The 69856-nt window shown below is 52.6% G+C and overlaps 2 protein-coding genes, 1 long non-coding RNA gene and 1 pseudogene across 9 annotated transcripts in view; 2 read left to right on the top strand and 2 right to left on the bottom strand.

The window, feature by feature from the left end:
- Nucleotides 1-247, top strand: part of LOC102552388 (uncharacterized) — a 12304-nt gene extending 12057 nt beyond the window's left edge. For all 5 annotated transcript variants that reach the window (XR_015623406.1, XR_015623407.1, XR_015623403.1 and 2 more), the window contains exon 4: nucleotides 1-247. This exon is cut by the window's left edge and continues 2032 nt beyond it. This is a non-coding gene — a long non-coding RNA (uncharacterized LOC102552388).
- A 30326-nt stretch (nucleotides 248-30573) lies between these two features.
- On the top strand, nucleotides 30574-41548 carry Tmem179 (transmembrane protein 179). Its single transcript, NM_001126280.1, is given in 4 exon segments — nucleotides 30574-30989; nucleotides 37244-37381; nucleotides 38510-38588; nucleotides 39775-41548. Coding segments are annotated over 4 exon segments (702 nt in total). The 5' UTR covers nucleotides 30574-30684; the 3' UTR covers nucleotides 39955-41548.
- Nucleotides 38068-53112, bottom strand: C6h14orf180 (similar to human chromosome 14 open reading frame 180). 3 transcript variants are annotated; one of them, XM_087554797.1, is made up of 6 exons: nucleotides 52855-53112; nucleotides 50647-50735; nucleotides 46543-46671; nucleotides 44613-44742; nucleotides 44237-44272; nucleotides 38068-43791 (listed from the first exon to the last, which is right to left on the bottom strand). In XM_087554797.1, exons 3-6 carry the CDS (start codon nucleotides 46651-46653, stop codon nucleotides 43556-43558), a joined length of 513 nt encoding a protein of 170 aa, XP_087410923.1. In that variant the 5' UTR covers nucleotides 46654-46671; nucleotides 50647-50735; nucleotides 52855-53112; the 3' UTR covers nucleotides 38068-43555.
- Nucleotides 48508-50384, bottom strand: LOC148005489 (uncharacterized; annotated as a pseudogene).
- Nucleotides 53113-69856: the final 16744 nt, after the last annotated feature.

Below are 69856 nucleotides of genomic sequence, written 5' to 3'. Positions count from 1 at the left end.
GCTCTGAGTTACGTTCCTCCCAGCAGACCCTCCCTCTTTAAGGGGCAGGGCAGGTGGTTTGTGTGTGTCACAATGTCTGTCTGCGTCTGTCTGTCCCGAGTGAGAAGGGCACAGGTATATGAAGTCCACACAACCACACAACAGGGCACTTCTAAGTGAATAGAAGATATTTTATATTCCATTGCTACCTCCCTAACCCAACCAAAGACCTCACCTTGTTCGACATCCATATTAAATAGACAGCAATATTCCTCTTCTCGTCTGGCAGAACACCTTGTCTGGGGCCCTGGCTGCACTGTAGGCCAATCTTCCTTACAGGCATCAGGAGCCACTGGTGGGAAGGTTCTTAGAGAATGGGAGAGAAGGTGAGCAGGTCCCACACAGCACCCTTTCCACCCTAACTTCAACCCACTCTCCTGCACTGTCATGGGTGGGCACTGGAACCTTCCCAGAGGCTGGGAGCAAGTGAAGAAAGTGAGGGGTCTTCCCACGAACAGGTGCCTTCTGCACTCCCCTTAGGTTTTTAAAGAACCAGTGTGGCCTTCCCAGAGGGCAAGGAGAGACTTTCTTCACCTTAGTAACAAGACTAAGAGGCAGAGGCAGCTTTGTGGAATCAACACCAGAGCCTGCCTCCCTCTGGGGATCAGGTTCTCTTCCTGGCTCCATAGGCCGCTAGAACAGGGCCTTCCAAGTCTAGTCCAGAGCACAGGGCCGTCCTGGTCTGGTCCTCTCTGACCTCAGTTCGAAGCACTTACCCTTTGGTCTCCGCCCTTGACATCGGAATCGTGTATGGGTGACCGGCTACCAGGCCATCATCCAATCAGAATGGCCTTTTCTGCCATGTTCACCAAGCCCTACCTATTAGTGCTCTTTTCTAGTCCGCCTGGAGGACTGAAGCTCATGGTCCCGCCCACCCTCATGACCACTCCCACCCTCATAGCCCCACCCACCCATGGTCACACCCACCCCATAGCCACACCCACACTCACGGACGGGCAGAAGTCATGCACAGCTCAGGGCTGCCGCTTAAAGCGTATAAGTGTGTTGGATCTAGTGTCTGACTCATAAAGCCGTTCTTGGTACGTTTGAAGCCTCGCTCTCCTTTCCCAGACACCATTGCCAGCTCTCTGCCTAGTCTCACTGCCTTGCCTGTCTCTTCTCCAGAAACTCCCTAGGCCAGTGCAGGGGCTCCACTGGGCTCCCTGGGGTTTGAATTGCATGGGATTCCACTGGAGGGCCTTTTGTGAAGAATGCCACTTGAGGCAGACAGGGGTGGGGTGAGGGGGGACGGATTCACAATAAGCTGGGGTAGAGAAAGGATAGCTAGTCCAGTAGGAAGCTGATCTAGTCCTGAGCCCTTTTGGAGACCGATTGGGAGGCAAGGAGGGCCTATGAAGTGTGTGGCTTTACATGAAGTGAGGGACCTTGGGGCCCATGGGGGTACCTTTCCCTACGGTCAAGCTGGCCATTCAACCTGCTCCACCACCTGGCCTGGTGGGCCCATAGTCATACGGAATGAGGAGGGGGACTCAGGAATGACACTACTGAAGGGCAGGGTTCAAAGGGTTTCATGGGAGATCAAATCTGGTCCCAGGAGGGCTGAGGCCATCTTTGAATAGCAAGAAACAGGAAAGACAGGCCAACTCTGTCTAGTGTGGGGATATCCTATCCCACTGTATCCCATCTCTGAGGGTCCAGCTAAGGCCCTATCTGGACAAGTCTGGTCCCAGGCTGGACTAGGCTTTCCCATCGAGGTAAGGGTCATGTGGAAGGTCATGGCTGACAAGGGCCTTTCCCAAAGCCCTTGAAAGCTTCTGTGCCTATATCCTGAGTCTGTTTTCTTGGCTTTGTCTTCTTGTTCCTCCGGGTAAAGCCTTCTGTGGATTCTGGGGATGAGAGGCAGTACAGGACCTGGAGAGAGGACCTGGCCTCTCCTCTCATTGGAGTCTGTGCTGCCTGAATTTCCACTTCTAGGAGGTGCCTTGGCTCTGGGTGTTTTCCTCCCTCACTCTCAGCCTGCCCTTACCAAGGCTCTTGTCTGTCTCCCTTCAGCAGGTGAGGGGAGGACTTGTCTTCCCACACCTCAGTTCCACGTGTAGAAGGAGTTGTTTGGTGAGCTTGCCTACTACCTCTTTATCTCTGGGGCATTGGTAGTGCTTGGAGGAGACCCAGACAGCAGGAAGGGTCCTCTGGGCAAAGAAGCTCCGAGGCTTGTCCCTGGGTGTGTGTGTGGGGGACCTTAGGCTCCATCTTGTGTCTTCTAAGGGATCATTACTAGGAAGACATGGAGGGGACAGCCCCACTGATGTGACAGCATCTAGATTGGCAGACATCACTGGAGCTGCAGAGGGCAGTGTTGGGCTCCATTCCCAACTCAGCTGACCAATTCATGTGACCCAGACCAGGAGGGAAACCAGGCGAGGGTTATGACTACTTGTGAACCTAATGCAGGAAGACTCCAATCCCAGGCCTGATCTCCTGTCATCATTTTTTCTGGGCCGCACTAGCCACAGGGTGGCACTGGAGCTCCACCAGTGCTCATGACTGGAGAGGCCCTTTCAGTGATTCAGGGATTCCGTTGCCTGAAGCCAGGCTGGGACTCCAGAAGGCCCAGCAGACCGGGAGGGCTTCCTGTGACTGAGGGCATACCTTGCTGGAGAACAAGTGACTGACTGAAGCTGGCTGGACCCTGCGATTCCTCTAGTTGGGAAAGTGGCTGTGTTAAGCTAGAATAAGTGGCCAGGGGGCGGGTGGGGATGGGACCAGTATCAGGAATTCCCCAGTCTGGTGACTTCTCTCCCTGAAGCCTGTAGGCCTCCTCTCAGGAGCCAGGGAGCAAGGAGTAGGTCCCATCTCAGGGAGAGCTAAATAATGCATGGTACACAAACGGAGATACCAACACCAAGTGAGGGGGAGGGGAAGGGAAGCCCAGTCTGTGTTAATATTTATTAAACCCACAGCCCGTCATTCAAGAGCCTCATAAATATTAATTCCTAGTTAAACATTTATATGAACGAGATTGCTTCTCCTCCCCCTCAAAGAACCTGTTTGAAGCTGGTGGTTATGGTGGCCTTGGGGGTAGTGGGGTCTCCAGGGAGTGCTTGGGCGGAGGGCTGGAGTAAGTCTGTTGGCCTTCTCATGCCTTTGCAGCCTCTGGCCCCAACCAGCTCCCGCTTTAGTCAGAACCTGCCGCTTTTCCACACCCGAGTTCCCTAAAAGCTCCAGCTGACCTTCAGGTACCTGCCAAGACCTCCTTGCCTGGAGCTGCAAAACCAGTATTTCTAACAATTAGCTCAGGAATCTGTCAGTCATGCGCTTCTTAGCAAGGTTTAGCTGGCTGGGGGTGGTGAGAATCTGGGAGAAGGGATCGGATGTGGTGCCAACACCTAGGCTTCAGGCAGCTTGTTCTCCAGCAGGCTCAGAGCATCTCCAGGCTGTATTCCTGGCTGTCCCAGTCCTGTGGCCAGCGGTGTCTTTGTTCTGTTTGCTCTAAGTATTGACGTGGCTAGTGTGGGGACTGGAGGGTTGCTAGGTCAGATCTCTGTCGTCACACGAATAGAACATGTCTGCCCCACGTTCGCCACCCCCCAGCCTTCTCACATTTTGCTTTTGCCCACTCAGCTTTAATGCAGCCATAGCCAACTTTTAAGAGGGCATAGCACGAGGATCTAACTTCATTTTGCTCCACAACGAGAGCCACTTACCTTGCAACTGTGCGGTCTCCTCCCCCCCACCCCCCACCCCCCACCCCCCACCCCCCGATGTGCTTGGTCCCCCCTGACCTACACAAGTCTGTTCAGAGTCGGCGTGCTCCTTGGCGGCACCTTCGTGGTACCTTGCCTGCTTTCTGTCATTTTATTTTTAGTTACCATGGCTATGTAGCCTGTCTCCATCCTGGCGGGAGCGTGCCCTTCCCCTGCCTTCTTTCCAATCAGCCTCCCCATTCACGGGCTTTTTATTCTTCCCTCGCCCGGCTGAGAATAGGGCTGTCGAGTTCCAACCCCCATCCCCTAAAAGAGCCTGCGGGAACTGTGATTTGCATGACATTAACAGAGAGACTAATTTGGGGACAATTGTTGGTGGCGCTATCCGGAGTGCTGCCCCCTTCCCGCCCCCCCCCCCCCCCCCCCCCGTCTGACCAGGGCACCTTCTCCTTTCAGTTGCTCAGCCGAGTCCTTTCACAGGGCCTAGCCATTCTCTGGTAGCTTAATTCCCAGCTACTTAATTGCTTCTGCCGCTGCCGTGAACAGGTCTTGGTTGCTGGCCGGTCCTGGGGCGTGCAGGAATATTATTGATCTTTGTGGCTTTATCTTGTAACTGTAGTTCCTTCCAGCAGTTCGTTGATCCGGTTACATTTCCCACCCAGGTGCCTTATTATCCACCAGTCCTGACGGCTTTATCTCTTCCTCTGCCCGTCTTAAACCTCTTGTTACCTTTATGTGACTTGCAGCGTTGCTCGGGACTTTCGGGATGATGTCAGGCAGTGAGGCGATAAGAGATGTCCCCATGTGACTTCTGGTCACGTAGGGAATGGAACCGGGAGGTCTCTCTCATGTCCGACACCTCCCGAGGGTTTGCAAGATGGGTACCACCAAGGGAAAGAGAGGCCTTTCATTCCTGCCTCCCGGGTGTTTGAGAAGCTATGAATAGGCATTGAGATTTACAGAGCTTTTCCTGTGTCCACCGTGACTCTCTGTGGAGTCCTCCCCCCAGTCCTTGGGTGGACTAGGTAAGTCGGGCCGCTGAGCTCTGGGCGTCTCTCACGCCCCTCTGATGGGCTGTATGCTATTACTTTTTAACCACTTTGTTCAATGCTGCTGATTGGAAGGTGGGCTGTTGTTTTATGCACCTCCAAGAAAGAAAAGACACCGCCTATAAAACCCTGACACGGTTCTTTTTTTTTTTTTTTTTTTTTTGGTTCTTTTTTTCGGAGCTGGGAACCGAACCCAGGGCCTTGCGCTTCCTAGGTAAGCGCTCTACCACTGAGCTAAATCCCCAGCCCCACGGTTCTTTATCATATAGAAGTCCCACTTTATATTCAGCAAAGAGCTCCTGGGGACTTATTTAATCATAGGTTTTTATCATATCTCACTCTATGCATACATAAAAAAAGGAAAATAAAAACAGGTTGAAGTGGCACTACAATGTCTGAACATCCAGAACTGGGATCCCCTGAACTGGATTCCAACTGGTGTTCCTGGGGCCCTTGTTTCTCCAAAAGAATCATACCTGGCACCACAGGGAGAGCACACAGATTGCAGCATTCATAGATGAGTCCTGTCTCTCAGGCTCCGTGTGGAACTGCTGGCACCAGTCTGAAGGCACTGTTACTTCCTGATCTGACTGGAACCTTCCAGAAGCCTTGTAGACAACTCTGGAGGCACTCCTCCAAATGCAGTTGGTGCTCTGTCAGTAGGCCCTGGCTGTTTAGGCCTCTGGAGGTGCTGGGTCTGCTTACAGCACAATCACACAGGCTGCTGCCTGAACACTCAGGCGAGGCCCATCCTCGGGCACACATTGTAGGGACAGGATTGCTTCCAGACCTGATGTCACCACGCACCATGATGGAGCTCATGGCTGAGGTGACTGAGAGAATGTCCTGGTCCCACGGTCATGGCAATAAAATGGGCAAACTGAGGTCGGTGGAAGGAGAATGGAGATGTCAATACTCCATGGGTAGGAGGAGGGGGAGGGTAGCCATCAGCTATACCACTTTGTTCTTCCTTCTCAGCTATGCACATGTGCATGAGCGTGTGCATGTGCATGTGTGAGTGTGTGTAAGGTTAACTGAGGGTAGGAAGCTAGGGATGCAGGTTTTGCAAGAGTCGCCCATGCTGCGGTGGGATTTTCAGTGAGGCAGTGGCTCTTAGTCACCCGTGTTCCTGTAAAGAACCCATTACCCAGGTTCCTATACGTTAACACCAATAAACTTAGTGGTTCACCCAGATGGGCTTAGATGGATCTCTTCTTTTAAAATTTCTTAGTTAAATGAACTAATTTGGATGGGAACATTTCTTCAGGCTGTTTGTGCCCTCTCTGGAGGAGGTTAGACATTTTTTCTTATTTGTCATCGGGAACGGTAATGCAACAAATTGTCACTCTGGTGGAGACCCAAAAGAACCAAAGGTGAGCCTGGGAGGTGCAGGGGGCACATTCTTACTTAAGCAGTAACAAGTGCAGCTGAGGCTGAAGGGTTCCTTTAGGGGGGCCAGTCTCAGCACCTCTTACACATCTTTCCCCTTGTGTTATAGAACAGCAAGCCTTTGGGCTATAGTCGAAGTTGCGTACCCCTGCCACGGGTGCGAAGACACAGCTGAGGCTGCAGTGTGTGTCCAGAGGAATGTGTTCGTGTGAAGGAGAAATTACAACGGGAGACAGACATGTTGGTGCGATTTTCCACCTTACCGTATTCTGATTTGGCGGGGAAAGTGGGGGAGAGGAAGGATGTCATGGAGGTGCTGCCTTGACATTCCTCAAAGCTGGGCGAGTGCAAGGGTAAGAGAATATACATTTGACCTGTGCTGAAGAGCCCCTTCTGGGATTTGAACCTTGGAACTCATGGGGAGAATCAACAATGAGGAGGGAGAGGAAGTCGGACATCTGAGAGGTTGTGTGTGATGCTCACTTCTCTAGGCCATAGGCCTGTGTCCGCAGGAGAGTTAAGAGAGTTCATTCAAAAGGGACTCCCAGAGTTGTGTGAGGGCATCTGTGGTGCTGCTGAGGTCCATGGTGGAGATAAAAGGAGAAGAAAACAGAGACAATGTTTTGCTTGTGTCACTAATAAGCAGAGGTGACACGATCTGTTGTAGAGCCAGATTTTCTAGGGAGAAGATTGACAGAGGGCCTGGTGTGCTCCTTTGAAAATCAGGAAGGTTTAGAGCTTGAATTACAGTCTACTCCAGGTATACAAGGCAAACCCAAAAGAAAGAAAACATGTTCCTCTCCTCAGGAATGTGTGCTGGGAGTAATGCCATCTCCTAAGCGAGGACAGCCCTAGCCGTTCCCCTCCTTAAGTGGCCAAGGTTGCAGTTGAAGACTATACTAGGCATCTAGAGAGCACGCCGGGGTACAGATTTGCTGGCCTTCTACTCATGTGCAGAATTGTTGGGCTTTGGAAGATGCTGGAGCCGAGTGTGCCTTGATTCACACCAACACCCCAAGCACTGGGGACAGTGGGTAGCAGTAGATCAATATGGAGATAGAGTAGGGCTTATCGCAGGGGTGTGGGTCACCCTGATGATGTCATATTTCTCCCACCAGGGTAAGTTTACTGGAAGTGGGTGTGCGGCTACAATACGCCCTGCGTGTCACAGTGGGGGAATTCAGTTTGAGGGTGTGGAGTGAGAAGGTGCTTCCTCATGGCTGGTGGGAAACATCACCCTAATGTTTCCCCAGACCGAAGTCATTTCGGCGGGAAGCGGTGGCTGATGGGAAGGCTGTGGAACGGTGGCTGATGGGAAGGCTGGGGAGCGGTGGCTGATGGGAAGGCTGTAGGGCTCCTGAAGAATGACTGTGTGCTGCAGAGAGCTACATAAAGTCCTTTTTGCCTTTATCTCTGTACCCAACTTCATTCTTTTAACAGAGTAACGTGAGTGACAGGTCTTTTCACGCTGAAGTGAACGGTTGTGCTCCTTGTTGTTGACGATGTTCTGTATTTCGTTAACTTCTAAGTTCCACGATTTGTTGTCACTCATTTTGGACATTTGACGGTGGTAGATTTAGAGACCTCCCACTCACTTTAATCTAAGAAGGTTCTATCATATAACACTGTAACTGAGTGTCCCACAGTTTTGGGGGGACCGTTGGGAAGAACAGTGCAAACAACAGTTGAGGAGTTGGTGTAAGGGGACCCTGTGTGGATGGGGAAAGCTTGATCAGAAGCTATGAGGCCATTGGATGCAAATTCCAGTGCTCGGCGGGGTTGGTTAGTGAAGGAGACACCTGAGCCTCCATTAACGTATGTGCTGTTGCCACTGCAATTGGGTGTACCGGAACGGCATGCCAGTGGCCATTGCTGAAGACCTGTATGCTCTTGTTTTAAGATGTGAGAAATCAAAGCGAGGCTAAGTCGGAACTGACAAGATTCAAAACCAGTCAGACAGCTGGGCACAGGTGTTCGTGGTGTGTCACGGCGACCCAGTGCTCAGAAGACAGTCATGTCTCTATTGCCCCTTTCAAGGCTCATGGAGCATTGGGAAGATAGCATGGGAAGGAACACAGGAGCTGGAAGAAGAGTTGGAGTGATGTGGAGAAGCGGCTTCTTCTGGGCCTGCCAGCTAGGAGCAAAAGCTATTGGGGCAGCCTACAGAATAACTGGGCTGTGCAGTCACGGCAACGAAACAAACAAAACACGCGGATCGTAGACTTGTGACATTGGTGATGGGTCTGTTACTGCTCCCACTGTGGTTTGGATGGGAAATGTCTCTGTATGTTCATGTGTTTGAACACTTGGCCACCCCTTGGGCAGGGTGTGTTGTTGTGCTCTGTTGTTATGACGAAACACGGTGACCAAGAACAACTTAAGGAAGATTTTATTTGGCTTCTAGTCCCAGAGAGCCAGATCTCTATAATGGTAGGGAAGGGATGGAGGCAGGAGAAAGAAGCTGAAGTCACATCTCAGCCATACGCAGGAAGCAGAGATCAGGAGTAGGAAGTGGGCAAGGTCATGGACGTCAAAGTCCACTGCTGGCGGCAGTCTTCCTCCAACGAGGCCACACCCCCTAAAGGCTCCACAGCCTTTCTAAACAGTGCTGTATACTGGGCACTGAGTGTTCGAATCCTTGATCCTGAGGGGAATATTCTCATCCAGCAGGGCATAACTGGGAAGCAAGTTTCTGGAGAGGGCCTAGAAGTTTCTTAACCTCACTTCCCATCTCCTTCCTGACCACAGATGCAGCCTGTGTTCCCTTCCGTACCATGGCAAACTGGACCCCTGGAAGTGTGAGCTACAGTAAATCTTCTTCCTAAATGCTATTTCTAGTCGGGCAATGTGAAAGAATTACGGCAATGTGAAAGAAGCTAGGTAGGATGCCTCGACGGACACCTCAAAGGACAGCTGCCTGACAGTCAGGACACACACTCTTTTCTGCCCTACAGCTGCCAGTACTCTCGGGGTACCAGAGTGTACAGGAGGTGGAGGTGTGTTGGGGGAGCAATTCTATTATACTATGGTATCACCCATTCTGGTGTGGAAGTTTTCAGCGTTGAAGCTGCCTTTCCTTCACCCTGTGCTTCTGAAAGAGCTACAACAAACCATCTGGTCTCCGACTGAACTTGGGCAGAATCCTCCCTTTGGTCTGTTGGTGTCCTATCAGGGGCAAACGTAAGTTTTTATTGTATTTGTTTATTTTTTGACATTTCTTAGGTAAAATTCCACAAGACTCCTTTGTACCTGGGGGGGGGGGATGGATCTGCATGACAATCGTGCACAGACCCCCACAGGCTAGAGGACACCGTCCCCAACAAGCCTGCTGCTATTTCAGGTGACAGCTATAAGTGAAGGACTCATTATTCATTATCACACTTCTGACCAACTGGTTGGCAATTCGGGGCTTCCAAGATGTCCTCCAAGGGACAGGTTAATCATGGTTCATCATCCCAACCTTGTCTAGCCCATGGGCAGTCCTCCCAGATGTCCTGCAAGGGACAGGTTAATCATGGTTTATCATCCCAACCTTGTCTAGCCCATGGGCAGTCCTCCCAGATGTCCTCCAAGGGACAGGTTAATCATGGTTCATCATCCCAACCTTGTCTAGCCCATGGGCAGTCCTCCCAGATGTCCTGCAAGGGACAGGTTAATCATGGTTTATCATCCCAACCTTGTCTAGCCCGTGGACAGTCCTCCCAGATGTCCTGCAAGGGACAGGTTAATCATGGTTTATCATCCCAATCTTGTCTAGCCCGTGGGCAGTCCTTCTGGTGGGTAGTCCCATGGGCCGCCTCATTAGCACAAACTCAGGTACAGAGTTTCTCCTACCATCAGGTAATTCTGAGCTTCTTTGAAGCTTTCGTGTCCGAACTCGGGCCAGACATATTCTTCACACAGCCCAGCATCATGAAGAAAATATGTAGGTTTGATGGAGGGCACGTGTCTGGACACTTTCTGTTCAGAAGACTTTATCCAGGTTTTCCTGACCATGGAGTGATGCTGCTGTGACATCTGTCATTCGTTGACCTCTAGGGTTGAATCAGCCGGGTAGGCAGGAGTTCCCTTCTCCCTCACGGTTCTTGGCATAGCTCCAGGAGCTGTGCACTCAGTTGAAGAGGATGGCCTTCCCCATCAAGGAGAACTGTTCTTAGGCCAAGGACAGGAGTAACTGTGCCTCCATGTGGGAACCGATGAACAAGCAGCCTGGAGGGTGGGGTTGGGGCAAAAGTAGCTACCCCTGCAGGAGCCTTGTGGATTTCCTCAGTAGTGGTAGGGCTTCTTCTGCCTGCACGTCCTTTCCAATATGGGAGCCTGCGGAGACTCCCACAGCCTCTGCCAGTCTCTTGAGACATAGGGGAGGGGTCGGGGGGTCATAGACTAACGTAGATCGAGTCACAGACAAGTAACCACATCCCAGCCTTCTAGATCTGTCGGGTCCTGCTGCTCCTTCCAGGATGGGGACAGTGCGTGCTGACCATCCCCAGTCTGGGCTGTACTGTGCTCTCTTCCTCTCACTTGCAGGGAGCAATGGAGCTTTGGGGTAGGGGCATAGTCTGGTGAATTATTCAATGATTTAAATGAGATAGCAAAGGGCTTTTTATTGATTTGCATATAAAAGTTATGAAACCCGATATATCGTGAACACGGGGTAAATTAGTGGGCCATAAAAGCCCAGGCACACTGATTTCTAGGTAGCCAGGAGTTCCGGGCTGGGTAAAGGTCAGTGAGAAAGGATGGACGCAGTCTGTTAATGGCCCGCAGACAGTGTGTGTAAGAATTTATCCCCTCCCGTGCTGCGATCACTCCTCCCTGGTGGCATCTTAAACGTGCTCCTGTGTGTATAACGTTAATTTAGTCATAAAATAGAGCCAGCAGTTCAGGGGCCACCGAAGCATTAAATCCAGTACTTGCTGGTCTGGTTGCCAGGTCGGGAAGAGAAGGGATGTTCAGGCTGGGCCTCACTGCTTTAACTAAATTCCTGGGAACCTCTGTACTCACCGACAGCCACTGGGCCTGGGCACCACCTTGTAGCCACTTGAAAGCTGTGTGCCTGAGTCTCAGCATGAAGACCTGCTCGGGAGGGCAATCTGCCCAAGACAGAGCATCCTGGACTTTCCGACTCTCAGCTTATCCTCGTGTGTGGTGGGTGCAGGTGGTGTCTCCTGGCAGGGTCAAGAAGCCCCTACAGCCTGCTAGGAGAGAAGAGCTTGGAGCTTCCTGCCCTGTCCCACCTGCAACCTTGACTTAGAAGGTGGTGGGGGATGACTGTGGCAGGGAAAGAGGGAGCAGAGCCACCCTTCACGGGTGCAAGTTTGCTTCTCTAGGAGTGAGGGTGTTCTCATGGAGGTGCCCTGCCTCATGGAGTGCTGCTGCTGTCTGGGTGTGTAGAGCCCTGTCTGCTGCAGGGGTGCCAGCCCAAAAGGCCTCTCCTCGGTCCCTTTCTGGTGCCTCGCCTCACTAGGCTCAGTAGGAGTCTGCAGCGGCTCCTTGGGGCTGGATGTTGTGGACCTGTGTAAGTTGGGCTCTTCCTGGACACCGCAGCCCTTCATTGGCCTCTGGTGCTGTCACCGTGTGTGTGTGTGTGTGTGTGTGTGTGTGTGTGTGTGTGTGTGTGTCCCCACATGCATGCACCTCATCGGGCTCTATATTGTTGTCTTTGGGAGCAGGCAGCTGGGATTCTCTGAATGTGACCTGTCACTGTGCTGAGGCCTCAGTCTCAATGAGGCTACTTCAGGGGGTTTCTCAGGGGCCTACCAAGGAAAGCAGAAAGATCCAGAAAACTCCATGACTCAGGTGTGGGGACACAGACCCACCCGATACCTGTAGGACTGAGAGGTGTTTCTCTGGCTCAAGCAACAGGCCATGTGCCAGAATGAGGCCGGCAGGGAGGAGCAGGGTGTGTGTGTGTGTGTGTGTGTGTGTGTGTGTGTGTGTGTGTGTGTGTGTGTGTGGTGAGGTGGGGGATAAAAGGTAGATCTGGAGTAACTGAGATGAAGTGGGGCCAGCATGAGGAATCCTGGTGGAGTACTTGTGCTCAAAGGGCAGCAATGATAGGTCCACTCTGCCTAGCTGTCTGGAGTCTGTCCTTCTGGCTGGAGACTTCCTACCCTACTGTTACTGGTGGTAGGTTGTTACTACCTCATCCATCTAACCCTGTTTCCTTTCTCTATAACATGGAGACAGTGATCATAGACACTGTGGCAGACTTGGTGGGAGCTCGCTGCTTCTCCAGTCGCGTGGCGGGGAAGGGTGGGCAGCTGGAGCTGGGGGTCCTGGTGTGGCCTTTGTTCACCCAGACAAGGATGTTGGGCAGTGGCTCATTCCAGGTCTTGGGAGAATCTGGGGATATTGGGGTAGTTCCTCTCTAGTTTGTGACTTGGGTACATGCTACAGGGTTACACGACGGCATGGTATCCTGTCTACCTTCCCTGTCCAGGCACTTGCCACAGTGGGACTGAATAGGCAGAAGGAACATGGACAGGACACTTGGTCACCCTTCTCATCTCTCTCTGCCTCCCAACCCTATGCAGAGCACCTAGGCCAGGGCCGGTATGGGCTGGATCTTGGCCAGGCTGGTCCCTCTGGCTGCCTGAAGAGCCCGATGGGACAATTTGCAGCAGTGACTTTCCACCTGACGGCTGATAGATGCTGTCTATTACAGTCCTTTAATCAGTGCCAGTGTCCCCGGAGCCTCTAACAGACTGTGCGTAGGAAGATGAATTGGGCTGGATTTGTCAGCAACAGGGTAGGGTGTGTGTGTGTGTGTGTGTGTGTGTGTGTGTGTGTGTGTGTGTGCGCGCGTTCTAAGTGTGCCCTGCCAGCTGCAGTGGGAGAGAGACAGGCTGCGTCTAGGAGTCTTGGGGAAGTCTGTGTTCATCACAAAGTAAGGAACGCAAGAGCCCAGGGCCATGGCCCTTGTATAGCTTGTTCCAGAGCATGGTTCTGTCACTGTGGGGGTCTTTCTTCTTCGCTGCTGAGGGCCCAGCATCGCTTCAGCCTCTGCTTTGCTCTGGACCTTGCGTTCTCAACTCCGGGTACCTCACCACCAAGGGAGGAATTGTTCCTGGGGAATCACGCACGCTCCTTATGCGGATGAAGTCAAATGTGCAGAACCAGGCAAGTACAGGAAACAGAGGGGCTCAGTGGGCAGACCGTGTGGCTCGGCACTGAGAGATTCTGTTAACTGTAACTCAGAGATGCGGGGCGCGATGCTCCAGGGACCAGAAACTCAGTCACCTGTCTGCCCTGTCCTATGTTTGCAACGGCTTTAAAAGGGGTCAGTGGGGGTGATTTTAGCTGAGACTCCTAGCAGTGGGGGTATGGACCCAGAAGTGGCCGCCACCTGTAGCCAGGTAGGACACCCAGTGGGAAGGATAAGATCAACCCACACCCAAAAACTTGTGACCCAGAGTTTGTCCTGTCGATAAGAAACGCAGTGACAAAAATGGAGCAGAGACTGAGGGGCCAACCAATAACCGGCCTAACCTGAGACCCATCCCAAGGACAAGCACCAATCCCTGACACTAGTAATGATGCTCTGTAGTGCCTGCAGACAGGAGCCTAGCATGGCTGTCCTCTGAGAGGCTCCACCCAGAAGCTGAAGGAAACAGATGCAGAGACTCACAGCCAAACATTGGACGGAGCTCGGGGAGTCTCATGGGAGAGTTGGGGAAGGGTTGAGGGCCCTGGAGGAGATAGGAACTCAACAGGGAGACCAAAAGAGTCAACTAACCTGGACCCTTGGGGTGCTCAAAGATTGGACCACCAACCAAAGAGGATATGCAGGCTGGACCAAGCCCCCACGCTTATGGAGTAGATACACACAGCTCAGTCTTCACGTGGGTCCTCTACAACTGGAGCTGTTGCCTGTCTGTGGATTCCTTTCCCCTAACTGGGCTACCTTGTCTGGCCTAGTGAGACTTGATGTGTTTGGGTTGTGGGGATGCCTAGGGGGACTTCCACCTTCTCAGAGAAGGGGAGGGGAGATGGAGGAGGGACTGTATGAGAGGGAGACAGGGGGCAGCTATCGGGATGTAAAAATAATAAATCAATATATTAATGGGAAAAGGGGACTGAAGGGGGGAAGGGAGTGACAGGTAGTGAGAACCCTAGGCTTGGATATGAGGGTTTGGATACAATGTCTCTGTGGTTCTGTCTTCTACTCTCCTGCCTGGGTCATGTGGCTTTTCTTCTTTCTTTTTTTAAAAGATTTATTTATTTATTATATACAAATACACTGTAGCTGTCTTCAGACACACCAGATGATGTCATCAGACCCCATTACAGATGGATGTGAGCCACCATGTGGTGGCTGGGAATTGAACTCAGGACCTCTGGAAGAGCAGTCAGTGCTCTTAACCACTGAGCCATCTCTCCAGCCCGAGGCTTTTCTTTTTAAGTCTACCTTTGTAGGCACTTTTACACTTTCTGGATTCTAATTCTTTACTAGTCACACATGTACTACACTCAGTCTTCCCCGCTTGCGGGCTGTGCGGGGGTCTAGTCTGGCATGCAGGCATGCTGTAGTTTAGACACATGTATCATGTCTTCTCCTTCTACTGCACGAGGATCCTGCAGCCTAAGACATGCTTGTGTCACAGCAAATTTTCCCTTGCTTTTTCCTTCAGGTGGTGGCAGGACTCCTCCATGTGTCTGGGGCGTTAGGCAGGAATTGAATTTAATCCTTCCCCAGTGCAAAGAACATCCCAAGCAGAACCACTTTGCTCCTGTCCTGCGCAACACCAGACTCAGCACGGGCCACCCACAGCTATTTAGAGTTTAAATTAATTTAATGAAGTACGATGTAAAATTCCACATCTGCAACTGGACCCATAGTAACGATGACAACAACCATAAGGACAGGAACGACGGGACACACAATTAGCCTGCTCAGTGACACAGGCAGCTGCCTCAATTAGAGCCGGCAGGGGACAGTTGGAGAAATCTGTCAGAAATACCAAGTGCGGGTCACGGGGGGCAGGGGCGGGGGAGGACTCTCATCAAACCGCACTGAACTCAGGAACAACCGAGCAAGGTAATAACAGAGCCCTCAGGTGTGAACGAGCAGGCCAGTGGGAATGGTGGCATTCAAAAACCCCACAGGAAGCGCGCAGTCTCCAGCTGGAGCTGCTGGTTCAAGCCTGGGTAGAGGGGGCCTAGGCCTCCTGTGCTCTTACTTCTCAAGTTTGCAGTTTGGGTCTCCGGGTGCTTGCAGTTTCCTGAGTCTTGTCCCCGCCCCTTTCGCCGCTTACGGTCATCATCATCATCACCGTGTTTCAGGATTTTGAGCTACAGCATGATGCTAGGGTCTTCCAGTTCTGATTATCAGTTTGCCGAAGTTCTGTGCGTTTTTTTTTTTTTTTTTGATTCCTCTGAGTTTGAAGCTATCTTTACAAATCTTCAGCAGGTCTCTTAATGCGTCTTACTTGGCACCTTTGTCTGACAGGAGTATTAGATGAGCTTCAGGATGCTTGAGCAGTGCCTATTAAGTTAATTTTTTATTCCTTTTAGACGTTTATATTCATGCATTCTTTTTTTGTTTGTTCGTTTGAGGTGAGTTTTTGCTGTGTTGCCCAGGCTGGTCTTGATTTCCTGGAGTCAGTTAACAATCCCACTTACCACGCCTGGACCAGTATTCCTGTGGTAGACACCTCTTACGGGAGTGTTTGGCTGGACTCTGTTTTGTGAAACTTCTGTTTGTCTTGAGTTTGCGAGCTCAGTTAACATCTATTTATTGACACACTTGACTTTATTTCCACGATTCTACTTTTCAGTCCCTACCCCCTACTCTCTCCCTTCATTTCTTGTAGTTCCTCTTGAACTGATCCCCCCACCCATCGTCTTTCTTTTCAGGGATGTTATACATTTCTATTTCTATTCTTATATGGGGTCAGTAGCCCAGGCTGGTCACAAATTTGTGTTCCTACTGTGTCTCAGCTTCCCAAGTGCAGGGCTCATAAGCATGCACCTCTGTGGCCGGCGGGAGTTATCCTTAAGACTTGCACATCTGGGCAGAATTCTCAGCCTACCCAATGCTAAGTGGACCTGGGAATATCCATCCTCACTGCAGAGAGCCTACCTGTTCATACACTGTTCTGAGCTCTCCTCCAGTTTCATTTTTTATAACACATACACACTCTCTCTCTCTCTCTCTCTCTCTCTCTCTCTCTCTCTCTCTCTCTCTCTCTCTCTCTTTCACATCCCAGGCTGGTCTGCAAGCTTCTTGAATCTCACTCTTGGTCTAGACACATTGAGCATGTTGTTTCATTAGTTGGGGATTTTGTGCTTGAATAAGATATTGTTCTCAGGGCTGGGGATTTAGCTCAGTGGTAGAGCGCTTACCTAGGAAGCGCAAGGCCCTGGGTTCGGTCCCCAGCTCCGAAAAAAAGAACCAAAAAAAAAAAAAAAAGATATTGTTCTCAGGCATGGTAAGCATGTTCTCCAGCTGCTTCTCAGAGTTCCTGGTCTCATCCCTTTACTTGAGTGTCTCAGAGTAAAGAAATAGGAATACTAAAATTTCCATTTTAATATATTGCAAATAGTCTCCTCCCACTATAGCTCCCAATCCCATCTGGCAACTTAGCTGGGTATAAAATCCTCACTTGACAACGTGATACATTCTCTCTGCACCATGAAGGCATCTTCCCACCACCCTCTGCCTTCTGATGCTTCTGGTAAATAATTTATCATCAGCCGAATTACGGGTCTGCTGCAGACTTCCTGACATCACGAGCAGGACTGTGACCCACTTTACCCAAACGATGATGTTTCCTTTCCAATTCTTTGTGCTTGGAAAAAATTTTGTCAGAGGGGATCGAACATAGCGGCTTCGATCCCATCTGACAGATGCTCATCTAAGGAGAGGAGGAGCCACACACAGGAAAGGCCCATGTGGAGGTTTGGTGCACAGGTGGGTTGTCTGAAAGCAAAGAGAGACACTGCTGCAGGAGAACCAAACCTGTCTGGATGATGCCTTGAGTCTGGACTGCCAGTGTTCAGAGCCATGAGAAATGAACTTCGGTTTCTGAAGCCTCTTCATCCGTGTGTTCTGGTGTAGAAGCCACACAGGACCTGTTTTCTGCTTTGCTCTGTTTCTTCTTAATGCTGTTCCCTGTCATGATGTTTGCTTGCCTGCAACTTCCATGAGCATGACTCTGGGACCCCACTTCATCCACCTGGAGACGTCTCAGTACAAGAGTCTGATGGCAAGCCCAAGATGGTTGTCCCTGGGTTGACTTTGGGGAATGCTGTGTCAAGAGGAGCCCGACACTTCTAGAATGGACCAGAGCTGCTCCTGGTCTCAGTGTGAGGTGTGGCTTTTGCTGAACACACTCCTCAGGAGAGTCTAGAATTTTGTCAGAAGGTGGGCAGTGGCTGCTGTGTCACCAGCTCCCTCCCCAGTGGGAACCCTGGGTGCAGAGTCTGGTGAGCCAGCACTCTGTGTGGTACAATCTCTCTTTGGAAGAATCACCCCTGGCTTGGGGGCTGCGCTGGGGTGGACTTTGGGAGGCCTGGACCACCCCTCCCATGGATGTAGTCCATTCACCTATTCAGTGATGTGACTATTGGTCAGTTCATGTCCTTACTTGTCACTCGTGAGTGACTGTGTCTCCACAGCCTGTCCAGAGGACCCCATCATGGGCTTTCTTGTTTTTATGTGTACGAGATGTCAACTCAGGGGATGTCTAGTGTGATAAAGTAGATTAATAAAAATTAAATCTTAGGGACTGGAGAGATGGCTCAGCAGTTAAGAGCACCGCTCTTCCGGAGGCCAGGGGTTCGACTCCCAGCATGGACATGCTGGTGCACAACCACCCATAACTCCAGTTCCAGGGGAGCCAATGCCCTCTTCTGGCCTCTTCGGGCACCTGGCACACATGTGGTGCACAGACAGGCAAGGGGGTAAATCCTCTATACAGGTAACTTTTAAAAAGTCGTCTTAGATTTATGCAAAAGCCCATACAAAAGGCTCATGGCTGCTGCGTTTGTGGTGAGATCCTCACCAGTGCCTGTTGAGTAGGCAGCTTGCCCCTGAAGCACAGAGCACGGTGCTAAGAAGTAAAGGCACACAGCAACACATGCACCCGGGGACCACGCTGCAGGGTGACGTGTTTCAAGTGGCTTCTGTTGGACCACCTACTCACACAACAGACTCCTGAAGCAAGGCCACCACAGAGGTGTTGTCTCTGATGGGCATTTTGGAGGGTGGCATTAAAGCCGCTGTAAAGGATGCTGTGGTGTGGAGATGAGCTCGCACAGAGTACACTGGGAAGGCACACAGTGGCCGATGCAGACATACAGACCAACACGCGTGTAACTGCAGAGGGCTGATGAGATGGGCCGGTCAGCATCTCCTGCGTAGGGGGCCAACGTGAGCTGGGGAGGGGCATCTGCTCTCCCGGGTACCTTCTTTGCAACTTCATGTGAATCCACGATTATTGCAAAATTGGAAGTTACAATCTATGCTCTCTCTCTCTCTCTCTCTCTCTCTCTCTCTCTCTCTCTCTCTCTCTCCTGACTCCCTGTGCTGAACTGTTGTGTGGTTCAGGCTCCACTCACTCAATCATGGACTTCTGGGGTCAGTGCACAGCTTGTCACAGGCCAGCACCCGATGCTTCCTCTGCAGAGGATCCAGGAAGGTATGGAGACCCTGAAAAGGCAGTCCTCCTTCCCTGAGGTTTTCTTTTCTAGCATTTTCCTGTTTTTTTTCTCCCCCCCAACAAAAGCAAAACAAAAAAACAAACAAAAAACCAAAACACAAAAACAAAACCCCAAACCAAACAAACCAAAACCACCACCACTGGCAATGACAAAAAACCCACCAATAATCTTGCTGGTTATTGGTTAGTAATGCGTTTGGTCTGGGCTGCCATCTGAGGCCATGCCGATGTCTAAATACTGTACTGAGCTCCCCCCCACATCCCTTGTGTCAGGCTGCCACACTCAGGAGAGCTGGCCCTGGTGGCATGGGCATGGGTGAGCCAACCCTGAGGCCATGAGAGGGAGAGCTCGCTCTGCCCCTTGGTGGCTGTGGCATTGGGTGAGCTAGCCAGGGCAGTGCTCAAGAGCTTGCTCTGGCAGTGTGGATGTGGGAGAGCAGGCAGGCTGACCATCAGCTTCCACCCAGGCCCAGACCCAGGGCTTTGAGTTGGCCCTCTTCAACACCTGCCTCATCTATGAACTATTAGAACATGAAAGGGCCGATCCTGCAGATCCAAACTACAGGGTCTCCACGACACAGGGCAAAACCAGTCTATCTCAGAGGAATCCCCTTGAGGATCCAGTATTGATAGTGAAGCAGAAGCCAGAGGCTTCAAACCAGAACAGTGAACGTTTTGCAAGTAAAGATGTGTGGACAAAAGTGTATACTGTGTGACACACTGTGACCCGTTACAACTTCCACGATGAGACTTCGTTTCATTTTGTTTTATTTTTATTTTCCTTTGGGAGGAGGTTCCAATGGTGGAAAGTGGATACAAAGAGACAGAGAGATGAGTGGGGTTGGGGTGGGTGATGCGAAATGTACAAAGAGTCGATACAAAGTTAAATAAAATTTAAAAAAGTAAATAATTTGCTTCTTGCAAAAAAAAAGTTTATTCCTAAGTATTTCCCCTGCTTTGCTGTTTTTGGGGATTTTTCTGGAGCACTCTTATTGCTTTTAGTGTGGACTGCTGGCTTCTGGGCGTTAACTCACACCCTCACACCTGCAAAGCCTGCCAGTGTAGAGCCCTTACTCGTCCTGGTCTCAGAGGCTTCTGGCACCCGGCTCTGTTACGATACAGGCTCTGGAACTATGTCTGCTGTCCACGGCATCTTCGTGCTTGTTTATAGACTCAGGCAAGTGAAGAAATATCCATGGATTCTTATTTTAGGATGTCTTCCTTTCTCACCAAGGATACTGAAACCACTGGGAGTTGGGCAGCATTCCCCTGGGAAGCCACATTGACTTGGGGCAGTTTGGTTGGGAACGTTCCTTGTGGTCCCTGAAAATCACTCCATTTATGTTTTGTGTCTTATTATTAGATGAGTTTGGGTATAAATCTGTTTCTGGGATTTTTTTTCTCTTTGCCAACAAAGTGACACACGCCGTATGATCTAAAGCAGGAGAGACACTGTCACAGCTCTGTAAGTCTCCTCATCTGACACCTACCCAATATGTTACGCCATCTCCCATTTGGAAGGCGTTTTGTTCTTTTTGTCTTATGGATAACTTTTCATTTTATCCTGCATGATCAGGGACTGTTGATTATGATGTTTCTGCTTTGTAGACTGTACCATTTCCTAGATCCATTGGTAAATCCACGTCCATCACTGTTACATGCATGCTTGAGAGGGTGCAGCTGCCCCCACCCCCATTCCAGGTTTGAGTCCGTGTGGGGATGGTTGTGAACTCTGCAGCCAGGGCCCCACCCTCCTCACTGCTGTGTAGATCTTCTGTCCTTCATGGCTGTTTGGCAGTGCCACTCAGATCTCTCCAGAGAAATGTGGTACTCAGCCACAATGACAGCAGTTAGCTGTCAGCTGTGTGTGTGCCCAAGGCCACCTCCTTCCTGGTCTGTCCCAGGCATGGCAGTGCCAGGTGGCCTCAGGACCCGTTGCTTCCACACACATGGGACTCCCCGAGTGAGCAGTCCTTGCTAAGAGCCTCCAGGTGAGTTTTTGAGACTTTCTTCAGGCGCAGGGGTTTGGAAGAGCCTCTTCATATCCTCGAGCACCCTAACTCCATCACTGGCCTTGCCCCGGAGGAGGACAGGCGCTGTCCTTCTGGTCCCTTCATCTACCTTGTTCAGGAGCAGGCCAGAAGTCACACACCCACTGGCTCCCAGCACTGCTTATGTCTTCTAGAGCTCGTGACTGTGTTATTGCTACATAAGTACTTTATCTCAGGTGGGACATGAGTCTTTTGTGTTTAAAGACAATTTCTTGGCCTCCTTTTTGTCTGGGGGTGGAGGGGAGGTGGGGGAGGTCACCCATCTTTCCTCCTCACTTTTCCACAGCTCTGTGTCTGGGTGATGATGGGAGGGGAAGGACTTTAGTGTCTTCCCAAGTCTTTGGTTTAATTCTCCCGTGGGACCTGAAGTCCCGCCCTCTTGTACTGGTTACTCATAGGCACTTCCTGTTGGCTTTCCCCCAGGGCCACTGCCTTGCCTTGTGCACCTCTGCAGCGAGTACTGACTACTAGGACATGATTCTCTATTTCTTTTTTTTTTTCTCTTTTTTTTCGGGGCTGGGGATCAAACCCAGGACCTTGTGCTTCCTAGGCAAGCGCTCTACCATTGAGCCAAATCCCCAACCCCTGATTCTCTATTTCTGAGGCCTCAGAGTGATGGCCCAGATACTGGCTTTCATCTTCTCTTTCCCTCAACCATTCTTACTCTGTTCCTGCTCCCTTTATGCCTGGGGCAGTTGCCAGAGGCATGGCTTTGCTCTTTCTCCTGCAGTTGTGTCCCAGATGGGTATTCTGTCTCTGTATGCCCAGTGAGTGATTTCTGTATGGTTACGTTCTTCTTCCTGGTCTGTCCTGACCTAGGATGGAATTGGACCCAACAGCAGTGAAGCCTCTGGTCCCCTCTGTGGTCCTTGACATTTTCTTGTGATGGTTTGATTTCAAATCTTTGTGTGTATGAGGTCAGCTCATCTCAGAATGGTTCCTCCAAACCTGCATCGCCTGCGGTCCCTGCTGGGACTGAAAGGCTTGAGCGCTACTGTAGGTGGATGGTTCCACCCCAGCATCTGCAGGGGACTGGAAGAGTTGGGGTTGAGACCTTCATGCAGGACATGGGATAGCGCATGTGGCTCCTTTTGTGTGAAGCTTCGGCAGAGGCCAGGGGACATGGGGAGATGGGTAGAGGAGGCAGGGCCAAGAGCCCCCGGGTGTCCGGAGAAGAATAATCATGGCGGGCTCGGCAGCTGGTGCACTCACAGCCCTGAGGTCCAGATTAAAGGAATGAGTGTGGAAAATGCCATGGGTGTGTGTGGTCCATGCCCCGTAGCAGAGCCTGAGGCCATCTGCACAAATGCTGTTGGTGAAAGGCAATTAGCAGGTCAGCTGCATTCGGGGCGTTCTCATTCTCACCTTCAGGGACGATTTCTTTGCTCCTGTGCGCAGATCTCGTGTGCACATCCTATCTTGCAATGGACTATCTGAGGGAAAGGCACCGTGATTTACTGTTCTACATAAGTTTCGATTCCATTAAAAAATGATTCCATTATGATTTCCTTAGATTTGAAATTTTTTCTCTTTAAAAAGGAGTGACCAAATTTATTATGTAAATGTATAAAGTTAAATAATAATAATAATAATGATAATAATAACAATAACAACAACAGCAGCAGCAGCAGCAGCAGCAGGATGTGTGTGGGGGTGCAGGATGGCAGTCCAAAAACTCAGGAGACCATGGTAGAAGAGTTGTAGATTAGAGGCCAGCTTGGTATACATGGATACATAGAGACATCTCCCAAAAAGAAAGAAAAGAAAGAAAAGAAAGTAAAAAGAGAGTGAGAAGAGGAAGAAGGGGAGGAGGAGGAGGAAGGAGAAAAAAGGGCAGGAGAGGAAGAGCAGAAAAAAGAGGAGGGAGAGGAAGAAAAAGATAAGGAGGAAGAGGAGGAGCTGGGAGGAAGGAGAAGAGGAGGAAGAAGAGGAGGAGGAAGAGGAGGGGGTACAAGAAAAGGAGGAGAAGGAAGATGTAGAAGAAGAGGAGAAGGAGCCTCATCTTTGAGGGCAGAGCCTCTCTTGAATTGCATTTTTTTTTTTTTTTTTTTTTTGGTCCCAGAGCCCAGGTCGGGAAGCTCACTGACTAGAGAGCCTCCTTCCAGGAAAACAGATGCTGGGGCTCTGGAAAAAACCCGAGTCCAGAGAGTGAGGTGAGGAAGCTTTGCTCACAGCTCAGTTTCTCCACTCCAGGGCTGAGAGTCATAGCTGGGTCGGGGCCATGCTGAGGGTGGGGGCTTCCTTGTCCAATCAGCAGTGAGGGAAGATGGCTCATACTGACCTTCATGTCTCTGTCAGGAGAGTGGGAATCTCCTAGGGGACTCTCCCGGGGCCACCAGTCCTACTGCGGCTGGCTCCTTTGCATTTGGGTTGAGCCACGTGTAGTTTCTGACAGAACATTTCTCCGTGACTGTCATGCCGCATGCAGAACCAACTTAAGACAGTGAAGCGACAGGCAGGACATGAAGACAAGGCTGCCATTCCTTCTCATCCCCTTCCAGCCACCTGTTGGACACCTTCAGGCAAAAACGACCTTTGGGTCCCTGCAGAATAACAGGCAGCTTGCCGACAGCCACGGTCAGACGCGTTCTCTGTGGCAAAGCTCGTGGGAGTACAAAGCTTGCCGTGAAGCTCACCATCCACCTGCCAATCAGCTGAGATAGTGAAGCCGGGGCACCGGGTCAGGTTTTCTCTCTGGAACACACGAGTGACAAGTTCTTCACACAGGGGCAGTACCCTGTCCCTTCTGCTGCCTCAGGGTTCTCAGAGTTCTGACAATCATGATGGAGCCAGCTGGCCCCCGAGCGGGAGAGAACCACACTTCATATGGGGGTTCCTAGGTCAAGCAGGACGCTCAGGGCATAAAGCCACGTTGAGCTCCTTCCACTGAGGGTGGGTTGGGCTGATTTTCACACCACTCAGCTCTTTATACCCTGCCCACCTCTCCTTCCTGACCACGTTCAAGTCCCACACCTCATAAAAGGCCTCTATAGGGCTACTTTGGTCATGGCTGGCCACCTGAGTGTATTTCTGAGAAGCTCTTCTCTGGGGAGATGGTGGGTCATACCTGTGCCCATTGTCCTCCTTCCACTTGGGCCAGGTGAACAGGATTTGCTTGGGGGTGTTCTGTACAGTGGAGAGAATGATTTACAATAGCTCTTGGTTTCTTTCTTTCTTTCTTTTTTTTTGGAGGGGGGTTCTTTTTTTCGGAGCTGGGGACCGAACCCAGGGCCTTGCGCTTCCTAGACAAGCGCTCTACCACTGAGCTAAATCCCCAGCCCCTGTCCCTATTCTTTAGATTCCCAGCCTGTCTTTTCTGTTGGAGCAGCAGAGCACCCCAAGCCTCACTACAGTGGTGTGGACCCAGAGCTCTCCACGGTCCTGAGATGAGGAACCGAGAGCAGAAGAATCGTTGCATTGCTGGATTAACATAGGGGTTATGCTATCATAACGGTGGTGGCTAACACCACCAAGGATGCTAACATACAACCTAGGGTGTCTACACCCATCGCCTTGGCACTTTAAATTTAGCTCTGTGACAGACAATCATACATGCTAACTCCCGGAGATCTGGCTGCAGCTCAATACTGCATAATCCCATCCTAAGGATGGCCAGAACCTATCCAGCCCCCTGGTTCTGGAACAGTCTAGTAATTTCTGTCACTGGCTACAACAAACAGATTAAAGGTCTGTGCTCATGTTGTTACAAAATGCGGCTTGCATGGTCGGTCAGAGAGGCACAGCTCAGAGGAAGGGCACAGACTGTAGCTCCATTCCCTGACTGTCGGTTTCTCTCCAGACATCTTCCTTGCCAGTCCTAAGAGCTCCAGCTTCCTCGGGCTGGGGCTGGACAGGGCCAGCCTTGCCCAGCAGCCTTTGTGTACTCGTCTTGCTTTGAGCAAGAGCAGATGTCTTTTGTATTCCAGAAAGCAGGCGTGTTCCTTTGCCTTATCAACTTGCAGAATGCGCTGCACGTTCAAGTAACGGAAACGCCTGTTCAGACAAGCACAAGTGTTTCCTCTCTGCCTATTGTTCCTCCTTTGCCTCGAACCGAAATGTAGTCCATTTTACCACAGGGGGCTCAAAATTTTCTGCCACTTAGTCTTCTTGCCTTTTTGCTTTATGGCTCTTGGTTTTGTGTCTTGTGTCACAGGGTCACCTGTGACTATGCGGAGTGGTCCTGTGGCTTGTCTTTCTCCATGAAATTTCACTGGGCACACCAGATACTGGAGCATACATGACATTTATGCTCCATTTTTTTGTTTTTGTTTTTGATGGGGGCAGGTACAGTTATGTGTCTGTTTGATCAGACTGCAGTTGTCTGACGTTTGGGTAACAGGATTCCAGCCAAGTCCAAGGCTGGTCCTTGTGAACAGAGCAGTGGACAAAGCCACACTCAGCCCCTGATTAATTTAGAATGCAAAAGTCTATCTGTCCTGTGTCCCTATGGCATCGGCTGGTCTCAGTGACCTTTGTCTGTGCTTGGTATGCCTCCCTCGGTCCATCCCAAGGTGGGATTTTGGTTTTTGTTTTGCTTTGCTTTGTCTGACTTTTAGTCCCAAAGGGCCCCCACACTACAGCCTGTTTCAAAGCATCATCCCAAGTTGGGTTTCTGGGAAACACCTGACTCTGATGTTGGGGCAGTGGAATTTAGAGCTGGACCAGTGCTGGTGGATCAGTGGCAGGGTCATCTCACTGGTGGCAGGGTGGCCACTCTCCAATGGGATGAGACACAGACATCACCTACATCGGTGAGGAAAGACAGTTGCCATTTTATCGTTCGCTAGTCCAGTTTCTGATATCCAGAGGGACCTCAGCTGCTGATGGCCAAGTGTCCCTAGTGGCTGGCATGGATTACTTCATCCGAGACTTGTCTGTGTTGCTTCAGGTCAAGCAGCCTTTGTCTCAGTCTGTCGGCTTCTGCAGCTCTGAGACTAATCTCGTCCACCCACGTGTTCCACAGCTTTGTCCGTGTTCTCTCATTTTTCATTGAAAAGCCTGTCCTGGTTCATCCAGTCCACAGGCAAAGTACTCCATGATTATCAAGTTTCTGGCACGGGTCATTATTAAGGACTCCGGCTGCGTGCTGAGTCATGGATTTTCTCTGCTTCTGTAAAGGTCAGACTTGCAGGTGACTTCATTTGCTTCCCACGTTTCCTGCTGAGTCAGAGGTGAACGTGGAGGACGCCAGCCACATGCCCTCTTCCTGTTGGAACTCTGCTCTTGTAAGCACGTCTTTCTGGGCAGGCAGCTGAGACTCAGTGTGTTCATACCAAGGCTATACACCAGCACCACGGCTTGCTTACCATCCTGTCCCATACATGCCGCTTGACAGATTGCAGTGCTTTTCATAAAAAAACGAGGCACTCAGGGAATGTCCCAACACTTGCATGGCCATCAGTGTCACTCCTAGACACACAGAAGATGTCACCCCAGAGTTTCTCCCTTCGGCATTCTACCTGCAAATGGAGCAGCTTCAGGTGCACGGCCTATCATACACAGCGGGGACAGCACCATGGCCGTGTCAGCGAGAAGGGGTGCGATCCCGTGTCTCGCAGGGAAGGATGTCACATGCGTTCCCGTGGATGTTTAACCATCACGGTTTAGCTTCAGTCACACGTCTTCTTGTCACTCACAGCAAGGGCTGCTCCTTCCAAACTCAGACCTGGTTGTGTCAGTCCCTGTTCAGGTGCCAAGTGTTTTGTGACTCTTCCTAGGGAATCTATGTCTGTTCACGCCAGGGGGCAATGGACCGAAGAAACAGTCCTTCCAAGTCTAGCTTGGTGCAGCAATACGTTTAACTGGGGTTGCGTATGGGACCATGGACAAATTATTGGCAGAAGAATCTCCCTCCCCAGCAGCCATTAATCACTGACATATCCTTGGGGGAGAGAACTCTGAGCCTCCCACGCCCATGAGCCTTCACTTTCTACAAGGGGTTGTTAGCAGAATTGGTCTTGTAAGAGCCATATGTAGATGATTTCAAGATGACAATAGTCATGCCATACCCAGGGGACCTCACTGCAAAATCCCTGTCAGCAATCGAATCCACCGGTTTTGAACCAAATCTTCAACACATGAGTTTTTGGGGGATACTTCATAGCCATACTGTCTTGGGGGCTCTGTAGATGTGACTGGCTATGGGCATTGAAGCAGTTAAAGGAGAGCACTTGCTTGGCTCTACAGGGAGACTTAGGAACCTTGAGGGTGGGAAGTGTCCTGTTGGACCTAATATCAGCACAGGTCACCTTTTGACCTGCAGGAGATCACTGAGGTGAAGCCAGAGAAGGACCTGAACAGTCATTGCTGCCTTTGAAGGTGGAACTACAGGGTCAGGAACAAAGTATCTAGAAATTGGGAAATAAGGAAAACCCTCCCCTAAAACCTCCAGACGGGAGGCATAACATGGGTTTAAATTCTGTGTCTCCAGGGCGTCAGGGGATAAATCAGTGCAGTCCAAGCTACTGGGCCTGGTGTCATTTGTTGTGATAACAAGAGAACATGCATATTACTATCTCCGAGGAGCTCGCGGCACAGAGGGTTTGTGAAATGCCACAGTGGACCAGGCAGATTGGGGCAGCGGGCCCGAGGGCTCAGACACAGGGTGTGCAATGGCCTTTGGGACACCCAACTGAGGCCTGTGTCCCAAGAGAGAGGCTGTCGAGACTGTGTTTACCAGAGCTCTTTGACTGCACCAGGGAGACAACTGTACGGCTTAGAAAGCCTAATGGCGCCCCCTGGAGGTACAGGGTGGAAGTACCCAATTCTGAGGTAACCCCCAAGGAGCTAGAAAGTGAGAGATCAGAATGACAGGGTACTGGGAGCAGTGGGGATGGGCGGCCCAGCACCCTCTCTAGAGGACACATGGGACTGTCCCTTTACCCTTCTTATTCTGAGGGCAGCTGCCCTGTCAAACATAGTGACCTCTTGTCTGATTTCTGAACCTGAGTCAGCTTCCACCCAGAACCACCAGCCAGACACAGGGAAGGGCCAAAGAGAAAGAAGTGTGCCTATCAGAGCTACCTCACAGTTGATCCCCCAGGCCAGGTCTGCACCATGCACCGCCACCATGTTGCTGCTTGTGGACCTCGGCCCGTTTCCCAGGAAACGGGTCTCACTCGTCCATTCAGAGAAAGGCTATTGGATTCTGTCTGTTTGTCTTGTATCCAAGCATCGCACAGAAACCTTCTTGAAAATCCTAATTATTGCAGTAGAATAGCTTGAGAGTTCTTGGTGTAAAGTCACATTGTCTTCCCATAAAGATAATTTCACTGGTTTCCATGGATACATTATGAATCTTATTTTTCTTGTCTCTGTTCACTAGAGGGAATCATCAAACAAACGGTCATCAATGGCTGTGACGGTGAGCAGGTGAGCATTCTCGTCTTGATTTTTTTCTGTCTGAACAGGTACAGACTTGGTGTCTTAAAGGCAGACTAACATATTCTGATAGTGTCCTTCTATTTCTACGCAGAACTGAAGACCAGGAAGGGGATACTGAGTGAAAGACAACAGCGTTCAGATATGCCTTTACACAGAATGCAGGGTTCCTCCCTTACTCATTGGCAAACCCCCCGTGGCTCAGCTCTTCCTGCATTTGTAGGATTAATTTTACTTATCCATATTTTCTTATTAATGCACTGAGTTGCATTCAATTCACCGTTTGTTTTTAAAAATTGGCATTGATGTTTGTAAGTGCAGTTTTCTTTTCTTTTCTTTTTCCACTCAGTTTTAATGAGGTTTTTCTATGACTGTAATATTGGCTTTTATTTTTTTTTTAAGATTTGTTTATTTTATTTATATGAGCACATTGTAGCTCTTTCCAGACACGCCAGAAGAGGGCATCAGATCCCATTACAGATGGTTGGGAGCCACCATGTGGTTGCTGGGAATTGAACTCAGGACCTCTGGAAGAGCAGTCAGTGCTCTTAACCACTGAGCCATCTCTCCAGCCCAATATTGACTTTTAAATATGAAATGTGAGGACCGGGTATGTAGTGCACGAATTTAATAATAGCACCCAGGAAGCAGAGGCAGGTAGATCCCTATGAGTTCAAGATCAGCCTTGTCTACATAGCGAGTGTCAGGTCATCCCAGGAAAAATAAAGACACCCCCTTCTCTCTCTCTCTCTCTCTCTCTCTCTCTCTCTCTCTCTCTCTCTCTCACACACACACACACACACACACACCACACAAGAATTGTGAAGTTTTCCATAGTTTCTATAGGTTGAAATCATTTCAGTAATAAAACAGTTCCTTCATATAGATACTCAAGAGATGGCAAAGTGAATTCTCTATGTGCAGAGGCAGGTGACAAATGATTATGACTATAAACGGATATGTGACCTCCCACCGATAAACAGAGGACAAGTCACAAATCGATGAGCCATCTTTCTGTGTAGAACCAATCAGTCTGAAAGCCTTGCTCAGGAGAAGGGTCTGCAGAGTGGGTGTGTGGGTAACCTTTCATGGTATTGTCAGAGAGCGGTTTGGCCATTCCTGCCAACACCACTTCAAATGTTCATACCTCCTGAGCCAACCATTCCTCTCCTAAGACTTTCATAGAGACTCACGTGCTGCCTGCATGGCCGCGCAAACGCAGACACCGAGATGTCACACGGTAGAGCTGGAAACAGCAAATACCAAAGACGTTCCACGTTCCCCCACAGAGGGACAGCCACACGGAACGGTCATTGGTATGGCATGCTATACAACTACTAGAAAGAAGACCACAGGCCAGCTTGTGCAGACAGGGAATGATGCAAACTGCATATTGCTGGATGACCGGGTCACCTGTAGACACAGGCATGGTGTGAAGCATTTTTTTTTTTTTGTAAACTGTGTGTGCTTATGTGCAAGATGTCTGGATAGGTAGACATCAGATTGTCACAAGTGGTGATGATGTGACAGGGTGAAGGGAAGAGGAAGAATCTTGGAGTCTTTGCATTACACATATTCCTCATTGCAATTGAAAAAAAAAAACAAGCGCACATTGCTTCGGCAATAAAACAAAAGGAATTTTTAGTGCCTGCAGGAAAAAAAAAGCTGATGTAATCTATATCCAGAAGGAAGGCTCTAGGGCTTGCTCATTCTGGGAATTGGACTAACAGTTACTTGGTGTTAAGAGAAACTCGAAAAGTCATTAATTCTATTAATTAATGCACTGGCAGCTCCATCACAGCAAAGAGGTCTTAATGAGGTGCCCAGGGCAGCCATTATTTATCTCACAAACACAGACTGGAGGGCTCCACTGTGGGGTTGAGGGCATGGTTCTCGGAGCACAAACAGATCACAAGTCTGCTCCACCTAGGACTACTTAAGCCCTTCCTCCTTTCTATCCTCATGCCTACTGACTTGACTCTCTGCCTCCCTCCTCCATTCACTTTGAATACAAAGGCCTTGGCAAAGGAGTCTGAACCACAGATTGGTTTTCATCCTTTTCCTCCTTAGCCTTTAGCTGCTGGTACCCTTACTGACAGAGTCAGGTCTCCCCAAGCTGACTTAGTAATGCTCACGCCCCTGCCAGGTCCCCAAGGCACCTCTCCATCAACGTAGTCTGGCCTTATCCAGTGTAGTTCTCAGTTGGTCTACCGACCCTGCAGCGGCGGGTGCTGTCCGCGGTGCTGACCGCAGGCGCGCCCCACGCTCGGCCGGTGCGCACGCGTCTGCGCGCAACGCGAGAGACCCGCGGGCGCCGTCACTGCGCAGCCTCCCACGCTGCTCGGGCCAGGCCTGCGCGGCGCCGGAGACTCGCGGCCCGGCTCCTGGAGTGGTCGCATCTCCGACCGGTGGCCTTCTCGGCGGCTCCTCTCATCCTGGCACCACCATGGCGCTCAACAATTTCCTCTTCGCGCAGTGCGTCTGCTACTTTTTGGCCTTCTTGTTCAGCTTCGTGGTGGTGGTGCCATTGTCCGAGAATGGCCACGACTTTCGTGGTCGCTGCCTACTCTTTACCGAGGGTATGTGGCTGAGTGCCAACCTGACGATGCAGGGGCGGGAGCGCTTCACGGTGCAGGAGTGGGGCCCACCGGCTGCCTGCCGCTTCAGCCTGCTCGCCAGCCTCCTGTCACTGCTGCTGGCCGCTGCGCACGCATGGCGCACACTCTTCTTCCTCTGCAAGGGACACGAGGGGTAAGTTTAGGCCTTTCAACAGCCCAGCGCAGACAGAATCAACACTCACACGGTTCCTGGCACCCATCAGGCCCTCCTCTCCAGAGGCCATGAGTCCCTTCACCTCTCCTGCTGCAGAGGCCTGCACGTGTCAACACTCTCAGCCTCATCACTTCCAAGCAGCTGGCCCTTTGTTTACACACAGGCCCAGGGCTATGAGGCTGTCTGTCCGACTCACATGACCTCTTTCTGTTCCCAGAGTGAACATCACTCCAGGTTCCCAGTCCTGACCCCTTGGAGCACAGATGTTGCACTGTCATGGCTGTATGCCTGGGCTCTCCGGCTCAGCTAGGCCATACTCCATGGGACCTGGGACCATTTGCAGCCCTGCACCCCTTTCCTGTGGGTAGAGGACGGGACTACACTTGGGAAAGAGTGGGCAGTTTTCTATTCTTGCTGCCCCTCTTGGGAAAATATGGCAGAGGATGTCTGGAGCGCTCCTTAAGCTCTCCCCTGACACTCAGGCCTTGGCTGGAGGCATGGACAGTGTTTGTGTGTGTGTGTGTGTGTGTGTGTGTGTGTGTCTGTTTGTCTGTTTCTCTCTGTGTGTCTGTGTGTGTGTCTGTATGTATGTGCGTGTACTGTGTGTCTGTCTCTCTCTGTGTGTTTGTGTGCGTGTGTCTGTTTCTGTGTGTGTCTGTCTGTGTGTCTGTGTGTCTTTATGTGTGTGTGTACTGTCTGTCTGCCTGCCTGTCTGTCTCTTTCTCTCTCTTTCTCTCTCTCTCTGTGTGTGTGTGTGTGTGTGTGTTTGTGTGTCTACTTTGTGTTCTCTGTACTTTGTCACTTGGCTGAAGTCAGTGGAATGTGGACACCTGGTGTCCTTAGCCAGCAACAACCTAGAGCCCATCCTCTCCCTGGCTGAGGCTTCCTGGGTCCGGGAGTGACAGTGCTCCTGCAATGGAGAAGGAATTCCTATATCTAGTGCTCCCCAACCTATCTTCTACCCCATCCATGTTTTTAGTAGCTCCTCACCCCTTGCAAGGAGGTGGGTAATGAACAAGGGTCTCTGAGAATGCAAGGGTGCAGGAGGCTGGGTGAAGGGGACTCTTGCTAGTACCACAGGTGAGGGACTTGAAACAGTTAACGTTCTCACCATGCTAGAGGCCCAGAGTCCAGAATCAAAGTGTCCTTAGAGTTAGAACTAGAGGTCTTTCTTACACTTCTATTCCTGCCGACCTCAGACTCCTGTGTATTCCAGTCTCTGCCTCTATCCTTGAATAGCCTCCTGCCAGTTTCTGACCCTGCTTTTCCTGAGAGATCAGACAACCATGTTCACAGGTAGCAAGGTTAGAACTTGGATGTGGCTCTGAAGAGATACAGTTCAACTCACTGTGGTAAGGTTCCGATGGGAGTCTATTGGAAGCCAGGAATGATCCTTAGAGCCTCCAGGTGATGTGGACCAAACTCTTGGCTGAGAGGATGAAGTTCTTTCTAGGGTGAATCCATGTCAGCTGTAGGACAGAGCCTTCTCCCTCTTCAGGAGCCTTCTTTGGTTGTGCAGATGAATTTGAGAGCTCTTGTCCCTAAAGCGGGAGTCATCTCACTGAGTGCAGATTGGTGGCAGTGGTCAGTGGGAAGATAGCCTGATTTGACTCCTCTGGCTTCCTGGACTTTCCTGCAAGAGAGGTAGCCTCATGGTAGACATGGTCTAGCTAGGTAGACCCAAGGACAGCTCTCTATGTGTGGTCTGTGTATGGGGCCACCAGAGGCTGGGGCACCAGACGGGGACATGAAGAGACCCTGAGCTTACAGGTGGGAATCTTGCTTACACAGGGTAGACTGTTAGGCTGCAGACCCAGGCCATACCAGCATCGAGAGGCCTGGAGTTTCCAGCTACCCAGGGCTCCTTTGATGTGCTTGCCCTTCTGAGAAATGATTCAGGCTGACTGATGTATATACATATATAGGGCATGTCTGCTGTGGTAAACAGGCTCTGGCTGCCAAACATAGAGGTGAAGAGGGTAAGATGGCCTCCATCACATACTCAGTCAAAGCCTGTGGCAGGATTTAGCAGACTGTAGGTGACTTGACACATTGTAATACTTGGAGGAGATCTAGCATGGTCTCGAGTCCACACTAGAGGCCAGGTCTGGCACCCTGTCTTGTGGAACGACTGGGCTCTCTTATCCCATGTTTCCTTTCTTGGTGCTCCCCTGTTTCTAACTACGCATGACCTCTGCTCAGGCTTCTAGAAGCACATGGCTATGTTTAGCCTTGTCTTTTCCAGGGACATAGATTGTCCTGCTTGGCTACCAGGCAAGGGCCGTGTGACTGCCTGGCCGCTGTCCTTCACCCTGACCTCTGTATGATCCAGGTGGCAGTCAGCCAACTGTGCTGCCAGTGCTTACCAGAGCCCAGGCTGTGGGACTGGGGCACAGCTCTGCTGAGCCACCCCTGGCTGTGATACCCATCATGCCCAGGGGCATGAGGCCAGTTCGGGCACACCTGAGTCTCTGTCTGCAGGCCAAGCATGGAGCCTGGGGTGCAGGAGTCACCACACAATGACGAGGGACAGAAAAGTGTCTGGACCGTGAGGTTTGCAATTTTGTGGCTGCACAGCTGGCCCTATTCTAACTTTTCACTCATAGCTAAGAGTTGAGTCAGCTCTTCAGTTCCCCCCGGGACGGTTGGGTCTGCAGAGGCCAGCAACCGGTAAGATGCCCTTATGGAAAAGAGTGATTTCAGCACAATTGCCAGTCAGATGGCAGAGGCCAAGTGAGCAAGTGTTCGGCCATCAGAGGGAATCTCAAAGGGGCAGGGCAGGCGTTTATAGTGAGCTCATGTGGTAGACAAGGGCCTGCAAGGCCACTGGATATCCACCCTGTGGGGGATACCAGACTTGCTAGTCCTGGGACTTACAGGGCTTATCTGGTTATGTTACAGGCATTCCCTGATTGTAAGATTAGGTGCCAACCCCAGAGGTCACTGAGGTGGCTTCCAGTCAGTTGTGGGGCAAAGTGCTACCCTGTAGCCTCTCATGGACCTCGTGGTTAGTGCTGAACCCACGGGCCGTATACTGTGGCAGAGGAACCATCCCTTCCATACACAGGGTATGTCTGCCATGCTAAGCCGGCTCTGGCCGCTGAGGCATCAAGGTGCAGAGAGGCAGAGTCCAGGACAACATTGTAGAAGGGGGTATATCATTTCAGTGAATGATCCCTGACACCTCTAGTTTCCGGGACATCCTTCAGAGGGATGAGAGAGCCCGGGTGAGCCCTGTGCCTAAGGCTTCACCCAAGAGCAGCTCTTTGGGCTGGGGTTGGTTGTGAGCGTCTGTGAGAGGGACTGACTGAATAGTGAGCGCTGGTTAGCATAACCCATCTGCCTGCTCACACCTGTCGCTCAGCCTTCAAATTGCTCCCAGGGCTTCCCAGGATAGCTGTCGCCATGGAGACAGCACATCCAAGGCTGGGCACCCTGAGATGCAAGGAGAGGAAGATGGGTTAACCCTGTGTGTGCTGCGCCTTTCCACTCACTCTTCTGAGTCAGCCTGTCCTTGGAGTGTGTGTTCAGGGACAGGGGAGGGTGGCATGCCAAACCCAGGAAACAGGACCCAGGTGTGGCTCTGGGCACAAGTTCTTCAAGGGTCTGGAAGGCCCGGCATATTACATTAAAAACCAAAACCAAAACAAAAAAAAAAATCAGACAAATAAACAAATAAAAAAAAAATCCAATCAACCAAACGAAACACAGGAAAACAAAACAAAACACAATAATAAATCAAGAACTGGAGACTTCTGCCTGGTGGTGACCCAGGTTAGTGGACTTTCAGCTAGGACCAGAGTTCCCTTGTATCTCAGATCTGCTGCATCAGCCTCACTTCAGGGCGTGGGCTACAAGGACTCCCTCCTCTGAAGGGATTCTGGCCAGATGCTGCAAAGTGTTTCTGCCCCACACTACCTATCTAGAGATCTCAGAACGCTGCCCTGCCGCCCTTAGAGAAGGACAGGATGTGATGCTAGGTTGTGGCAGGTCTCACTTTGCTGTCTGCACTGTGGCCAGTGGTGGGAGGCAACTGCAGGAGGCTGTCCAGCAGAGGGAGGGACAGATGTCCCCTACAAGGGGCTCTGTCCCAAATCTTCAGTTAGCTGTCCCATGAGATAGAATTCTATACCCGGAGAGTCCTGTGCTCTTGCCTCTGCCCAAGGGAACTTGGTTGTGGCTGCCCTTGATCACCCTCTTTTCCGTGGTGGGGACAACATAGCCGGAATGGGCTCTGGGTGACTATATGTCAACTTCGTACCTGTTTACAGCTGCAGGTGAGATCAGTGAGGGGCTGGGAGGCCAGCAGGTCCTTCTCAGCCCAGGTCTCTCCTGCAACAGTATGGGTGGTCAGCGAGCACTCCAGGATACATGGGCTCCATGTTCACAAGCCGTCACCGACCTGAGTCGTCCCTGCTTTCTCAGTGATCCATGGGAGGGTCTCTTAGAACTCGACTCAGGGAGAAAGCGAGGCTCAGAGGGGCAGGTTTCATTCACAGAATTTAGCCATCCATCATGAAGGGAAGCAAAGGCTGGAGCATGGAGGCAGAGACTGGGCAAAGGCCATGGAGGAATGCCACTTACTGGCTTGCTCCCCAGGGTCTGCTCAGTCTGCTGTTTTATATAACCCAGGATCACCTGCCCAGGGGTAGAACTGTCCAGAGCAGGCTGGGCTCCCCATATCAATCCTTGATCAACAAAATGTCCCACAGTCGTCACAGGACCACAGTGTCCTTGTCACCACTCCTGGCCAGGGGACCTAGGGATCCTGTGGGGAGGATCGGAAGGGATGTGCTAGTCTGAGACAGTCCTCGGGAGAATGGGGATATGACCTTTTTCCATTTCCCTGTCCCTACCTGGAGCAAAGTGGGTCCTTGCCCTTGTCCATGCTGGAGGAGGACAGCGTCAACTCCCTTCCCCGGTCCACATAAGAGCTGAGGATATCAGGTCCTGCTCTGGTCCCTGGGTCACTCTCAGGGTAAGGACAGAGGGGAGCTAAAAGGAAAACCAGTGAAGGTGCTGGGTGGGCAGGGCCAGGACTGCCGTGAGTGCCATGTGGGGCCAGAGACAGGCTCAGGGTAAGTGGGAGGTGCACATAGCTGCTCACAGGCAGGGGAAGCATCCCAAGGCCCCTTCCCTGGGTTGTGTAGCTTCATTAGGGTACCACTCCTTGACTGCCCTTCATGCTGTGACTACCCATGTCAGCCTAATGGTCACCCAAGGCTCTGTGGCTTCATAGGCATCCCTGTGTGATCCCAGGACAGCTGGGTATCACTTGTGGCGGGTTGGGCAGAAGTGACCTGAGTTACTCTTATCTTATTTACCATGAGCATCAGGGTTACACTGTTCCTATGCCTTGTGTTCAGCTCAGGGCTGCCATGGGACCAAGAAGGCTTGGGGAATGAACGCATAGGTGAACAAGCCCACCAGCAGCGTAGGTGGCTGTTAGGTCACAGCACCCACTGTTTTGTGGCTGCTTGTTTGTTTTTAAGACCTCTCTGTCAGTTGCTCACCCTGAATCCACTTTTGTCACTACGTCAAGTGTCTGAGCACAATTGGCCTGGCCCTGGTGTTCAACCCACCCCAGGCTGGAGGTGGTCAGGGTCCTTAACTGGTTGCTCTGCTCTCTGCTAAGGACCTCCTACTGTTTGGTGACTCTGTGAGGTTTCTTACATACCCTCTTTCTCTGGGTAGGGAAGTGGGGCTGGGTTAATGTGTGACCTGGAGTCAGGCAGCCGAGGGTAAGGGAGAGGGGTCTTCTCTTGCTTGTACCCTTCTCTACATGGGCTTAGAGGGCCTGGTGCTCACACCGTGGAGTTTGGAGTTTCGACCTGTGTATTTGAGGGACCCAGATTCTAGCTGTGACATAGAGTGACTAAGAAAGTAGGTGGTCTTAGGAGAGTGTATAGTGGTCTTACTGTGAACGCTGGCTCCTAGGCTTTTGGACTCATGATCTTGGGTTCTTGACTTGGCCCCGATTCCCCACTACATCATGGTGGCAAGTTCCCAACTCCCAGTCTATGAGAGAGCAGGATGGGCTGCTCAGCGTCGGAATGTTTGCAGGGATGGCAGCAGAGGAGACAGAAGCAGCCCTTTGAGCCCCATTCAGTCCCATCAGTGCCCTAGGTGCTCACTAGAAAACCTGGTCATCTCCCATCCCTGTTTCAAGGGGAGCTGTTTGGGGACAAACTTTGGATGTCTCCCTCAGCGTCCGTCTCTTGACTCCACTGCAGCTCCTTCTTCTACGCCTTCCTGAACCTCCTGGTCAGTGCCTTTGTGGTCTTCCTAGTCTTCATTGCCAGCACCATCGTGAGTGTGGGCTTCACTATGTGGTGTGACACCATCACTGAGAAGGGCTCTGCACCTCACAGGTATGCCTTGTCCCTGCTTCATCTGCTACCTACAAGACCCTCCCCTTACCTGGGTCCCGAGATGTTTTTCTTCCTGAATCCCATTCCGAATCTTAGGCTTTGTGCACCCGTGCCCCACCCCCAACCCCCGTGCCCCACCCCCAACCCCCGTGCCCCACCCCCACGCCGGTTGCCTTGTCCTTAAGACCCGCCCACTCAACGTCAGGCACCTCATTGGTCTAGTAGCTCTACAGCATCACATATGGAAGGTCCCTGCAGGTCAAGAGGAGCCAGGTGGAACTGTGCAATTGACCGCCTGGCTCACTAGCTGGCTGCAGCTCCCTCTGAAGCTAACTCCACTGTGTAGCACTGAAATTAGTTTGTGGTTGGTGAGTGGAGACTTATGCAGGGACATTTTGCAGTGTGCCTCAGGGGCATCGCGGCCATCTCGGACTGGGAACTGAAGGACTGACTAGACAGAGCAGAGTGCCAGACAGACAGTGACAAGATGGCTGAGGCTCACCCTTGTGCTCAGGGCCAGTTGCAAAGGCCTGCAGCTCCTCTTCTTTGAAGTCTGTCTTGCTCCACCCAGTGAGAGGTCAAAGCTGACCCCCAGTGGAGCTCTTAGAGACATCTGTCCTTTTGGGGACTGCCCCCACTGTCTTAGGGTTATGATCGCTGTAATGAAACACCATGACCAAAGCAGCTTGGGGAGGAAAAAGTTTATTCAGCTTACACTTCAATATCACAGTTCACCATCATGGAAAGTCAAGACGCGAACTCAAGCAGGGCAGGAACCTGAAGGCAGGACCTGACGCAGAGGCTCCTGGAGGGATGCTGCTTGTTGGCTTGCTCTTGGTGATCTGCTGAGCCTGCTTTGGGTGGCCCCGCCCACAATGGGCTGGGCTATTTCCCACCAATCATTAATTAAGAAAATGTCTTACAGACTGTCTGCAGCCTGGCCTTATGGGAGCATTTTCTCAATTGGGGTTGTCTCCTCTCATGACTTTAGCTTGTATCAGGTTGATCTAAGACACCACTCACTGTTTAGGGGAATCCCTAGCCAGATACTCTGCTGACTTTTGATTCAGGGGCTCTGGGGCTCAGGGGCTCGCAAGTCACTAGCCACTTGGCTCCATGCTATTTTAGCTGCGAGGAGTTCCAGGAAACGGACTTGGAGCTGAACGTGGACAACTCTGCCTTCTACCATCAGTTTGCAATTGCCCAGGTAGGCGTGGTCTCAGGCGTATGGGCGTGGTCTCGGGCAAGTAGGTGGGGTCTGTCGCGGGCAGGAAGAGAATGGCTGTATTGGGGATTGGGATGAGACTTGACAGATAGAACAGACTCTGGATCCCAAGGAAACAGACTCAGATATGGTGGGGCCGTGCAGGCTATAGGAGCAGAGAAGAAATCCTAGGGCAGGTGGGAGAGTGGGGTCTCTGAGCAGGACTTGTATGGGCAGGGATTAGGGGAGGCAGGGGATAAGAGAAGGCATAGGCAGACCTGAGGAGTGAGCTCAGGAGCTAGAGAATGCAAAGTTCTGGGTGGCTGGGTCTATCCTAGGGGGATCCCAGCCTCAGGTTGCTCTACCTTGCATGTGAATTTGGGGATCTCTAGGACCCTGGGAAAGCTTTAGGATTTTCCTGTCCCCTGACTTTTCATTTGTGCCCCAAGCAGAGGTGGTGCAGGGTAGGGGCACCTAGGCAGGGCATGGACACCTGTCCCTTTCCTGTGGCTTTCACCCTCCACAACGCCCTTCCATGCTCCATGCTGGCTTGTGGAGGCCCTGGTTTGTGGAAAGCTAGGCTGAGATGATTCTTGTCACTGCTAACGCCCTTGGAAGTCCAAAAGTTATTTGCAGAGATGAGCTGAAACGGTCAAATATACCTTCACGCCAAGTTTAGCTTAAGATGCTTTAGGACTAATTTGGACTAATTAGACAGAGGCATGCGCAGTCTGAGGACCAGCACGCTCAAATGAGAATTGGTTTGATGCAGGCAGACCCGGAGTTGATTACATTGTTTCTCCTTCAGCTGTTTGGAAATGGCAGATAAAGGTCAATTTCTTCCCCTGACTAGAGGGGCTCCCTGATCTATAGGCATTCCTTAGAGCCCAGGGTCATGGTGGGAGGAGAGCTCCACCCAGTTACTGCTCCTCCTCCAGGAACCTCACCAGTTCAGGTGAGAATGGCCGAGTACCCCAAGCCTCTGCACAAAGCTGGGTTCTTGTGGGTGTAGGACGTAACTATTACCACAGGAGATGAGTCAAATGTGGGTGTGCACGGGCTCCCAGGTCCCTGCCTCCTCCTCCCGCCTTAGTGTTCCCTTCCCTGCAGAGGTAGAGCGAGGAGGTGGGTACTGAGCACACTGGGCAATGAGCCCCGCCCCCCTGACGCTGCTCTGTCTTCCGTGCAGTTTGGACTGTGGGCCTCCTGGCTGGCCTGGCTGGCGATCACCACTCTGGCTTTCCTGAAGGTTTATCACAACTACCGCCAGGAGGACCTGTTGGACAGCCTGGTTCACGAGAAGGAGCTTCTGTTGGCCAGACCAGCCTCCCGCACCTCCTTCCAGGGGGAGAAGAGTGCTGTCATCTAGGCTGACTCCCTTTCCTGAGGCCTGCATGAGGGGGGCCTGGGACCTCCAAGCCCCCCAGGCTGGCCAACACGGCTCTGCATGTGTCTCTTGGCCCCACCCACCGTGAGCAGAGAACCTGTATTTCCCTGGAGATCCTGACAGCGATGGGGGCAGAGACCCAGAGACTTGGGAGTGGCTTCTGGCTTCTAGTTCTGGCCTTAGTTAGCGTGATGCGTACTCCTTCTCTTGTGTGATCGTTCGTCCATATATATGCATGTATGTGAGCATGTGTGTGGATGGCAGTGTGACTGCAGAACAGAGGTGACAATGCCAGGTTGGCACCACCACAGGCTCCAGCACACCCAAGTCCCTGCCCCTCCCATAGGGGCTGTCTTCCCATCCTACGGCATTCAGCCGTGGTCCCCAGAAGGCAGCAGGTGGATGATCCTGGTAGGAATGTAGGACCCTGGACTGGGCTCCTCTCCCTGCTCTGAGAGGACATCTGGGGCTGCTTGGCTGTAGTGGGAGAGTTCCACCCTCCTCCCTTGGAGGCTTTCTAGGTGGCATGGTTGTCTGTATTGGAAGGGTAAAGCCCCATGGCAGGAGAGGCCCAGCCCATCTGGATCTCAGTGAGTGCATTCAGTGTTCCTGGCTTTAGCCTGAGGTTGTACTCCAATGCCGTCTCCTATTTCCAAGCAAGGTGATCCTGACCTGTGTCCAAGTCCACTTTCTACCAGTGGCTGGTGTGTTTTCAGAGGGAAGGCACTAACTTCCAATTCACTGTGAGGAGTGTGAGTGTGTGTGTGTGTGTGTGTGTGTGTGTGTGTGTGTGTGTGTGTGTGTGTGTGTGTGTATGTGTTGGGGGGCCGGTTGGGCCCTAAAAATTAAAGCAGGCAAAGATGGTCAGCGTGCAAGGGGCGCCTATCTGGGAAGGCCAGCATCAGGCTGACTGACACTCCAGGCTTCTCTGAGGGCTGACTGAACTCCCAGCAGAGGATCTGGGTGCTGGAGGAGGGTTTTGAGGTCTCCAAACTGACCTGGTCTCTTCTCCAGACGCCCAGACAAGCCCTAATCTATGGGACATTGGGACACTGTCTAGACTTGAGACTCCTCCTTTGTCTCTCCAGGATTGGCACCTACTAAGGTTGTAGCCATCTAGGACCTGAAGGAACTGGAGGCTAGATGGGGCCTCTGGGACTTAGACTCTGCCTCAGGCGTGGGTCTGCCCTTGCCCGTGCCTCTCATGGATTCTGGAGAGTTAGTCTGGGAACTGGTCCGGTTTAGAGACCTTCGGTCACCTAGACTTGTCCCCGAGATGTTGATGTTCCAGGGTCTCCTGGGGAAGGGTCTCTGGCCTAGGAGTATTGGCAGGACCTGTTGGCCGTAACCATGGGCAGGGATGTGTGTCCAAGAGAGGTTTCATGGGATGGATGGCAAGAGGCAGGCAGGAGCTGCAGAGCCGTCCCCAGGTGGCCTGCAAGATGCCTCTGTTCCTTTGCAGCTTGCTACAGGGAAGCCCTGGTTTCAGTCTTCCTGGTGAGGCTGACAGTGATGAGCCCTATACCTCCATGTGTCTGATCCTCAAGTCAAACTAAAATAAAGACAAAACATCTGAGATGCTGTGTGGATGAGGTGTCTGTGTCTTTGTTATCCAGTCGGTCTGCTCCAGGCCCCCACCTCCAGTCTCCACCCCCTACCCACTGGCTCTCAGGCTTTGGCTGTTTGTTTAGGATTTGAACAGTCTGTTTGATTCCAGGGCTCCCGGGGTGGTCCTTCATGCCTGTGCATTGTAAGGAGTTCGACTCTTGTGGCTGCCCCCCTCCACAGTTCCTACACACCCCCACTCCAGGCATAAGGATGGGGTTTGGTGACACCTCTGGGGCACGTGTATCTCTGTGTGTGTCTTTGAACATTTTTTCTAAGACAAAAACAAGGCTGGAGATGTAGCCATGGCAGACTCTGCCTAGCTGTGCTGTGTTCGCACTGTAAGAATGAAGTAAAGCAAAGGGGAACCCAGAACTAGCTGGGGCCCCTACAGAGCGAGCAGGGCACACCTTTTCTGTGGCCTTTGCAGCAAATGCTTGCTATGGAAGAGGGAAGCCTTGGCTCTCCGTTGTAAAACATGGGGTGACCAGTCCCCCTCCTGAAGGGCATCCACCCTCAGGAGCAGGGAAGGAAGAGTGGTCTGGAGGTCTGTCTGTTTCCGTATCTGGAATACAAGCCAATAAGGAGCCTGTCTTTGACCAGGGCAGGATGAGTGGGGCAGGTCCTGGGGTAGCTGGATTGGTTCAGGAAACAGTAACCATGATGATGGCCAATCCCTGTGCGTGGCTTTCCAGGCTGGTCTGTTTTAGACCACATCTGGAAGCATGGTTTCTCTCTCCACTGGGCTCTCCCCTACCGTGCCTCCAAATTTTGTAGCTGGAGACCACTGTATGGGACACTGAAGTCCAGAGAGGGGCAGGTTGCACCTCAGTGATCTGGGAATCTTGGCATGTCTTGTTGGGGAGGATGTGATCCTGGAGGCATGGTGGGTCCCCCAACTTCTCGTGAATCAAAGCTGCAAGGGACCTGTGTGCTCTGGTAGCTAGATTAACGTACTTGGACCTGGAGGGATTCCTCAACAAGTGTCTCACTCCGCTCATCTTGTAATAACCGTGAGGTTGAAGAGGCCGCAGGCATTTTAATACGGGGTCTCTGTCTGCCCACTTAAGTAGAGGGGCACCTTAGGAGGACAATCCCAAGTCTCACCATGGCTCCCAAACCTTGCATTTGTTTGTTCCAGGGTGGTGCAGGGTCCCCCTGATGGATCATCCTGGTGCCTGACTGGGCCTCCTTGCTGTGCTCAGGGCTCTCCCTCCAGGCAGGTCTAGGATGTCCCAAAGCTGTTGCCCGGTGCCTGCTTCCCTTTGCCGGTGTTTACAGAGGAAGACTCACAGGTCCCGCAGCTGGTGGGCAGGCCTGACGGCTTTGGGCTTGTGTGTGGCCCTGGAAGGTAGGACCTTGGTGCCACACTTCTGTTATGAGAGCAACTGTGTTCAGGGCTGGACTCTGTTCCCACACCACAGTGACCCCTGACGGGTCTTGGCCTGAAGTCGAGGAATTCAGAGCTGGGCTCAGAGACTAGAAACACGATTCTCACAGGCTCCAGGAACTGCAGAGGGAGGCTCCTGAGGCCCTGCCTCCTGAAGGTTGGGGCTTGCCTTCCCAAATGCGCCTCAGAGGCAGGGAATGCTCACCCTCAAAGAGCTATGCACGGTGACATCCAGGCTGTGGCTCCCAAGACAGAGGACTGGGCAGGAGCATAGGAATCCTCAGCTATGATGGTTGAATTCTTTCTCTGATTCAGTCTTAAAATCCCAAGATCCCAGCCTGTACTGACCAGACAGGAGCTGCCCAAAGCACCAAGCCAGAGTGTTCTCCTCTTTCCCCACTTAAACCTTTACAGCGGCCCCTTGGAGTACCTGGGTTTGTCAGGCTAGCAGAGCTCTGTCCTGGGGTTAGCCTTAGTGCCTGCCCGCCCCCCCCACCATGCACGATCCCCCCACAAACCACTCCAGGCCCCCAACAGCATCAACCTCCAGTGCTCTCTCCAGAGGTGGAATCACCATTCAGCCACTTGTCAGAGCTGCAGGAGGCAGTGCCAACAGGCAAGGACCGCACGCCACAAGTGTGAGGTCAGGACGAGGAGCTGAGCCCAGAGGTCCTCCAGGGCTCCTGTGACATATTTGGCCCGGCCACAGTACAGGCCCAGCACCACTCCAAGCAGAACACACAGAATCAGCCACAGGAACAAGGAGCCACCGCAGAATGCTGGCTGGAGCGGAGAGCCACCGTGAGGAGCTGCACGGCGGGGGACTGTAGGAGGGTGACAGGTCAGTCCAGCAGCCCCTCCCCCCCATTGAGGCCCTGCAAAGTGCACCCTCTGCTGGTGGGGCTGACGCGGAGGGAGGCTTGAGTTGTCTGGCTGTAGATGGTCAACTTGTAGTTGGCCATCAAGGTAATGGTCAGTTGGGGTCCTGGGGTGAGTCTCATGGGGTCCATGTGACAGGGACTCTCGTCCTCACCTGCCTGAGGAAGATGGCACCCGTTTAGGGGTGCTCCTGCCCACCCACATGTGAGGAACCCGGAGGATGGCCCTGTAGGTATGGGATCACTTCTAGGACAATCAGGGGAGCCTGAGTCAGGGTCTAGGGAGGCTGGGATTCGGGGACAGGGGTTTGCTAAGGCTGGGTCTGGGTCTGCCTTGTGGAGTGGAGGCCCAGGACCTATTGACTGACAGGGGCTCCTCCTCAGAACTCACCCTTGATGGCAGCTGTCCTGTCCTTGCGGGCAATGTCTGGGGAAGGAGATCACAGATCACAGTCAGGAAATGAGCTCTCTCACACCACCATGCAAAGGTACCAAGACAAGTCTTGCTGGTCTGACTGGGAAATGAGATCCCGGAACCTGGCCTCTCCCTAGAGGGCAGTGATGGAGAGGCCACAACCACAGTCTCCTCTGTTGGCTGCTGTCCCACTGACCGTGGCCCAACCCCATGAACCCATCTACAGGTGTACTGGGGCTCTGTCTGGGAAGACAGAATAAGGAGTAGATGGCCCCGGATTATGCCATAGTTACAAGGGCATCTGCCCACCTTCCCTACCCAGACCCTCACCAAACCCCCTCGCCCCTCTTACAGTGGACAGCCACCTCCAGGGGCTCTCGGAACCGCACGTGCCTTTGATTTCTCTGTGGCTCACCCCCAGGGCACCCACATTCTTGCCGTCTGGGTCTTAGGATAGAGGGAGGGCACTTCCTGTCATCATCCTAGGGTGGGGATGGGGAACAGATGGCTGTGAGTCCTTCCTGCTCGAGACTGGCATCCTGGACTGCGGTGTCTGCAGGCTCCTCTGGGCTTCATGCAGGGGACCTGCTGCAGAGGAGCAAAGAGGAGCAGTCATCGACCTCTCAAGTCCTACACTGCTGCTCCATGGACTGAAGCCTGCACCAGGAATGACCTTAGTACCTAGGAGACCCATGCTGTGTCACAGGCTCTGTCACCCTGAAGTCCTGGGGCTTCTGAGGGAAGTTCTCCACATGCAGAGGGATGATGACAGCCAAAGATAACCCCAGCAACTCAAGACAGCCTGTACACAACCACACCAACCGACCCCTGGGAATACTGTTCAGAGGCCACAGGGCCTAGTGGCCAGGGAACATGGACGGCAAGGACTGGGTATAGAGCTCCACAATGTGCTTGGCTGGAGACACACTTGGCCTCTGACACAGTCCCTTGGGCAGGGGTTGCCAGGCAGCGTAGACCTGGCCTTGCAGCCTCAGCGGAGGGGAAATATACCTCTCTGCTCCCCTCAACTTCTCTACATTAGCTCAGATGCCTGGCTACTCTTCAGACCCCAGTAGGGGTTTGTGATGGGGAACCTGGGACTTAGGGAAGGGTCCTCGGTTTAGGGATCGAAGTGTGTTGATTCCCTCCAGTGGGGCTCCGGGCCAAGCTAGCAACCAGAGCTGGTCGATGGCTACAGTCAACCTGCAAATTAGAGCCTATTCTGTGTGAATCTCCCCTCCCTTCACTGAGGTTGCACTTCAGGGTGACCGGCAGGTGGAGGAAGGCAGTGGGCACATGCTACATGCCCAAGGGGGTACCTTCCTACCCAGCTCCAATTACCCTGAGGCGTCAGCTTCTGTGAACTTCAAGGTCTTCATCTCCAACTTGGGACAGCGGGCTGTTGGTGGGGACAAAGCACAGGGAAGAAGCCAGGGCCATTTTTAAGTTGCCTCTGGCGGGGCACCAGACTGTGCAGAGCTTGATGAGAAGCCCCGGGGGTCTGCCCTGCTCCACCCATGGCTGCATGTGCTAGGGTTAGCCTGGTATATCATTGCCTCGTCCTTGGCTTGGCAGCAAGGTTAGGGTCATCAGAGCCTCAGTGTCATAGGTCTGGGCTCCCTCCTATTTGGAGCCCCTCTCTTGCTCCTTGAATCTCTCCCCTGTTCTGTCTTCTTGCTTACTCCTGGACTGAGCTGTTTCCAGCCTCCACGGCTGTGTCTGCATCTTTCTTATTATTGACATCTCATTCCTAAGCTACCATCTCCATAGTTACCCATGACTCCACCCCCCACCCCCTTTCTACCCAGTATCCTCCGCTGTCCCTCCAACTTCTTCAGTCTGATTGTCATATCTCTGTCCTTCCATACTGTGGCCTGGCCTGGTGCAGAACAGAGCCTGGGGGCGGGGGATTTGGCTCAGTGGTAGAGCGCTTGCCTAGGAAGCGCAAGGTCCTGGGTTCGGTCCCCAGCCCCGGAAAAAAAAAAAAAGAACAGAGCCTGGCTCCATACTTCTGTCATCCTCCTGTTACCTTGGCTGTGTTGTGCCACACCCTGTGCTTTGGCAAGACCAAACCCTTCAAAATGGGGCCACTTCCCTGCCTTGCAACCAGCCCCAGGCCATATCCTGGAGCTCCAGGGACAAGGGACAGGGGACAGGGGATAACTTAAGAACAAGGACAGGGATCCTGTCTGTCCTTCTGGCCCCTGCCTCTCTCCCCACTCCCAGAAGCAGCCCATGTCTTCAAAGTTACAGTTGCCGGCCGACTGGCCGTGTGGCCTTACCCTCTCGGTCCTGGGAGGCTGTGAGCCCCACGTGGTCCCCTCATTCTCTCTGGTTGGATGGCGTGTCCGTGGGTGGGGATTAGGGTGAGAGACTGGAGCTGCAGACCTCATCTACTGGGACATGGTCCTCTGATAAGAAAGGCGTTATTTATTGGGCAAGCCATACACGCAGAGATAAAGATAAAAGGATGAGAAAATTCCTCCCCGGAAGCCAGGCTGGCTTCCTTAGCCTGCATCTTTCTCCCAGACCTGTAGACACCAGCCTCTCTTTGTAGGACTCACAGTGCAGATAAATCCCGTACCCTGCCAGCTCCAAAGCTTACTGTCAGCAATTTCCTCTGCAGGCGTCATCTTCATAATCACCACCTTTGATGGCTGTGTAATATTCCTTTGGGCTGATGCTCTGAGATTTACAGCCACCCACCCACTCTTGTGGGCTACTCAGGAAGGTTGCAGTTTATTGCGGGAGTTTGTAGCGCTCTGAGATTGCTGATAAGGCTGCAGCAAACACTTCTGTCAGTATGATAAGCCCTCACAGCCGAGACACGGGGAGCCGATGACGGCAGGGGCTTTTCTGGAAGGTGTGTTGCCTCTAGTTGGCCTTTGTGTTGGGAAGGATGGGGCATGGTATAGCCCAATCCATTTGTCTCTGTCCTCTGTCTTTCCCTCTGTATCTCTGGTCCTATCTGACTCTGACCATCTCTGTGTAGGTGCATAACTCTTGGCCTCTGTCTCTCTGCCAGTCTCCCTGTCTGGATCTCCCTCTCTCTACACCTCATCTCCGAATCCACCTCTCTCCCCTCTTTCAGCTCCCATTTGGGTGAAGTGGTGTCTCCTTTGCCTGCAGAGCAATGGCTCTTTCCCTCCTCCACTCCCCCACACCAGTCCACAGCTTCAGCCATGCCTTGGGCCCTCCTGTACTGTTCTGGGTGCAGACCCTGATTGGAGTCTGGGCATGGGAGCCAGGTATGAGACCACCATCCTCCTTCCTATGTACAGACATAGAGGTCAGAGGGAAAGTAGGTATCCTCCAGGGCTGGTCCCCGTCCTTCCCCAGCTCGAAGGGACACTATGGGGCAAATGTCTTCCTTCTCTCACACCCAGATTCTCTCAGGTCTCTGGCCTGGAGCTCTTAGTGGGCATCACTACCCCCTTGAAATGGGGCTAAATGCTAGTTTCAAGGGACATGGCTCTGCCTCCCACAGACTTTCCACAGGCTTTACCCTTGAAGACTGAGAGGAGACCAGAGTAAGGCGCTTGCCCTGACTCCAAGGAGGACTCCCCCAAAATGACTGCTTTTGAAGGTTAACCCAGTGGCCTCTATACTGTCTTCCACAGAGGATAACAGAACAGCCAGTCTTCTGCTCAGCGGGTGTAAATACAGCAGGTGGCTGAGGCCCTGTTAACAATGTCTGCCTGGATGCATTTGCACATCTCAATTACTTCAGAAGGGAGCACCAGGTTTTATTGCAGTAGGGTAGAGAAGGGGCAGGCTACACGGAGCAGAAAGAGAAGGAAGTAGAAGGGAGGAGTGGTGGCTCCTCCTGTATTTGCTGCTCCTCCCGTATTTGCTCTAGCTCTGTGGGCCTCTGTGGCCAGGGTCTGCTGAGGGATTGTAAGACAGTATATGTAAGTGCTTTTTTTTCTTTTTCAACAGTTTTTAAACTGTCTTTATTTTATGTGTGTGAGTTTTTGCCTGTATGCATGTATGCATACCATGTGTGTGCAGGTTACCTACTGAGATCAGAAAAGGGAATCAGATCCTATGAATGGCGGTGAGCCACCACATGGGTGCTAGGAACTAACATATCTGTAAGAACAAGTCTCTTAACTACTGAGTCTTTCTAGACCTGTGTGTGTTTGTACACACATAACAGTGTGTGTGTGTGTGTATGTGTGTGTGTGTATGCACATCTGAGTGAGTGTACATACATGGGATTGTATGACATATGAGAGGACACATGTTTGTATGAGCATGTATCATGTGAGTATGGACCTGTGAAGAGCCCATGTGTGCATGTAAATGTAACTGTGTGGCTTGTGTCTGCTAGCATGTGAGAAAGTACATATGCGTGTGAGCTGTGTATGTATAGGTAGGTATGTTTGGACAAACATGGATGTTCCTGAACTGTGTGTGTGTATATTTACCTATGGTGTGTATGTGAACGTGCATGGGGTGTGTGTGAATGTGTATGTGGTATGTGTATATGGTATACATGTGTAAATGTGAGGTATATATGTGTGAATGTGAGTGTGAATGTGTGTATGTGAGTGTGTGTATGTGAGTGTGAGTGTGTGTATTGTGAGTATGTGTGAGTGTGTATGTGTGAATGTGTGTATGTGAGTGTGTATGTGTGAGTGTGTGTATGTGAGTGTGTGTATGTGTGATGTGGTATGTATGTATATATGTGTGGTGTGTATGTGTAATGTGGTGTGTATGAATGTTTGGCGTGTATGTGTGATGTGAATGTGTGTGTGAGTGTATTGTGAGTGTGTGTGGTATGTGCATATGTGAATGTGCAAGTATAAAGGTATGAACATTTGGTGTGTGTGTGGTATATATGTGTATGTGTGTGTGAGTGTGAGTGTGAGTCTGTGGTGTGTGTGAGTGTGAGCGTGTGTATGTGAGTGTGTATATGTGAGTGTGAGAGTGTGTATGTGAGTGTGAGTGTGTGTATGTGTGATGTGGTGTGTATGTATGTGTTATCTGAATGTGTGTATGAGTGTATTGTGAGTGTGTGTATGTGCGTATGTGAATGTGCAAGTGCAAATGTATGAACGTTTGGTGTGTGTGTAGTGTGTATGTGTGTGAGTGTGAGTCTGTGGGGTGTGTGTGTATGTGTGTGTGTGTGTAGGTGTGTGTGTTGTGTCTGTCTTGGATCCTTATTTCTGTGACCTCATCAAGTAGAGTGAGGTCTCTGGCTTTTATACTCCCATCAAGTGTCCAGAGAGATGCATCTGTGGCTCATGTAGTGGACACAGACAAGCCTCCTGGTGTCCTCTCCTGCTAGCCCCAGAGCAGAGGCCTTGGCCCCAATAGGGGCCCCCAGCAGGGGCTGTAACTTGAGTGTGCATTTGCTCAGAGGCTGGATCATGACAGATGAGTGATAAGGGGTGGAAAATAGTTCCAGGAGCCTGGGGCCTGTGGAGTGTCATGGCTACCCCATGCTGGTTAGGGAGGGGCTGGCCTCTACGGCTGTGCCCTCCACTCAGGGAAACAACCCAGCAGCTGTCCTCACTTGGTGTCAAGGCCCAGTTCCTCTAGTCCAGGAGCAAGCAAGGGGGCACTGGGCTCCGGGAATCCAGACCCAAGCAAAGAATACCACCAGCCAGGTGTCAGAGCCAAGCTTGGATGTTGCACTCCTTAGTCCAGACAGGTGAGCATATCAGACAGCTGGGGCACACGCTGCCAGAGAGAGGGATCTGTCCGGAAGTCAACCCTGGCAGCCTGAACTGGGGACTCCAGAGCTCTTTTTTTTTTTAATTTTTTTTATTAGATCCCAAATCTCACCAAAGCCCCAGCCGGGAGATCCTCTGGAGTTTAGCTTCTATACTGCCTGGCAGGGTCTGTCCAAAGCCCCTCTCCCCGATTCTTGAAGTTTCTGGGAGTCAACAGTGACCCCCATGCCACATCCTACTCACTAGGCTGGCTATACCTCTGAGCCTGCCAATTCCCTCCTCACGCACCTCCACGGTCTGTGATGTGTCTTGGGAAGTCTGAGGAAGGGCAGTGTGCCAAGGGCAACAGCTGGCACATAAGTAATTTCAGCCCTGCCAGCCCTGCCAGCCCCACCCAGGTAGGGTCCTTCCTCAGCTCTGGCCAGTGGCTGGCACTGCGCCATGGCTGCCCCCTCTACACCCCCTCCACTTGTTCCATGCTGGGGACCTGGAGGGACAGGGTGTCTCCACGTCTGATCAGTACTGGATTTCTTGGCTGTCTTGCTGCAAAACCACCTCTTCTAGAGACACCCTGGACACACTGAAGGTGGCCCAGGGTGCTGGAAGCCAGAGCCTCTGTGAGGCTTTCCTTACATGCACATGGTCCATGCACATGAACACATACGCTCACTCTCACACATGCTCACACACCAAGACCAGCCCCACCTGGCTCCTGTGTCCTGCGAGTGCTCGCCCACCTGCCTTGTCTTGCGATCTGCCGCCTCTTAGAGCCCCACACGGGGCAGGAACCCGAGCTGTTGAGCACAGAGCAGCTGAGAAGTTTCCATTACAGAGATGTGGGGGCAGTGGCCTCAGCAGCCTTGAAGGCTTGCAGCCTGTTGGCCTTTAGTCAGCTGGATCTATAGGGGCTGCTGGGCACACAGCCTAGTGGCCCCCATAGAGTTGAGTCTAGTCCCAGACACCTCAGCAGCTTGACCACAGGCCTCCAAGGGGTGCAGAGAAGGCAGAGGCTGCTGCGAGCTGTTGCTCTTCCCAGCTGGAAGGGAGACAGGAAACTGTGGACACTCCTCCCCTGTTCACCTCCCTGGGAGGCTGCCTGTAGGCCAGGAAGGCAGCGGGGTCCCTGGAAGGGCTGGTGTTCCTAATCCCATGTTCCAGCCAGGAATAGTCTGGAAGCCCTCCAGATACCAAACATTCTTGACTTAGGGACAGGGAGTGTTCTCAGGAAGGCTCCCAACTAGGCTTTATTCACACACACGTGGCCAGGAGCAGGAGCAGGAGCAGGAGCAGGAGCAGGAGCAGGAGCAGGAGCAGGAGCAGGAGCAGGAGCAGGAGCAGGAGCAGGAGCAGGAGCAGGAGCAGGATCAGAATCAGGAGCAGGAGCAGGAGGAGCAGGAGGAGCAGGAGCAGGAGGAGGAGCAGGAGCAGGAGCAGGAGGAGCAGAAACAGGAGCAGGAGTAGGAGTAGGAGGAGCAGGAGGAGGGGAAGGGGGAGGAGGAGCAGGAGGAGCAGGAGCAGGAGCAGGAGGAGGAGAAGGAGGAGGAGCAGAAACAGGAGCAGGAGTAGGAGCAGGAGCAGGAGGAGGAGGAGCAGGAGGAGGAGAAGGAGCAGGAGTAAGAGCAGGAGCAGGAGGAGGAGGAGCAGGAGGAAGAAGAGCAGGAGAAGGAGGAGCAGGAGGAGGAGAAGGAGCAGGAGTAAGAGCAGGAGCAGGAGGAGGAGCAGGAGGAGGAGGAGCAGAAACAGGAGCAGGAGTAGGAGCAGGAGCAGGAGGAGGAGCAGGAGGAAGAAGAGCAGGAGGAGGAGGAGCAGGAGGAGGAGGAGCAGGAGCAGAAGGAGGGGAAGGGGGAGCAGGAGCAGGAGGAGAGGAAGGAGGAGGAGGAGCAGGAGGAGCAGAAACAGGAGCAGGAGTAGGAGCAGGAGCAGGAGGAGGAGGAGGAGGAAGAGAAGAGGGAAGAGGAGCAGGAACAGTAGGAGTAGCAGGAGCAAGAGGAGGAAGAGGAGAAGCAGGAGCAGGGGAAACAGGAGTGGGAGCAGGAGAGCAGGAGCACGGGAGAGCAGGAACAGGAGCAGGAGGAGCAGGAGGAGCAGGAGGAGCAGGAGCAGGCACTGGCCTCATGCCCCACCCATACCCCCCCCCCCGGCCTTGTTCATGAGAGATGTAGGTCTGCACAGCTCAGTTGCACCTCACTCTCTTAGTGGTAGCCACACAGTGATCCTGGTGTGTTATGAGGTTAGGGGGAGCCTCGAAGTGAAGCAGGGTTGATCTAGGCCCTGAAAGCCTTAGGTGGACAGGGTGGATCTTCCTCTAAGCAGAGCCTAGACTGAGGTGAACCCAGGAGGCTGCAAGTCACTTGTCAGCTGCCAAGTACCGGGCGGATCAGCCTAGGTCTGATTGTGGCACGCTGACTCGGCCCTGTGCTGGCCCCGGAGCAGCCCCTGGTTCTGTGCTCTGTCTGCTGCAGCATCTTCTATGTGGGCATAGGCCAGCCCTCCAGCATCTAGGTTTGAACAGGTCACTCGCCTGCTCCTCCCAAAGAAGGCCTGGCTTTGGACAGGGCATGGACTTAGGGTTATTGTAGCCCTAGGCCAGGTGTAGCCTCTCAAAGCCTAGGGGCACCAGGCTGAAACTGAGCTGCTCCCCAACCCCCTATACACACACATGTCATTCTGGTTTTACCAGGAGCTGTGGTTTATCTGTGACCGTTCCCACTTCGGGAAGCCCCTCAGGCCTTGTGCGAGGGAATCACAGCCACCCTCGGGAGTGTCCATGGTGACTTGTGTCATCTCTGCTCAGACGGCCTTCATCCTGCTGCCCACCACTTGGCTCCTTGCCTTGCCCACACTTGTCACTGGATATCTTGATCCTAACAGGGAAGGTCACTCAGATCGGGTCCCCAGAGCTGGTTTACTCACCTGGCAGTCTCCTGTGTCCACAAAGGAGGAAGCAACCATGCTCTGCAGGACGGCTGTGGAGCACAGTCCAGCATGGACCTGGTGGGTTCCGGTCAGCGGCGCTCAAGAGGGAGGCCCTTCACGTCACCTGTAGGTCATGCTGCTCCCCACAGAAGTCCTTCTGAAGGGGCTGCCTACCTCTATACAGGGCACAGTTGTTGCTGGTCCGTGTTGCCTGTCGGGACCCTCATGTTGAACCACAGAGTCAGACAGATAGCCAGGGCTGAGCTATGATTGCCTCCCCTTTGACAGAGATTGCGACAACCCCGAGACAGGCCACTGGCTCCAGATTTGGGAGGTACCATTCCTCAGGGCCCCAGTGGACTGCAGGCCAGGCCTGCACATGGGTCATCTCCACAATTCCTGCCTGCCTTGGCACGATTTGTTCATACCAGGCCAGCTTCAGAGCTGCGAACCTTGTGAAGAAGCTGTACTGTGGAATCAAGGGCAGAGCAGATGTGTGAGGCTGTGGAGAGGTGGGGTGACGGCAGACAGTAGAGCTTTGAGCTGGAGATGGCTTCTAGTCTGTCCGAGGCCTCGTGCTCTCTATGGTGTCCTGCCCCGGGAGTACAGGGCCCAAGTTACAGAGGTAGGCATGCTGACTGACTCCAATAAAGCCCTGAGATGAAGACAATGATGGTCGAATTGCAATCCCCTCACCCACATCCCTGCACCTCCAGCTTGCTCTCTACCTGGAGAGATAATTTACTCCAGGGACATTGGGATTCTGGGTCCTCCGATCATTCCAGTTACTTGTCCAGGGAATCCTGGGGAGGGGAGCTAGCCTTGCTGCCTCAGGTCTGCTTATAGCTGGCTGCATTCCACTGTGAGCCATGATCCTGTCAAGGATAAGGCCCGGGCTAGGTTCAAGCAGAACCTAGCAACAACCATGGCCTCTCTTCTAAAGGCAGGAATGACCAGACTTATGCACCAGACCATCCGCCCCTGCTCTTACACTACAGTCTTACGTCATCTGAGCGACATGGACCAATAAGTCACCGGCCTCATGCAGGATAAAGATCTCGTATGGCCACAGGCAGTGAACACTGGAGAAGGGATGGTGCTGTTTTTCTTCCTGGGAGGAGGTGACCCATGGGGCAGAGACCGTGAGGCTCTGTAGTCGTAGCCTCTCTGGACACACAGTGAACATTGTGGTGACCTTTGTGTTATCAGCCCTTGGCTGTTTTCTGGTTCCTCCCACTGCTGTGTTATGCTGGCCTAGCTGCCAAGCTTTCTCCGGCCTTGTCTGGCTGGAATGCAGAGGTCCCTTCCACAGAGGCAGGACAGTGGGAAGGTCATAGGTTATGGACCACCACACACTGAGTCCCTGGGTGAGCAGCAAATAGTGATAGAGGTGCAGGGGCCTGGGCAGGAATTAACCCATCGGTCTGGGGCAGGATGAGGTGGGGAATAGGATCCTATCTGCTACAGCAGAAGGATCTCCCAAGTAGGAATTTCCAGCTGCCTCAGTCTAGCGGGTGAAGCTGGCGTCTGGCGGCCATTGCTCCCACTATGAGACACAGCCCTGGGATATTGTCAGTGAAATGCGGCATCTTCAGATCCAGTCTTGGGACTTCATTCAGAAGTGCTCTCTGGCCCACTCTTGCAGCCTATGGGGTGAAGGGTTGTGACCCTGGGCCAGGGGTCACTGACTGTACTGTCAGTTATTAGCCTCAGGTGTTCTGAAAGACTCTAAGATTGTGTGTGTGTGTGTGTGTGTGTCTGTGTGTGTGTGTGTGTTCGTGCATGTGTGCGTGCATGCATGTGCATGTGTGCATGCACGTGTGTGTATGGGGGTGTGCATGTCTGTGCACAAGAGTGTGTGAGTGCATACACATACACATGTGTATGTGTGTATGGGAATGGTGTGTGAATGTGTGTATGGGGATGTGCATGTGTGCGCACAAGAGTGTGTGAATTTGTGTGTATGTTTGTATAAGGAAGTACGCATGTGCACAAAAGCGTGTGGGCACATGCCTGTGGGCATGTGCATGTATGTGTGTGTGGGAATGTGCATGTATGTGTATAAGAGTGTGCAAGCATGTGCATGAGTGTGCGTGTGTGTGTGTGTGTGTGAGTGAAGAGTCTGTGAATAGGACTGAGCAGCAGGAAACAAGGCAGAGAGGCAATGGGTTAGGAACGGCCTTTAGGCTGCAACCACAGGACCGTGGGCAAGAAGGGATTTGACTGGTCAGCTTTTGATGGATACAGAGAAGGGCTTGGAGAGGGGTAGGTCAGGGCACAGGTGAGGCATGGTCTGGCTTGTGCCTGTAGGGCAAGCAGAGTAGGGACCCCAGAAGAAGGTAGGAGAGCTTGTGCTGAAGGCTTGGCAAATACTGAAGGGACCAGTTGAGGATGAGACGGGGTGCTGGTGGCTGCAAGGCATTTACGGGCTAGGAGTTTGAGCAGGCGGGCCAGGCTGTTTCCTACTGCTGCTAGTATGAGTGCTGCTGACCGGGTTAGTCCCTCCCTTACTTCAGAATTGAGTCACGGATTGAGAGGAAGACACACCAGTACCTTCAAGGCTCTGGGGAGTGTCCCACTACGTTCTTTCCTAGCTTGGATAGATACCTGCAGGCCTGCTCGTGGCCTCTTCCAGCTTGGAAGCCAACAATGGAACGTCATCTGAACAAGTTCTTTGTCCTTTTTGTGGGTGAGGAGCCAGAAAAGGCCCCCCCATCTCCCCTACACACACACACACTCACACACACTCACTCACACACACTCTCACACACTCACACACACTCACACACTCTCACACACACACTCACACACACTCACACACTCTCACACTCACACACATTCACACACACACACACTCACACACATTCACACACACTCACACACACACCCACACACTCACACACATTCACACACACTCACACACACTCACACACACACTCACACACACACTCACACACACACTCACACACATTCACACTCACACACTCACACACACTCACACACACTCACACACACACTCACACACACACTCACACACTCACACTCACACACATTCACACACACTCACACTCACACACATTCACACACACTCACACACACACTCACACACACACTCACACACACACACACACACCACACTTTCAGGACAGTATTGAACCTATAAATCTTAAGTCTCCAGCCTTTGTTCTCTATCATACAGTGTCCAAGTGTTCTGTTCCTGTCTAGAGAGTGACATCATTAAACACATAGCAAGTGACAGCAGGTGGCAGATAGAAGCAACCGATGTCCCCAAAGCCCCGTCAAATCAGGGCCGTACTGAAACATAGCTGAGAGTGAGCGGAGGTTAAAAAAAATTGTTAAAGTGGGGCTTACCACACCCAGCCACATTGGCTGGGGAAACTGAGGCAGCTAGCTGGAGTTTCTGATCCACATTTGTCTCCACAGATGGGCTCTGGCTTGTTCAGCCACTGCAGGCGTCTCTATATGCTGCAATAAGCAGAGGTAGCCTCTGTTGGAAGGGCTTTGCCTTCTAGCTGTTTGCTGGTTTTCTCTCACCTGTTTCAGAGTCAGAGCTCAGGATGACCTAAAACCAGGGGCTTTGGAAGTGAGGAGAGCCTGCCTATTTGCCCCAGAGTTCTCTGGGCACTGAGCATGTCCACACTCTGGGGGTGAACGTGGAGATGTCTTTGAAGCAGCAGCCTCCTGCTTTCCAAAGGTGGATGAGTGAGCTTGGGGTGTCACGGGGATGAGAAGATGAGGTCTGGGTAAAAATGGATGGAGACCTCCAAGGCTGTGGGTCCATGCATGCATCTTGGGGTTCTCATACTATCCAAATGGAGGTGAGTTTTGGGTCACCTTCTGCGGCAGGCTGAACGACGATACCCCAAAGAGATCTCCATGAGATTTCTGGAGTCTGTGAATAAAGTTCTGGGATGGTTTTTGCAAGGAAGCTGAGATAAGGATCTTGAGATGGGAGGGGACACTGGACTGAGAGGCAGGGGTCAGGGGACAGATGCAGACTAGGAGAAGATGTGACCACGGGGCACAGACTGATGGCAGAGTCATGGGCCATGTGTGTCAGTGGCCACCAGAAGCCAAAGATGCAGGAAGGTCTCCCCATCGCTGGGGGACCCTAAGCTACCATGGCCTGCCAACACCTGGGTTTGGATCTTCCCTTCGGAGTGAGCTTCATCTGCATTTCGGGATGCTCAGAGACAGAGGCACGTGGTGATTACGTGGGGCCCTAGGTTCTCTAGCATGAGGAGGTTAGAATGGTGAGGAGAAACCAGACACAGAGTTGGTTCCTGCATGTGGTGTGTTGGGGCTCCCAAGGCCTGAGGGAGAAGGGGGAGGGTCAAGGGTTCCAAAGTCACCACTGGACATGGCAGGGTAGCTAACAGGTGGCTTGGCCAGGGAGATGTGTGGCATGAGGGAAGGGGGCCCAGGGGAGAGAGAAGGAAATAGGTGATGGGTCTGGTGAGGGCAGGCTGTGGATGCTCCAGCCCAGACATGACTCCACTGAGTATGGTAGGAGCCTGGGCTGGGTCCACGGTCTGGAGAAGAGGGTACTTGTGGGTCGATTGGGGAACTTTGAGTAGACAACTGTCTGAGGAAGAACTTCCAGCAGCAAGGTAGTGAGTCCTCTGTCACTGGAGGTAAGCAAGGGTGCTTCCTGCCTCTTGCAATCCTCAAGGGTCACACAGACCTTTGGGATAACACATGGCAGGGAGCGCAGGCAGCAGGAGGGAAAGCACTTGCTGTGTGACCTGGGAATGTCATTTGGGACTCACTCTTCAGTGTGGCACTGGGAGGGACACATTGGCTTGAGTGCAGCTAAAGGTCTTGCCTGAGTCACAGCCTGGATATAGGGTTGACACTTGCTAGTCTCTGGCTGAGGCAGGGACTTCTGACAGTTAACCTGGTCACTGGTCACTGAGCCTGAAACCTCAGTAAGAGGAGGATGTGGGCAGTGTCCCTGGCCCTCAACAGGCTCCTGGTTTCAGAGGCTAGTCCCCTCTAGTGGGACCCTCAGAATGGCCAGCCACAGCGCCACCCGCAGCCAGGTGATGGCAACCTCTGGGCCCTATTGTACACTAACAAAAGTGTCTTGGTTCCATTCCCCTAAATTATTCATGACCTCCAAGAGGCCGTAAAAGTCCTCAGCTCTCTCCAGGAACCATAATTACAATGATAAATTTTATTTATAAAGTCAGTCCCTACCCACAAGCCTGCCGCCTGGGGGGCTGTACATAAGCCCTAACGGAGACAGGGGCTGCCGAAAGCCGCTGCGACAGCTGTTTCTCCGGCAAGGACTTGGGGCTGGCTGGAGGAGGCTCAGGGATGCTGGAGGGGCAGGGGGCCACGTCCAGCCTTCTGAGGGTGGAGGGCTCAGGAGGAGCCCCTGTCTCAGGGTGGTCTGGTGGTAACACCATTGCAGAAACAGGCTCTTGCCCAGAGCTTGTTAGATTCCTGTGTGGGCTCTGATAGACTTCCATCCTTGGTCTTTGGGCCACAAGGACCCCTGGAGACAACATGGCTGTGTCTGTCCCAGGTGGAAGCCTTCACATGGGCCATACTGTCTGTCACAGAAGTGTTTGAGGGCTGGAATATAAGAATCCTTGTATGTCTTCTCAATCCCCGCTGAGCTCCAGCCATGGCCTCACTGGCTGACATAGACGAGGGTTCCAAAGAGGCAGTGTCATGCCCAAAGGCAGAGGGGTGGCAGGCAACAGAGCTACACCAGAGCCACGCAGCTGCTAGACATGGTGTGAGATACCCTAGAGCCAGGGGCGGGGCCCCAGCTCTCTACTGCCTTATTGTGTTACGAGACAACCAATGCCCAGTTGAGCTCAGCCGAGCCTTCCTCTGTGGGAGCCCTCGCTTTGCTATGTGTGCTGAAGTCTAGGTAGGGAGGGCACACGGACACCCAGGACTAGACTGTGCTGGAACCATTGTGGCAGCAGCCAAGATCTTATAACTGGATCTCTGGTGTCTCAGTAGGGCTTTCTTCCTTGGACACCGAGTTCCTCATTGGGGTTCCTAGCCCAGGTGAGGGGTACGAGTTCTCACGATGTTCGCACCATCCACAGGGTTGACCTTACTGAGCAGTCAGGCCCCATGAGTCAGGGCAGTATGAGAGACTCAACGGAAGCCATATGCAAGGAGGGAGAAGTGCCCGGATGTTTTGAAAGCAGTTGGATACAGAGTCTGAGTTGACATTAGGGGATCAATAACACTGTGGTTAGAGCGAGGGCTTAGAGCAGTGGCTCTCAACCTTCCTAATGCTGTGACCCTTCAATACAGTTCCTCATGTTGTGGCGACCTCCACCACAATGTTAGTTCCATTGCTACTCCATAACTTTAAGTTTGTGGTGCTGTGAATTGTAATGCACATCTGTGGGGTATCTGACATTTGATCCCTGTGAAGGAGTGGGTGGCTCGACCCCCAAAATGGGTCGCAACTCACAGTGTAGAGGTTAGGGATAAAAGAGCCAGGCGGACTCCAGTGTAATGGGTGCAGGATCTCAAAACATCTCTAGAGTCAACCTCAGGCCCCTGCTGCATAACTGCAGCCATTTTCTCTTAGGGCCGGTCTAGCCCTCACATCAACTCCTTGGTCCTGGAAATAATCATGAACATCCACAAGGCCTGCTTCTTGGTATGACTCAGAGCAGGACAAGAAGCTGGCTCTGTCCTACCATGTTGTCTCTGCCTTCCTCAGTCCCCTCATCTACAGCCTCCGGAATGAGGATATGGAGGGTGCTTTATTGAAAGTACTGGGAGACAGAGGGACAGCCTGGAGAGCCAGAACTGGCACGATGAAACCAGAGAGATGGCCTATTCCACCTTTGGCTGAGAAAGTAAGGCTGTACAGGCCTGTTCTGTGTGTCAACCTGACCCACGCTGGAGTTATCACAGAGAATGGAGTCTCCCTCGAGGTAATGAATGCCTCCATGAGACCCAGCTGTAAGGCGTTTTCTCAATTAGTGATCAAGGGTGGGAGGGCCCCCTGTGTTGCTGGTGGTCCTCAGTTCTATAAGAGAGCAAGCTGGGCAAGCCAGGGGAAGCAAATTAGTAAGCTGCACTCCTCCATGACCTCTGCATCAGCTCCTGACTCCAAGTTCCCACCCTGTGTGAGTTCCAGTCTTGACTTCCTTTGGTGATGAACAGCAATGTGGAAGTGTAAGCTGAATAAACCCTTTCCCCCCCAACTTGCTTCTCGATCACAATGTTTTGTGCAGGAATAGAAACCCTGACTAAGACAAAGGGCATAGCCTGTAAGGGACATACAAAACCTAGGACCACTTCAAGGGCAGGAAGGTTGCAGGCTGTGGTCTTTGCTGCATCTCTACTCAGCTCTACTCTATGGGGTCTGATGAGCAGACGGATCCTGGCCGGTGTTAGATCATCCATCCCAGTGACAGATGGCGATGGATCACCCAGGCTGGACCAATGGCAGATCACAATGGATTACCTGGCTTAGCTCAAAGGCAGGTGATGACGGATCACCTATCCTAGTCCAAATGGCAGATGATAAAGAATGACTCTCTCTACCCGAGAGGCAGGTGGTGGTGAGTAACCTGGTCTAGCCTAGCGTCAGCCTCCACTAACCCGCCCTTGCAAGCGTGGTGCCCAGTGGGACGAGGTCTCTGTATCCTGCGGGCTCCTCAGGACCCATCAGCAGGAGAGCTGCTTCTCACTGTGGGCAACAGCAGTGAACACAGCCTTGCAGGCGTCCACACCACTTTTCTGCTCACCTGCCCTCATCCAGTCCCTGAGACCACTCCTGGTCTGCAGAGAACCATATGGGTCAGCTACACCGAGCTTGACCCGGTATTGTTAGTGGTGTCATAATAGAGTCAGAGCCTCGGGTGTCTTTGACAGACCCTCATGAGAGATGCCAAGTGTGGTGCATTTAGGACCAGGAACAGTGTTCCGCTTCCACACTGCAAATGGAAGACTCGGGTCACTGGATCTGCCCATCACAGAAGTGACTGGTGTCCCCCCTCAGAGCATAGCTCAGAGGCAGGGGGTAATGACTGTCCACTTGTAGAGACAGCCTTACGGGATAGAGGCACAGACTAATGGATGCTGGTGGCAGGTTCAGGTGATGGTGTAGGGGGCTGGGAGGAACAGGATCTGTAGGGGTGGCTGTGAGGTTTCAGCATGGGCACAGAGTGTGAGCCTTGAGTCTGTGCCTGCTGGAGAATATAGTCTGATGGAGGAGGCAAACCCTGGTGCCAAGGTCCTGGGTCGGTCAAAGAAGGAAGATGCTTGCTTATGGCAATGCCCACTTCCTCCCCCATCCAGGGCTTCCCCCCACCCCCATGGGAGAGGGAGGGGCCGGGTGTGGGCTGGTTTCCTGGGCTCCTGAGGCCACGGGGTGGGTGCATAGCTCAGGTAAGTCCTATAGGAGGCCAGGCCAGGGGCAGTACAGGTGAGAGCCCAGGGAAGGAGGGACGGCTGCAGGCACAGCCTAGAACATCTTTGAGTTGAGGATGCCATCGACAGAGCTGGTTTTTTTCTTGTCAGGTCCCATTTCTCACCCTACTAACGAAGTTGATTGGCTGTGCCAGGAATTTTCATCTCAGTGGAACTCCCTGGTTTCTCCAATCTTTCTGTACGTACACCTGTCACCAGGATGAAACCAGTCAGGCAAGTTCCACAGGAGAGGTCATTTAAAAAGTGGCCCGTACAAGAGCCCTCCTAGGGCCTCTGGGGATGGCAGCAACAGCCACTGAAAGGACTGTCTACAGGTCATAAAGGCTGCACGGGGATCAGTCAGGGTCTGATCTAGGAGCAGAAGGAAGAATTCAGTCCTGGGAAGAAGGTGCAGATGGCTATGCAGGACTTTGAGGCCAGGACATGGGTGAGGCTGGGAGCAGGGACCTGGGCTACGCTTCTGTCTTATAGAAAAGTAGCTTTTTGCGCGCTTCAGGAGAACAGTGAATGGATTCTGTCTCTCTGTCTCTGTCTCTCTCTCTATGTCTCTCTCTGTCTCTCTGTCTCTGTCTCTTTGCTCTCTCTGTCTCTGTCTCTCTGTGTGTCTCTCTGTCTGTCTGTCTCTGTCTCTGTCTCTGTCTCTCTAACACATACACACACACACAAAACAGTAAACCTAGGATCCTTTTCTGGATGTCACAGATTCCCCATGGTAGTCTGCTTTGGGTCCCACATCCCCTGAGCTGCACACAGGTCCTGACTCTGTCTGCTCACTTAAGGTAAGAAGTGCCAAAGCGTACACTTCTGGAGGCAGAACACAGGTGCAGCCTATGGCAAGGTCACTTTGGCCAGTGTTGTAGGCATCGTGTCCACATACATACAGGGTCCCATGGGTGTCACTTTATTTATTTATTTATTTATTTATTTATTTATTTATTTATTTATTGGTTCTTTTTTTCGGAGCTGGGGACCGAACCCAGGGCCTTGCGCTCCCTAGGTAAGCGCTCTACCACTGAGCTAAATCCCCAGCCCCTACTTTAAAAGCCACCTATGCAAGTCTAACTGGGCAGAGGGATGCTCCTTTATGGAATAGTCTTAAGTCCTCTTGGCGCACAGGGACAAGCAGGAATTGCAGGTGCCAGTCAGGCTCAGGACAGAACCACCCTCTTCGCAGGCGGCAACAGACAGGTATGACTGTGCAGCTGGTCTTGTGTTTGCTCCAAGCTTGTGCCTGACAGATGCACACACACTGCCTTGTGCTGAGCTCACAGCTACTAAGGCGTCTCCTTGGGTTAGTGTGTCCTTCTTCCCAGCGGGGGGTGGAGGGGAGAGTGAAAGGGGAGCAGGTTCAGGAGAGTGAGGACCTGGTGCCGCCTGCAGGTGTGCATACACTCAGGCAGAGCTGAGACAATGTTGGGGTGCTCTGCAGGCAATAGTCTCTGCCCCCCCCCAATTTGCAAGGTAAATTTTAGGGACCTGTGGGCAGATTCCTGATAGTCAGAGGATAGATTTGCTGGAGGAAGGGACAGAGGACTATGAGATCACTTGAGTATGTGGAACACAGGCGAGGTATCTAGATCAGAACACACGCGTGGGCCGTCAGAAGAATCTTTCCCAGCCTGGCTCACCATGTCCCTCTGACCTCACCTCTCCAGCCTCACTTAGCCGTATGCTCTCCTGTGCCACGTTCATGCCCACTGTCTTCTGTGCGAAATATCCATGTTAGTCTTTCTCTCAGATCCCTTCCTCCTACACAGGTTTAAGGAGGTTCAGCAGTTCCATGGACCAGGCATCCCTGAGCGGAGGTGTCCAAGGGGCTGGAGAGGCAGATGCTAGCTCCCTCCTGCCTTCTAGCTCTGGCTTTTCCAGACCACGATATGAGCCCATTCCCTCAAGCTCCATGCTGGCCATCAATGCCTCGGCCCCTGTTCAGGCTCTGTGCTGCATGAGGCAATGCTTGATGTATAGTCAGAGGCTACTCACTGCCTGTGTGTTGGAGGGAAGTGCCAACACCGGTCAGGTGACATAGTTAACCTGCTTTCCCAGGTACCCACCTTGCAGTTACTCCCTCGGTGACTGCCATGCCCCATGGGATCCCACTCACACTTGGCCATGTCTGTGGCTGGAACAATGCCTCTTCAGAGCACACGTGGAGGGAGTGTGCCAGAATATCCGAGGAAATGACATACAGAGGGAGGATTTATTTGAGCTCACGGTTTCAAAGGTTTCAGCCCATGCCATGCTGGCTCCATTGTGGCAGGGTCTGGTCTGAGCATCGTGGAGGTGAGGACGTGATACAGATGGGCCCCTCCTGTCATGGCAACCGGGAATCAGAGGCAGAGACAGGAAGGGGTTTGGAAGAAGTCACCCTTCTTTCTCTAGACAGGTTCTACTTGTTAATGTTTCGACCACCCTCCGTGGCACATTACAGGGAAAGTGATTCAGTCAATCCTCGTAGCTCTGCTTCATAAATCTATAGGGAAAACTTCATATCCGAGCCACAACTAAGTGTCCTTTAACCCCAGAGCTTTAGGGCCCTGGACTGGATGGGTCCTGTGCCCACTTTCCTGGCAGGAATATGAAGCCCCGAAATGCTCAATCTCTTGATCTCAGTGTTCTGACTACATTGTCACAAATCCACCCAGATCGTGCCTACTAGAGTGAGAGGCTTCCTGGGCGCTATCTACACAGAAATCTAGGTCTCAGCAGCCTGAGGGCTGATGGGACTAATTACGTTCTAGACTTTATAGTTCCCGGAATGAGGAGTATCATATAAAATCTCCACTCCATGGGAACTGCGCATGAGTTGGCCATAAACCCAGGCAAGGAGGGGAAGAGGCAGCTTGGAGTATGGAGGGGAGTTTATGGCTCACCGTTTGAAAAAAAAAAAAAGTAATGGAGTCATTAAGAAAAATACCTTTTCGGAGCATTAAAATTAGAGGTGAATTGATTCTGCGGTAAACGGATGGGCTTCCCTTTTGGGGAGTTATTTAGTGCTTTTAGGCGTCATTCTCCAGGCAATAGTGTCTAAAAGCCTAGCTATTGGGAAAACTGTCACCTTCTGGAGCTGGCTTGCCCTGCTAGGAGACAGGACCACATTGTGGTAGTGGTGGGGTTGGGTGGAGGGAGAAAAGCCCAGGAATCCTGTCCCAGGTCCCGGCGGGGACACAGGGACTATTCACCGGCACGCCTGTGCCCAGGGTCCCTGACAGTAGGGGCTGAGCCTGAAGAGATCTCCCACTGTAAGCCCGCCTGGTACTTCTTCCCTGCAGGATACATGAACCTGTTGAGTTGTACATCCCATTTGCCCGAGCGAGCCTGGTATGGTGAGGCAGGCACGACGCCGACGCCATAGCTGCCACAGCATGAAGCGGGTGCCCGTGGAGCGGGTGCCCATGGAGCTTAGAGCAGGGAGCACTTTTGAACGATAAGGTCAAGTCTGGGTCTCCCCGGCCACGTTTGCCTGGTAGAGATCATTTGCAGGGCTTGGTTGGCTGTATCCTCTGGGTAAGCCTACCATGACCTTAAGTCTTCAGATTCTGTCTATACTTTGAGGGGGCAAATATGGATGACTCCTGACCTGGCCGGCCCGTCCTTCCGTGTCAGGCAACTACACAGGTAGAAAGGCCTGCGAGAAACAGCATGGTGACCTGGCCTCCACCTACGAAGATCTCAGTCTATGGTGGGCGCTGCTCCCTTTGTCTAGCCCCTTGCCCTGACTCCAAGCAGCTCGTTAGAAATAGAGCCGGGTGGAAGGTCGCGGTGGGTGTCCCCTGTCCCCCCCAATCCCCCAGCCCCGTCCATAGCTGGAAGGGTCCTGTGGTGGGCCGCTGCCTTCTGGCCCCGCCCGGAGTTTATCTGGGTCTCATCTGCACTGAGTTATGGCTCGTTTCCGCGGCGAGGGACGGCTCACTTTATTAGCCCCATATCGAAGCATCGTGCATTTTAATCTCCGCGGCGGTGGGGAAGGCCGCCTGATGGATTTCTCCCGTCCTATCTTTGTCTGTCTCTCCTTAAAGGGAGCGCTTCTTAGCTCCCACACACACCATCATGAGGTGGCTTTTAAGGAAGATGTGGATCCTAGGCCCTGTTGGGGGAGAGAATTGGAGCCCAGGAAGGTAGACTGAGTGGCTGCCCTGCCCCTCCTTCCTTACCAGCCTGGGCTATCCCTCTGGTTCCTAAGCTACCTACTGCGGGTACTCATACTGTGGGCCATCTTTCTTGCCACTGACCCCCACCTCCAGGCTACCCCTCCCCCCTCCCGCTCACACTCCCCCTCCCTGCTCACCCCCTTCTCACTCACCCCCTCCCCACTCACCCCCCTTCACCCCTCCCCCATCTCCAGCCCTGCTCAGCCCACAGCAGTGCTGTGGGACCGGCTTCCCTCCAACCCTCTCTGTTCCACTTCCTTTTTGGACATCCTTTCCTGTTAACCTTCCCCATCTGCACCCCAGCGGCCCTGGCTCAGAAGAGTAGCCTGTGGAGGTTGGGGACTGCTGCGTGCTCAAGTGCCTTTGTTGTGGGAACCCATCTGTTCCCAGCTGGAGCAGAAGAAAGGAACCAGCCCGGGAGGCCAGCAGGCACCTTAACACAGGGCTGCGCTGCGCTGCGGGTCCACAGCTGGCTCCATGTGCTCCCGGTGCCTGACCCAAACCCCCACCACAGACCTTCTTAAGCACAGTCCCTGTCCCCACCTCAGCAGACCGTGCTCCACTCAGACTGTCCTCTTCCCATTCTGACATACAAGCTGCCTGCATTTCCAGAGTACAGTGCTCCCCCTCTGGGGACTGCCCCCCAGCTTGGCCCTAGAGCACTGGTCTCACGGGTGGGCAGGCCTGAAAGATTTCTCTCTGTTTCGGGCTCCAACTTGTGTGCATTCAGAGTAGGTGCATGGGGAGAACTAGCGTGTCTTTCCCTCTCAGCAGCCACACGGAATGTCTTCCTGAGGGGCTTGCTTGTAGTATTGTGGGGCCCTTAAACACCTGCTAGTTTACACCTCACTGGGCCCTGAACACCATCACCTTCATCCCTCGTATTCCTGCAGGGGTGGCCCTTCAGGGCCTGGGAGGAGGAGGGGCCACGCCTACCCTGAGAATGCTGTTGGTTCTCTGAGCTTCGTGGGCCCCAGGGCCCATCTTCAATACTCAAAGGTTTCACCTTCAAACGGCCACCTGAACCACTGACTCGTGTTGAGACTCTGGGTCTCAGCACTCACCCTGAGACATGGCCTTCTCTCCTTGGATATCTCAGACTTGCTTCTGCTTGAGGTAGGGAGCAGCCCCTAGTGGCTCCCTGGGCTGGACTTGGTGTCATCTGTGGTCTTCTTGTCTATCTGTCCAGATTTGCTGCCCTGCGGTTGGGGTGTTCCAAGGAAGCGAAGATGTGCTTGGTGGCAAGCAGTCTGCAGGGGGTGTTCTTAGCTTCAGGGACAGAGCCAGGATGTCTGTGGTGAGCGGCTCCCTCGCTGCTCAGGGGTCCACGGCTCTGCCTATGGCTGCTTCAGGGCGTGTGCAACTCTATCTGCTTTTCACAGGGTTTCCTCCAGCAGCCGGGCTCTGCAGCGTGGGATCAAGGCTCACAGATGCCAGCAGACAGGTCAGGCAGCACTCAGGGCAGGACTACTGCCAGGAACTGATCTGAACCCCGTTCTTACCATCACAGTTCCTGTGAGGCCCTGAGGGAGAGGCCCCCATGGCTGCTGCGACAGCCAGCTTGGGTTTTGCTTTGGGCTGTGGTACACACTCAGGGAGCCCGTCAGCCTGCTTTCCCATGGTCCTCTCAGTGTTAGACTTCTCCTAGTGAGGAGGAAGCTAGATTGTCTGCAGGTTCCCTGAAGAGCTGCAGTGGGTACTGGGTGCACCGTCACTTGAGTGTCAGCCCCGGCCTGTGGCTGCCCCGTGCCCATGCCTGTCTTCTCCTTTGTGAGCACTTGGAACCCAGGTGAGAGTTCAATGCATGGCACACCGGTGCATGATGGTCTGCCTTCAGGTAGTGTGGGTTCCTGAGATGGACCAGGCTGGACACTGACCATGGTTTCTGAGGTTTTTCATATCCTGAGCACAGCCTGCAGGCTGACTTGTGACCTCGCTGCTGGGCCCTTAGCTGCTTGTCTACTCCTGTGTCACCTGGCCTCCCTGACACACTCCTGTCTGGGTGAAACAGGAAGTCAGGACCACACTGGGCTGTGCTGGCCAGGGTGAGCTGAGACAACGGCAAGTGCTGACATCAGGACTCCCAACTTTTCAAGGGCCTCTCTGATCCTGGCTGCCACAGCCCAGTAGTCAATCAATAACTACAGCCCTAGGCCTCATTTTTAGCACTTCAATGGCGGCAAAAGCAATGAGGTTGAAAGGAGGTGGGCAGGGCCTCGTAAAGGCCCCTCAGTTCCTGGACCCACCGCACAGGAGGAGGGAGGCAGCATGCGAGACATTGCTGTTTAAGACCAGTGTTGATTAGAATTTTTATAAGTTTTTTTTTACAAGAGTAATAACAGCTCTTTGGAGACAATAACATGGCTCAGGAAGGGTTTTAAAGAGCTTCAGGAATGAGGATGTGATTAGCAATCAGGAGCAGCTCTGCCTCGGCCGCTGACGTCTTACATTTGTGCTTATTGTCATTTGCCCTCTGGGGATGGAGCTCCGGTGACAATCAGGACTCCTCAAGAGTGAAGGTGATGCTTTGGAAACCATCTCAGTGCCTGGGGTCCCTCCATCTTCTCAAACACTGTCCTCTGCGGATATCTGCAAGGCCAGTCAGCATGGTGGTCCAACCCTGCAAGGGGATGGACCCGCATCCTTTGGTGCTGCCGTTCTCAAGTAAGGAGATAGCCACCAGGTGGCGTTGGAGGACTGGCCAGGGAAGGTCAGGCTGCAGCCTTTGCTGGGCAGGCTGGAGGCGGCTGTCCCACAGCTGGTGGTGCTATTCTAGGCCATCCTATGGTCCAGGAGCCCTTGTTATCAACAAGGGGAACCCTGTGGGGCAATATGTTGTTCAGAGTCTGGGCCACTAAGGGTGACTTTCAAATCTGAAGGGAACCACACGGTTGCCTGGATTGGGGCAGCCTTTGCACTAGGAAAAACTTACAAACTCTCAGGCACTATACTATGGGAGCTTAGAACCTGTGGAGTTAGGAGTGGCTTGATGCCATGTGCTTCCTTAGAGACTTAGGCCCTGCTCTGGGGTGCCAGTAATCCTCCTGCCTCATCTGAACGGCCTTACCTGGTTGGGATAAAGGGAATGGTATGCAGTCAGAGACCTCCCTAGCAGGGGGGTTGCAGACACTTTGGAATCCTTTGGGCTCCTAATCTGCAGGGTTCTGGTTGTTGTCCCGTGGTTCGTGGTTCGCAGTGTCAGAGAGAGCTTGTTGGCCTGGGCCTTCCTTCTCGTCACTAACCAGATGTCAGGTAGGTGCTTCTGCTGTTTTAGGAGCAGCAGAGATGGGAGGTGATCTGCACTTCCATGACTCGGCATCAGGGCTGGGTCCCCTCCCGTCGGCTGAGGAAGAACACTGGTGTCTGTAGGGTACACCCGCGGCCTTTCCACCACCTGAATGACTATAGCAGTCACACCACCCTTCTGAGCCTTGAATCCTTGCTTCTGCAAACTTGAGCCCTGATCCCAGCCCACGTGGAGCTCCACGCTTAACCCACAGAACCTGGCTGCAGGCAGAGATCTGAGGAGCGGAGAGATGGACATTGTGAAGCAGCACATCTTTCTGCTAAAGGTGGTGGTGAATGTATCTGGAGGGAGGATTTGGCCTCTTTCCTTGCTTTGCTCCTCCTGGATGGGACATCGATGGCCTGGGACTTGCAGAGAGAGAGCATACCTCGAGCATGCTCTGGGATCTTGTCTGGATATTTGAACCCACCATTCATATGTCTTCCACATAACAAGTGTTGCTTGCCCACAAGGACATCTGGGAAGGTGGGGAGGTTGTGCTGCGGTCGGATCTTTGCCTGTTACAGTAGGAGGCTGGGCATTAGTATGATCAGCCGGGTGGAGTCCCAGGATCAGGAAGACCTCGGCAGGGACACTCTAGCATGGCGAGGCTGACACCCACTACCGGCAGCCTCACAGCCAACTCTGCAGCCGTGCCTGAGATGACAGTGTCCTGACGTTCTCACCCTGTCTCAATTCACTCTCTCTCCACCCCATCCACCGTCCTGCATATCCACGCTGCTGACTGCGTGTGAGTGTGGGGGAGTTCTGAAAAATTACCTGCCACCGGCGCTTGTTTAAATCCCGGGTGATTTATGAGTGTGGACAGTTTTAAGGCCACCGTGGAGCAGGTCCTCAGCCAGACTGCTGAACTGACAGTTTCCAAAGTGAACGCAAAGGCACCGGTGGCCGCTTGCTGCTTGCCCCTGAAGCACAGCCCCTGCTCACCGCGGTCATGACCGGGACCAGCCCATGCCTCCTGTAAAGAACCTCAGGTCTCAGCAGGGGTGAGCCTGCTATAGGGTCCCCATAGAGCAGTTTGCCCCAGGAAGGAGGATCAGGGGATGCACATGGGACCCTACAATGTTGAGGGGCAGGTTTGGGTAGGGCCAAATGATGG

Source organism: Rattus norvegicus, chromosome 6, assembly GCF_021556685.1.
Source record: "Rattus norvegicus strain SHRSP/BbbUtx chromosome 6, alternate assembly SHRSP_T2T, whole genome shotgun sequence".
In the NCBI taxonomy this organism is placed as follows: domain Eukaryota; kingdom Metazoa; phylum Chordata; class Mammalia; order Rodentia; family Muridae; genus Rattus; species Rattus norvegicus.
Note: the sequence above shows the minus strand (reverse complement) of the source record. Positions and strands in the feature narration are given on the sequence as shown.

What these genes read in the sequence shown, in the direction of transcription:
- C6h14orf180 (XM_087554797.1), bottom strand. Translation starts at nt 46,653, where the DNA reads ATGAGGTCTGCAGCTCCAGTCTCTCACCCTAATCCCCACCCACGGACA. An exon ending in AGCCTCCCAGGACCGAGAGG is followed by an intron (nt 44,743 to 46,542) that starts GTAAGGCCACAC and finishes TCCCCACCCTAG; the next exon opens with GATGATGACAGGAAGTGCCC. An exon ending in CCTGGAGGTGGCTGTCCACT is followed by an intron (nt 44,273 to 44,612) that starts GTAAGAGGGGCG and finishes CTCCTTCCCCAG; the next exon opens with ACATTGCCCGCAAGGACAGG.